At 54.8% G+C, this 67317-nt stretch overlaps 2 protein-coding genes and 1 long non-coding RNA gene across 5 annotated transcripts; 1 reads left to right on the top strand and 2 right to left on the bottom strand.

The window, feature by feature from the left end:
* The first annotated feature begins 6634 nt into the window (after positions 1 to 6634).
* Positions 6635 to 27328, top strand: CD5 (CD5 molecule). Its single transcript, XM_079104386.1, has 11 exons — positions 6635 to 6750; positions 16525 to 16563; positions 18652 to 18963; positions 19366 to 19428; positions 19656 to 19994; positions 21696 to 21986; positions 23330 to 23455; positions 24157 to 24210; positions 25203 to 25322; positions 25860 to 25951; positions 26052 to 27328. Exons 1-10 carry the CDS (start codon positions 6699 to 6701, stop codon positions 25946 to 25948), a joined length of 1485 nt encoding a protein of 494 aa, XP_078960512.1. The 5' UTR covers positions 6635 to 6698; the 3' UTR covers positions 25949 to 25951; positions 26052 to 27328.
* A 284-nt stretch (positions 27329 to 27612) lies between these two features.
* Positions 27613 to 53357, bottom strand: VPS37C (VPS37C subunit of ESCRT-I). Of its 3 annotated transcripts, XM_079104381.1 has the most exons (6): positions 53097 to 53354; positions 46123 to 46216; positions 36142 to 36240; positions 33056 to 33227; positions 32338 to 32420; positions 27617 to 31338 (listed from the first exon to the last, which is right to left on the bottom strand). In XM_079104381.1, exons 3-6 carry the CDS (start codon positions 36232 to 36234, stop codon positions 30613 to 30615), a joined length of 1074 nt encoding a protein of 357 aa, XP_078960507.1. In that variant the 5' UTR covers positions 36235 to 36240; positions 46123 to 46216; positions 53097 to 53354; the 3' UTR covers positions 27617 to 30612. The 3 variants fall into 3 exon arrangements, with proteins under 3 accessions (XP_078960508.1, XP_078960506.1, XP_078960507.1); XM_079104382.1 differs by lacking the exon at positions 36142 to 36240 and having other exon boundaries at positions 27613 to 31338; positions 53097 to 53357; XM_079104380.1 differs by lacking the exons at positions 46123 to 46216; positions 53097 to 53354 and adding an exon at positions 36359 to 38505 and having other exon boundaries at positions 27616 to 31338.
* A 3956-nt stretch (positions 53358 to 57313) lies between these two features.
* LOC306638725 lies at positions 57314 to 62716 on the bottom strand. The gene is made up of 3 exons (XR_013757548.1): positions 61910 to 62716; positions 59662 to 59814; positions 57314 to 57938 (listed from the first exon to the last, which is right to left on the bottom strand). It is a non-coding gene; the product is annotated as an uncharacterized lncRNA (long non-coding RNA).
* Between the last annotated feature and the right edge of the window lie 4601 nt (positions 62717 to 67317).

The raw sequence follows: 67317 nt of genomic DNA, 5'->3' as shown, positions 1-67317 counted from the left end.
CCATCACCACCATCACCATCACCATCACCACCATCACCATCATCATCACCACCATCACCATCACATCATCATCACCACCATCACCATCACCACCATCACCACCATCACCATCATCATCACCACCATCACCATCACCACCATCACCATCACCATCACCACCATCACCATCATCACCACCATCACCATCATCACCACCATCATCACCATCACCATCATCACCACCACCATCACCACCATCACCATCACCATCACCACCATCACCATCACCATCACCACCATCACCATCACCACCCATCACCATCACCACCATCTCCATCACCACCATCTCCATCACCACCATCACCATCACCACCATCACCATCACCACCATCATCACCATCACCACCATCACCATCACCACCATCACCACCATCATCACCATCACCATCACCACCATCTCCATCACCACCATCTCCATCACCACCACCATCACCATCATCACCATCACCACCATCACCATCACCACCATCTCCATCACCACCATCTCCATCACCACCATCATCACCATCACCACCATCACCATCATCACCATCATCACCATCACCACCATCACCACCACCATCACCATCACCATCATTAGCATCACAAAGTCAATCAACACACCCCATCCCATAGGAGCAGCCCAGTGTGGCCCTGCCCTCAGCAGAGCTAAGGAGTAGACAACATGGAGCCCTCCCTGAAGCTTCGGGCAGCTGGAGGGCAGGTCCAGGTGAGGGCTCCCTCTGGGCACAGACCCAGTGGAAGTGGCTGGGCTGCAGCCTCCACCCTCCCCACCAGACCAGAGCCAGACTCTCCCCAGATTGTCTGTGGACCTGCCTCTTCCCCCAAGCCAGGCCAAGGCCTGGGCCTGCTCCATCACCTCTCAGAGCTTCAGTCCCTTATCTCTCACGTGGGCACGTGACCTTGGCACCCCAGAACAGCTCACCCGTGGGCCCAAAGCAGGACGCACAACCAAAGACAAACAGAAGTCATCCAAGGAGAGCCCGACATTAGCCATCATTGAGAATGTGGAAATGTGTGTTAAAATTGTTGCAGATTTGCCTCTGGTATCAATCTGGGACCTTCCTCAGTACCCAGGGTACCAGGGTGTCCTTCATGAAAGAGAAAACCCCTGATCCCTCACGTGGTCATGTGTCTATGCAGGTCTGTGTCTCTTTAAGTAAGCTCAGCCAACCAGCATCCACCTGAGATAGAACCAAGCTGGGTGGAGGTCCCTAATTCAGTACTTACAAAGGTATTCAAAATTGTCACAACCAAAGCTAGGCGTGGTGGTGCACTCCTGTAATCCACACTCCTCAGGAGGCTGAGGCAGGGGGATCTTGAGCCCAGACTAGACAATACAGCAAAAGCCCACCTTAAACAAAACCAACTCATTAAAATAGGCATAACCGGAGCCAAAAGCTCTGGTGTTTTCCGCATGGTATAAAGACTATATAGAACAATAATGCACTGTATATTTCAAAAAGCTGGAAAAAAGGATTTTTAAAACTTTCACCATAAAGATATGCTAAAGGGTTGAGGAGCTATTTGAATCCTTGATTCAAATAATTCTATTTAAAGGGAATAAAGATATATTTTTTAAAACGGTTGTGCAAAAACATTTATCACAAAGTTAGTTTGTCCATGTGTGATTTGTTTCATGGTACATGAGATTGAATCCAGGGGTGTTCTACCACTGAGCTATATCCCACTCCTTTTATTTTATATTCTCACTAAATTTCCCAGGGCTTGCCTTGAACTCGCAATCCTCCTGCCTCAGCCTCCAGAGTCACTGGGATTACACTTTCCTCTTTAGCAGATTTTCTGCAGATCCTTTTATGTCTTTGCTGTTGGGTTTCTGCTGGGCTTTCTACCCCCGCCCCCAGGGCCTTGTGCGTGCTAAGCAGGCACTCTTACCACTGAGCTCCATCCCCAGTCCTCTTTAGCATTATTTTTTAATGAATCACAGAATTATAATATACTTTCTTCAAAAAAAAATTAAATAATTCTGAAGAGCAAAAATAAAAACAAAAGCCCGCCCAACCTCATCCCACCCTCTCGTCCACCATCACTATTAATCTTTATCATGACCTTGATGAATATCCTATAAGATCTTTTTCCTGCAGATGGAGAAACTACACTCACGTTGAACTCGCTCCTGGTTTTATTCTGCGCCAACACAATCTGCTCTGTGGTGTAGCCTTTTCACTGAGCCCAGGCCCCGGCTACCGGAGTCGCATGCAGCCATCCGTCCCTCTTCCCTGATGGCCACACAGGACCCCCGAGTGCAGCTGGGTCGGAATTTGCCTCTTGCCAAATGTTCCGTTTTCGTCCCCTGAGTATCTGAACACCGGTGTGTGTGCCCCTGAGCCCTGGTCAGCCTAAGAGAGCTCTTCAAAGGTGACATTGTATGAGCTTAAAAGCCTTTGTCCTCTTGTCCTTTAAAGACAGGCTGGATCCAGGCTCAGGAGTCTAAGGAAGACGCCAAAGCAGAAGTCACCTATGGAGAGATCGGAGCCATCTAGAGCAGACTTCGTTCCACAGACAAACCGAGGCCGGAGAGAGAGGTGGCCACAGGCACAGAGCCGGGAGGGCCTGAGGCAGGGCCGCCGTCCGGGTGGCCATACTGCCCTACCAGGACCCAGAAGCCTTCGCGCTGATCTTCCCTCAGGAAGTCGGGAGGGTCCCTGCTCTGAAGCCCTACCATGCGGATGACCCCCTTTGCGCACTGTGACCTGCAGGCACCTCATCCAGGCTCATAATGTCCCTTCACGTCAGGCTCTGGTTTACCTGTTTTATAACCAGGATCTGAGACAGCCTGACCCGGGCCACACAGTGGGGTCTACCCGCCTCTCAGACCCCCAAGATCTCTACCACCACACAGAAAAACCTCTTAAAAGCCCGGGGAAGCACCAGCCTGAGATGAGAGACAAAAGGAAAGGTTCGCTGCAGTCTAACCTCACTGTTGGTTAGCTGTGCGTCCTGGGGAATTCACCTAACCTCTCTGATTCTCTGGTCCTCAGTTATTTCATCTGAAAAACGGGCTTGGTTAACACCTGTCTTTTACTTCTAAGGGGCCTTATTTTCTTAAGCAACATGTACACCCTGTGGTTGAACAAGTCCCATCTCATAAGACCAGTGGTAGAGAAAACACAAAGGCCAAGTTGTAGGGACCATGGGCGGCAAGAAGTGTGAAGCCGTAACCCGTGGTGGCCGTGGAGAGGGAGGGCACGGTCAGCTCATCAGGGCCCATGCACACCGCTTCAGTGAGGAAACCTGAGCAGGGCTCAGGAGGCTGGGCTGGACCTGAGGTGGACCAGCCCTCACACTAGGGGCGCACTATCAGGTCTCTCACAGAAACTTCCAGAAGCCCTGTGAAGCAGGAAGAGGATGGGTCTCAGAACGCAGAAGGTCACACACTTCGCTGAACTGTCAAGCCAGCCTCCAGACCCCCAGATCCTGTGCCACCCTCCTACCTAGCCAAGCAGCCTGAGCCCTTCTCTGAGTCAATGGCAAAGGGCTCTGGGTCATTCAGCTTCAGGCCCGTTACGCAGAAGAGGACGCAGGGAATTTGCTTCAGTAATTTGCTGGCGGTTTCACCACAGATTCCCTGAGGCCACCTTGTCCAAAACAGGCTGGGAAAATGGGGAGGTCGGTGGGAAGCCCCCAGCAGCCCGGGCTCCACCCCCACGGGAGCTCAGAGGAGTGCCCACCCCCTGACACCTCACAGAGCCGCCTGCCCCAGCCAGGGTGACCGGGAACCCTCTGTCCTTTTCCAGAAGGCTGAAAGAACTCTCTCACACAAGCGAAAACCAAACCCCACAGCTCCAGAGCAGAAAGTCCCTCCTCGGATGGAGCCCATCATGTCCCCCAATCCGACTTCCCTCCCCCACCACCTTCCTGGACAAGGGAGCTGGGATCATCCCATCCCTCCTGCCACAGAGGAGCCCCAGAGGCCTACGGCGTGACTTGGTCTCCCCCAGGGTCACGCAGCAGAGGGCCAGCGACCCTCCACCACACACATCCCACCCCCACCTGTGATCTGAGTGGGCTGGGATAAAGTGGGGGAGTCCAAGCACTTCCTGAGCTGGGGTGTGGGGAGAATTCTGGAAAGCCAGCTCCCCTGGGTGTCCGCCATCCAAGGCTGCCAATCAGGTTTCAAGGACTCGGTCACAGAGTCATTCAACAAACAAGTACAGAAGGGCACCCTCTGATCACCAGACCACCCTGACATCACTGGAACGTCCCATAGATTGCTTCCCTCCTTCACCCGACAAACGCTGAGGGCCTACTACGCACCAGCCTCCCCTCCCGGCCTCCCTCCTGCCTCTCCTCGCACCGCCCCTCCCTCCCACCCACCCTCAGCTCCGCCCCCGCGCCCCATCCTGGTGGCCCCTTTGCCCCAAGAAGGCAAGACCCCCGGGACGCTGGGGACTGAGCCGTCCGGAGGGGCACAGGGCTGACCGGCTGGCAGACACACCTGCACCCTCCCCAGGTTACCTGGCGTGGCCCCGGGCAGCAGTGGCAGGTGTCTGTCCCTGCGGAGGCCGCGGAGGTTCTGTCGCCCGGCGGGCCTCGGGGGCTCGCCGGCCCCTCCCCCACCTTGGGTTGCTTGGAAAACCCAGCCCGGCGCTGCTGACTTCCTCCCGTGTCATGGAAAGTGCGGCGAGGGCCGGAAACTGCCGCAGGGATCTGGGGTCTGAGCCGGGCCAGGGCCGGGCAGGGGCCTGGGCGGGGTGGCAGGGCGGGGCGCCGCCGCGGGACGGGAGGTGGGCGGCAGCGAGGCCGGGGCAGAGGAGCGAGCCCTCGGGGCAGGGAGGCCTGGGGTGGAGCGAACCGCCGCTGGGGTCGCGCAGGTCCCAAGTCCCCCACCCCAGGGTTGCAAGCAGAGGCCTTGAGCTGCTTTCAGTTTCTCAAACACAAAGTAACAAACAAAAATAAGAGCAGAAGCCATGACCTTGTCTGCGGGACCGGCTTGACACAAAGCCAAGAACTCCGGTGGCGCTCTGCTTGGGATTAGGGTGCAGAGCTGTCCCCAGGACCATGCGTGGGAAAAACAAGGTGGATTCAGATCTCAGTGTAGACCTCCTGGGGACGAGGGCGGACTTTCTGATCCCCAGTTTCCTCACGTGTGAAAGGAGAAGCTGCACCCACTTTCCGTGGTGGTTGGGAAGATGGAAGGAGCTGCCTGGCTGAAGATAGGCGCTCAATAAAACTGTGTCCTCCCTCCCTCTCTGGCTGCGATTTGTAAACTGAGCCGGGAACAGGGCTGCGAAGGGCCACTGAACACACCCAACGCCAGGCCAGGAAGCACCAAGGGCTGAAGAGAAAGATACTCCCTGAGTGCCATGCAGGACAGAGACAGCCCTCTCCATCTCTGCTGAGCACGGAGCAGACGTTTGCTGCTTGAATGATGGACGGAGATTTCCGGATTCACAGGGCCAGGAAGGATGGATGTGAGGCAGGGAACCAGGCCAGGCTGGCCAGTCAGGGCTGGGCGGGGCCCCCCTCAGCGCTAGGGCAGTGCCACCTCTGGAGAAGGGCGGAGGCACCTTCCAGCTCTCCACAAGGCGGCCGTGTGGCCCCCAATGTCCACTCCCACAGGAGTCCCCATTCCCTGGTCTGAGCCCTTGATTTTTCCTTCTGCCAAACAGGTTGGAGCTCCTGAAACCCACAGCCCTCAAGTTAACAGAAACGGGAAGGGCTGAGGCTGGGGGGCCAGGTGGACAGGCCATGAGGGGAGGCCCAGCTCGGGGGGAGAGTGGGACGGTGCCCGGTGAGGGGCCGAGAAGCCAGCGCGCATCCTCACACTGGAACACAGGACGCCCAGCTCTCACGTGCTCCTGGGGTGGCCAGATGGAGGGCCCGGCCCGCTCACCCTGAGGCTCGAAGCTCTGGAGAAAGGAACTGGACCCAGCCTGGCCAGGAGACAGGAGCTGTCTCCTGCTGCAGGTCCCCATCTGCCCTGTAGGATCCCAGAGACCCTGCTTCTTCAGCAGACCAGAGGTCAACTGCAGTCCCTCCAAGAGCAACCGCCACAGAGATGTCACACAGACACACACGTGCCAACACGAAACTCACACACATAACACGGAGCCCACAAAGACACAGCATGGAAATCACATGTGACACAGAGATCGCACACGCCAACACGGAGTTCACACACATCCGGAACTGGAGATGGAACAGGGATTCACTCAGTCTTCCAACCTCGTTTCTCAGCCAGGAGACTGGGGGCTTCTGCAGCAGGAACTGAGGTCACGTTCCTGACTTCCCACCTCTCACCCTGCAGCCCAGCTCCGGGCCCCTCAGGTAGGACCCCTGCCTTGGAGCTTCTCCTGCCCATGTCCACTCCTCCGCGCTCACCTAGAGCCAGGTCTCCTCCCCTGAAGCCCCCTGTCCCACCGGGATGCCTGCCCATCCAGGTGTGGGCATGGTCAGGGGCACTGCCCCAGTCCTAGGCACCTCAGGCAGGAAACTGGCAGAGGCCAGGGCCTCCATTCAATCTGGGGCGGGTGGTTTTGCCAGGAGGAAGTTGACAGTTCGACTTCAAACACAAGTGACGCAGGCCCCACCGCCTGCTGCCCGCCCTGCCCCGCCCCTCCCTCCTGAGAGCGAGACACCCGGCCAGACACCCTCGCCCCCGGTGCCGACCTGCTGAGTCTGAGGAGGCTGCGCCCATGGGGTCCCAGCAACGGCTGCTGGCCGCTGCGTGCCTGCTGGTGGTGCTGGGTGAGTACCTCGCGGAGCTCTGCGGGATGCTGCGGCTCTGTTGTGCGCGGGATCCATCACCTTTCTTCAGGTCTGCCTCTGAGGCCTGCCAGTTGCCTCTCTGGTGTGTCCTGGAGGCTTGGGGCCACCGGGGTCCCCATTTGCTCCCCAGCCCCAGCTGGACCCTGGGCTCTGCTGTTTGTACCCCCAGTGCCCCGATCCTGCCTCTCTCTGTGCTGCCGAGCACCTCACTGTGCCCCGCCACCCAGATCTGTGCCCGCATCAGACCCAGCCTAGAGGTCAAGCTGTCCGGCCCCGTGCTGTGTGGCATTCCTCTGTGGGGTACCCCCCAGAGTGCCCAGCCTGTGCTCAGTTAGGGGAAGCTCGCCCTCTCCGGAGGCAGCTCTGATGGTTCTCTGAGCAAGAGTGAGGCAGGCAGAGCAGGACCCCTCTGTGGACACAGCTGAGCCGACATCAGGGACGCAGTCCACAGTTCCTAGTGCCACTGACATGCAGCCGTAAGTGGGCCCCAAAGAAGGCCCCGGCCGCTGGATCCCACCCCAGGCCCAGGGTCCTTCTGCTGGGCAAGCAGGGGCAGTGGGTGCTGAAACCTGGGAGGCCCATGCCTGGGTCTAAACCTGTCCGTATGTGACCTCAGAGTCCCGGGCCTCTGCAGGTCTTGAGCTCCCATTTATAAAATGTAGGGAGCAGAGGTCTGAGCCAGAAGAGACCAGAGCTTCAGGGGGGCCTTGGAGGGTGTGGCAGGGCGAGGGGTACTGGACCCTGGGGTGAACAGGAGGCCGCGGGTGGCTTCCCGCTGTGCAGGGACAAGGCAGGGGCCCTGCCCGTCTCGCGGAGCCTCGGGAGCTTCCTGAGCAGGCGGTGTAGGTGTGAGTGCGGGAACGCGTGTGTGCTGAGGCTTCGGCGTGTCTGATGTGAGTTTGTGCATGTGGGCCGCGTGTGTGTGCGTGAGCACCCTGTGCACGTTCGTGGACGTTGCGTGACTCTGGCTCCCTCGTGTGACCCGGCTCCCATGCACACATGCTCACATGGCTGTCAGATCCACAACAGCCGCTGTCCCACGGCCAGGGCGTGCCTCTGCCGCTGAGTGTGGCTGGCTTCCTACACCTGCCAAGGCGCTTCTGTGGCCTCTCTGGTCCCCGGAGGGGCTCCTAGGAGCAGAGCCTACACCTCCCAGCTCCCCCTCCCCTGTGTTCACGCCCCACAGACTCCCTGCTGGGTCTGGAGTGGGTCCTGCTCTACAGTCCCTCCACCTGAGCACCATCATGGGGTGAGGCTGCTGGCAGGACAGGCAGGTCCCCTGGCTCCATGCGACCCAGAGTCAGGAAGATTCGGAGGCAGCGCCTTCACCTCCACAGGACCCTCTGGAGCATGTGGCTCCTGGGCACGTGTGTGTGTGAACTGGTGGGTAATGAGTGCTCCTTTTCCCAGGAGTGGTGGCAGATGCCTGTAATCCCAGCAACTCAGAGGCTGAGGCAGGAGGATCGCAAGTTCAAGGCCAGCCTGGGCAGCTTAGCAAAACCCTGTCTCAAAATTAAAATAATAAAAAGGACTGGAGGTGTAGCTCAGTGGTAAAGGATCCCTAGGTTCAATGGCCAGCACCTCAAAATACTAACAATAATAATAATAAGCACTGCCGTAGCTGGGGTCAAAAGGATTCTTAAAGCCATTTCCTTCTGAAAGCTGCACAACAGTCTGGGAAGTAGGAAGTAGGTGGACTCGACCCCATTTTACAGTGAGGAAAACTGAGGCCCAGGAAAGCCAAGTGACAAGTCCAGGAAGGAGCAGCAAGGGAGTGGCAGAGCCCAGCACTGCCCTCCTGCCTCACCGAGCGGCTCTGTGCCCTTAGCTGAGAGCGAAGGCCCTGGAACTGATCCCGATGTGGAGAAAGGCCCCGCAGCCCAGCCTCAGCCAGCAGATAAGCAGCCATCAAGGGTGGGGGTACCAAGGGCCAGCGCTGGGGCTGGGAGCAAATGCCACAGGCACCTGGAGCCATTCCAAGAAGAAGCGCGTCCAGGCCAGGCCCTGGGAACACCAGCCTCCTGGCTGGGACTTTCTGGCCACTGAGGCCTAGAGAGGACCAAAGCCTGCCAGGGGTGAGTGGAAGGCAGGGCTTCACACAGCTCTCCCCTCTGCCTCCACTTGTCCAGGGTGGGCCGGGGAGATGGCTCAGGCCCCCACATGGCCCGCCAGCCATAACCAATGGGACTCCAGCAGCCAGTTTGATTTAAATTCTGCCACTTGCTGGTGGGGTGACCTTGGACTAGTTCTATAAGCCCTGGTTTCCTTTTCTGTAAATTTGAAATAATAATAGTACCTCAGAGGTTTACGGGATGAAATTAATTTATGCACACTGCCGGGCAGATAGTATGGTACATGCTCAATAAGCATCATTGAGAACAACAACAACATCAGCGTCAACAAGAAGCAAGACAAGGCGGGACGGGGTGTGGGGGAGAGCTTGCCAGACACCAGCCTTTCCAAGGAACCTATCCCCCAGGCCTCTTGGACAGGCTGTTGGTTGGTCCGTTGGTTCGTTCGTTCATCTCTATGCGACACAAATATGTACTGAGCATCTTCCGCCCAGCTCTGTGCAAAGCAGCAGGGAGACGGCAAGGATGCGACAAGTGTCCCTGGCCTGGAGAGCTGCCCAGCTCACAGAGACCTGCTAGAGGACACCCGGAAATGAGCGTCTGAAATACTGAATGCCTTTGGAAACACTGTCGAGAGCCACACAGGAAGCAGTTGGCTGGGGCGTACTAACAGTGCACACACAGAGACCCCTGCGGCCGGGCCAGCAGGGCCTCCGGAAGAGGGTGACGTCTCCCTGAGACCCCAGACCAGAGGAGGGAAAGAAACAGCCAGAAAGAGAAGGAGGGAAAGGGTCCCGGACAGAGGCAGTGGAGGCGAGGGCCACGGGGAAACTCAGGCCGAGAGATACACAGGGTGTCCACAATAGAACAGGGTGCAGGAGTGGGCACCGGTCACTGTCCCAGGCTGCAGAACTGACCTTCTGAGACTCTGAATTCAAAGGGACAGGCCCTGGGCAGGCCCTGAGCTCCCCACCCCTGCAGGGAATGAGGCCCGGAAGGAAAGGGGGCCCTACTGGCCTTCCGGTCACTCTGTCTGGCTCCATCCCTTCAGAGGGGTTTCCCTGCTGTGACCAGGGAGGGAACCCAGTTTGACCTGACAAAGTTGGGGGAACGTCTGCCCTGGGAGGGCGTTCGTGCTTGTGTGTGTGGCTGTGTGTGTGCACAGCGCGTGTACAGTCCAGGATGGGCCTCTGCAGCCACTCAGCTCTGATCTGATTTCTGCTTGGCTGCCCCAGGTGACAAGAACCTCTTAGTCTCAGCCAGTGGTAGCGCTCACCTCGCAGGATGGTTACAATAATGACGTCGGATTCATTCAGTGGGGGAGCGTTGACTGAACACCTACTATGTGCTGGGGACACAGTGAACGAGACAGATAAGATGCCTGCCCTGATGGATGTGAAGGGTTGGGTGAGTGAGGAGCCTGTGGGTGCCAAGTCACTCGTGGTGGGGGCACAGACAGATAAAGGGGGGCTGGAGACGGAGCTCTGAGAGGGCTCAGCGGGTCTCACCAAAACCAATGGTTGAGTAGACACTTGAAGGGAGCGAGTGAGCCCACCACGTGGCCCAGGGAGGAGCGTCCAGCAGAGGGGCCCTTGGCACGTGGGCCACAGAAGGAGTGGGCAGCCCACGTCGCAGAGGCCTCCCCGAGGACTTGGGCCTTTTTCCCCATCAACTGGAGAACCACTTGGAAGCAGAGGAAGTTCTTTCCAGGTCCTCAAGTGCTCGTCCCAAGTCCCAGGCAGATGCCTTGGGGAATTCAAAGCTTTCCAAGGGCAGAAGGTAAATTGCGCATGTGCTGTAGGCTAAAAGGTCTGGGCAGCACTCCAAGATCAAACCCGTTCCTACCCCTGCAGTGAGACATGAGTCTGCACATAACCAGGGACCCCCGCATGGGGCCCTGACAGGCCACGGAGATGGGGCTTCAGTTCTGACTTCCCACCAGCTAGATAAGTAACTTGGGCCATCTCTTAGGTCCTCTCTGGACCTCAGTTTCCTTGTCTGATAATGGGTATAAGCATGATCCTTCTACAAGGGGCTGAGGGTGAAACAGCTTCGGGGTATGTGAAGCTCTGAACCAGCGACAGGGCTTGTCACTGTGGCAGCAGAGACATGCTATCTGGTATGAAACTCAGGCAAATTCGGTTAAACACACCAGGCAGGCACCAGGGAGAGAGAAAAATAGCTGCTTAAATAGCAAAAGCTACTCTGACCACCATTCACTGTCTGCACGGGGAGGCAGGCCCTGAGAGCAAGATTACAAACTCGCATATGCCCTTTCAGTTTCTGCTGGCCCACTGCATTCCCCTGGACTCTCCTGGCTCCGGTGATGGTGACGCTCCAAATGTTTAGCATTTGAAAAGGCTCCCAGTCACATCCCAGCCCTTCATCTGCTGCTCCAGCGACACAGAATGTTGGCTCTTTCTGATCTTTGGTTCCCCGGAAGCCCAGTTACCCTTTCAAGATAGACACCATGACTACTGCTCTGTCAGAAAGGCCAGAACCCTTCCAAGTCAGCCGACACAGAGGACGCGAGGGGAGAAAACCCAGCGTCCTCCCCCAGAGCCAGGCAGGCACCGAACTGGATGTTGGCCGCGGTTGGTGAGAGCAGGACAGATTGTTGGAGGGAACCGTCATCTAGGAAGAGAAGGATCCTCTGACTTCCAAATCACACAAAAGCAATTGCTTGGTTTCCTTCTCTGTGACAGAGGTGACAGCCCCCATCGGATGAGGCTTAAACCCTTAAGGGAAGCAATGGGGCCTTCTGTCGAAAACCCTCGCTCTGGGGGCAGGAGCAAACCCATTGTGATTGTCAATCATGTCTCTGTTCTTCTCTGGCTGCCCGCCAGATTGCAGGCTGGACACACCTTAAGTCTCCATTTCCCAGTTTGTACCCGCCACAAACAGCAGGCAGGACCTCTGAGAGGATCAGAGGCAGGCACAGGGGTCCAGGATCTGCAGCCAGCGGGCCCGGGCTAAGTGCTGTCTCTGCTGAGAGCTCACTCCGAGGTGCGGCAGCGGCCTCGTCCTCTGTGACAGGCTGCAGCCTAGAGTTCCAATCACATTCACCTGCACTTCCAAAACCCACTGACAAATGCTTGTGGTGTCAAGCCGAACCAGAACCAAAGGGAGGCTATTTATAATCTCCATGCATCCCACTTAGTGTGGAAATTCATGTATTTCCCTGCAGATGACATTGTGAGCTTAAAGCCAGAACTCTCCAGACGCAGAGAAAGAAGCATGCCAAATGGAAAGGCAAAGGCAGCTACCTGGGGCTCCCGGTAATGCAGCCCATAATTAGGACACCCTATTTTTCAAAAACATCTTGGGATTTGTTTTAAAGCAAAACAAAAGGGAGTCTTTTAAAAATTGGCTCCAATGCATAAGGCCCTAAATTCACTCCCCAGCACCTCAAAGAAAAGAAAAAAAAACTTCATCCCTTGCAGGATGCAGCACACGGGATGCAGAACTGGGTGAGAAGCCCTCTGGATGTGGGGGGGGGCGGGGCGGCAGGCAGGGGAGGATATCACCTAACCCTCACCATAACCTCAGGGCAGGCCAGGTCAAAATGACCGAATTTCTACAAACACAGAGACATGGGCCTGGGGACAGCAGATAGGCCCCCAGACTCTCCAGCTTTTAGGGCTTAGCAAGTCCACACCCTGAATCATGAGGGCTTGGAGGGAAGGTGGGCAGGGAAGGAAAGGCCTTTGCAGAATTCGCACGCCCAGCCTCAGCTGCTCCCAGGACAGTTGTGGACGTGGGTAAGGAAATGGCATAATGCTTCCATCCTCCTGTCCCTTGTGGCCTCAACAGCCTCAGGGCAGAGGCACGAGCCTCCGGCTGCAGGAGTCCCATAAAGGATGTGGCAGGAATACAGTGCAGCCCTAGAGGGGCCGGGAGACCCTGAGCAAGGTCTGCAGGGCTCCAGGAAGGAGGGAAGAGGGTATTGGTCCAACGCCTGGGAGGATCGACTGAAAGATTGAAAATAGGTTGTGGATGATGGAAACCAGAAAGGAACCCTGGACAGGCAAACACTAGGCACTGCAGGTCAGCCACACGTCCTCAGCCCACCTTGGCCCCGAGGTCCGTCAGGAACTGATTAGAGATCACAGAAGTATTGACATAGAGGAAGGTGAGGGATCATGGAATAAGTATTTCCTCACTTTATGAGGGGAAACTGAGCCCAGAGAGAGGCTGAATGGCTTGCCAATGTCACACAGCAAGTTTGTGGCTCAGTCTGCCCATGGCACATCTGATGAACTGGACAGAATCACAAGGGCTTTCGCTTTGTTCCAGGTTGCCTGCCAGGAACATGCAGGACTTGGTGAAACTGAGCGCAGCATCGCAGGCCTCCCTCGGCAGGGAAGGGACGTGGCTTGGTCTAGCGGGCAAAGCACAGCCTCTGCCATTAACAGCTTGGACAAATTATTTAACCCTCTCATCTCTAAAATGGGGACCAAAATGATAACACCTGCTTCGTGGCATGGTGGTGAGGATTGCAAGCTAAGTACAGAGATACCTGGAGGGCTGGGAACCTTAAAAGTTCCACTGGTGGTGGCGCTGATGGGGACGGCAATGGTGGTGGTGGTGATGGTAATGGTGATGGTGGTGGGGATGGTGATGTTGGTGATGGTAAGGATGGTGAGGATGGCAGTGATGTTTATGGGGGTGATGGTGACAATGATGCTGGTGATGATGACAGTGGTGGTGGTAGTGATGGTGATGATGGTAGGGATGTTGAGGATGGTGGTAATGGTGGTGATGGTGATGGTGGTGATGGTGATGGTGACGGTGGTGGTGGTAGTCATGGTGATGGGGTGATGGTGGTGGGGATGGTGGTGATGGTGACGGTGGTAGTGGTAGTCATGGTGATGGGGTGATGGTGACGGTGGTGGTGGTGGTGATGGTGGTGGTGGTGGTGATGGTGATGGTGGTGGTGGTGGTGGTGGTAGTCATGGTGATGGGGTGATGGTGGTGGGGATGGTGGTGGTGGTAGCAATGGCGATGATGGTAGGGATGGAGATGTTGTTGGGATGGAGACAACAGTGGTGGGGGCGGTGGCGGCAGTGATGGTGGTGGACAAAGAGAGGAAAGGCTGCTCATCTGAGGATCGGGCAGGTGCCCGGAGGGAGGCAATGCCCTGGAATGCATAGACACCTTTTCTCAACAGAGAACGTTCAATTTCACCTGGTTCACCAGCATTTTTGGCCTTTCCTGAGAACACCCTCTGAGCAGAAGCTGTGCTGCTGTGTGTGGGACCCACGAGGACGTTTGGGCCTGGTCTCTGCCTCCAGGGCTCCCGGGCCCGCCTGCTCAGCCTTCTGCGTCGGGGTCTGGGTAGAGTTCATTTCTGCATCTCCAAACCTGATGCTACAGAGACAACAGCTGGGTGGCTGAGAGCAGAGGGCACGAGATTTGAAGTCAGAATCATGGTTTCAATCCAGGTCCTGCCACTTGCTAGCCATGTCACCCTGGAGGGGCACTTGCCTTCTCCCGACATTTATACCATAAACATACTTAAAACACATCATGAGGTTGTGTGGAGGATTCACAATACCTGCGAGGACCCATCTCAAGTTCCTGGTCTGCGCAGGCGCTCAGTAATCGGAAGCTGCTGTTAATAATGAAAGTTGACTGAGCGCTGGCAAGGCCGAGTTTCCACTCTACATCCCGTGTTCCCTGTGTTCCCTAGATTCTGGCCCTTCGTGCCTCCTGGACAGAGGTCCTCCTGCTGGGAGAGCTCCAGGAGGCCTGGGCCTGGGCCCCGGGCCTGGCCTGCTCCTCAGACCAGCGACCCCAGCTCTCAGCACTGAGACGGGGCCAGGGAGGCACCGGGCTTCCCTGGAGTACTTCAGCTCATCCCCTCAACGTCACTAGAGTGGTGATCCCATGCTCATTCCACGCGACAGATGAAACTGAGGTTCAAAGGGACTGAGAGATTTGGTCCCCAGGCCCACAGGCAGGAAGTGACAGAGCCAGCTCAGGTCTAAAGCACTAGGAAGTCATCCGTGCCTGAAAACCAGACCCGTGTCATTCAGCGAAGGGCAGACCTAGACACCTCCTCTCCCCGGAGACACCTCTTCAAGCCGCTCAGCCCTCATGCTGTAGCCAAAGGAATGACTTCCTAAAGGTGGACAGCCCTGCTTCCCGTGGGGCACCTGGACCCGAGGAAAGTGGGAACGAGAGGCCGGGGTGAGAGGTGAGAGAAGCCACAGGGTCTCGGGCCTCCTCTCACCATGCTAGCCAGCGAGATCCACTGCCATCAGGTGTGATTGACAGCTGGACTGTCCCTTTCCACTCAAGCCAGAGCTCTGGCCACTGCGCCAGGCCCAAGACTCCCCGTCTGTTAGAATAATCATGCCTTCCGAGGCCCACGACACCCAGACGAGCGTGAAGGAAACGGATCACAGGGCCACCACAGCTCCCTGCAGAGCCCCCGACCTGAGAACACTCGGGCAAGGACAGGCCTAGGTTTTTAAAGACCCAACACCAATTTCTCCAAAGCACTTGAAACGGCTGTTACCTATGTATAGCAGCTTCCCTGTTCCAGTGCCGTCCCCAGCTTGGGGACGAATGGAAATGAATGCCTGCTTCCCACCATACGATGGGTCTCTGAGGCCACAAGAGCTCTCTATCCCACCCTGTCCCCACCCAGGTGAAACCTCCCCCACCACAGTCACAGGCCAGCTGGCCACTGCTGCTCTACCGAGTGCTGCACACCATGGTCCAGTCACCCCTGCACCATAGTCAGAGGCTGCAAGGAGGAAGCACCCCCAAATGGCCCCACGGGGGAGGCTCGCCAACTGGCTGTGCCGCCCTGGGCCGGTCGTTCCATCCGAGCCTTGTTTTCCTCTGGAACCAGGAGCTGTTAAAGATAACTTGCTGCTGTTCTTATCCTGCCTTGGGAATTCGAAAAAGCAGCCAACGTTATCTTGGGTTCCCTTTTGGACTGATTGCGCTGTTCTCTAAAATGATAGAAGCTGAACCTTTGGAGTGAAGGCTGCACATGGTTACATTGCAAACCCAACCCCAAAAGTGATTCCTACCCTAGAGCATTGTCGTTCTCTATTCCTCTTTTATTTATTTATTTATTTTTTTTGGTACTGGGGATTGAACCCAGGGTGCTTAACACACTGAGCCACATCTCCAGCCTGTGTGTGTGTGTGTGCATGTGTGTGTGTGTGTGTGTATTTTAGCAAAAGGGTCTCACAGGAGCTGGTTTTGAACTTGCAATCCGCCTGCCTCAGCCTCCCAAGCCACTGGGATTCCAGGTGTGTGCCACCGCACCCAGATCTCCATTTCATTTTTGAAAAGAAAAAAAAAAAAGCAATGGTTGCATTACTACAAAAAGATAGCGTGCCTGTCTCCATGGGGATGGAGGTCATATGAATCCTATGCATTAACAGTCATAGAATTGTGCACTCAAGAAAAATTGATTTCACTTCATACTCATTTAAAAAGTTAAGTTTTTTTAAGAGAAAAAAGTTAATGGTCGCAACCCACTAAATTGATTTCCTGATCACTTAGGGGTTCCAAACTGTGCAATAAAAGTTCCTTACCCGGTACCCACGAGAGCACCACAGGGTGGGCTGCCAGGGTGATTGCTAAGCCCTGGGTGGGTGCGCGGGAGAAGGCGAGGCGGGAGGCCTCACTTGCTGACCCCCCTCTCTCCTCTCTGCAGTCACTCCCTGCCTCGGTTCGTCTAGCCTGGAGGACCCAGGTAAGGAAGAGCAGGGTGAGGGGAGGCCTGGGCAAGGCAGGGGCTGGGATGCGGTTCCATCAGGCTTGGGGGGACCTGCCAATGAAGAAGTTGTCACCTCCACCAGAGTGAACCCCAGCACAGGGAAGAAACATGATACCTAGCGATTCCCACCAGTTTCACCACGCCCTGTTTTTCACACTGGCTGGGACAGCACTGGGGAGAAATGAGGCCAGAAGTCTTGGGAAGTCACTGTGCAGCCAGAAGGAGCCACAGGGCCTTGGCAGGCCCTGGGCCCGGACCTGGACTCCACACTGACATCCCAGGCTGGCTGGTTCTCTGAGCCTCTGGCTCCCCACCTCTCCCTGGGGAAGAGTCAACGAGTCAGCAGGCCGGGTAGGAGGCCTGCACGGCGTTCTACCTGAGTCAGGTGCAACCAGGTGACCATGGGGAGCTCCCAGCCCTGCACCCAGGCCCCCAGTGTCCTCATCTGTGGGAAGAAAATGCAATCTGACCAGTGGTTCCCAACGAGGGAAACCTTCTACCTCACAATCCCCCAGAAGAGCCTTTTACATTGAAAAAAAAAAATGTTTTTTTTGAATAAGCAGTACACTAACTTGCCTGGCTCAAACATTTTATAAAAAGATCTGCAGTAAAGAGTCTCACTTCCATCACTGGCCACCCCCCGTCCAGCCCTTCCTTACGCCCAATCCCCAGGTAATAGCCACGTTTACTTCTTTCTTGCATGTTCTCCTATAAGTGCTTCATACATATACAAATATATATAATATATACAGTGAGCCTTCCATATCTGTGGACTCAATCAACTGCAGATCAAAAATGTAGCTGGGTCCATGATGGCTGTGTCCCTACTGGATGTATTAACTCTTTCCTTGTCATAAAAATGACACAGCATTTGCATTGTATCAGGATTATAAGTAATCTAGGGATGACTTAAAATAAATGAGAGGATGCGTGCAGGCCATATGCATATTTTTTTGATTTTTGTGCCACTGGAGATGGAGCACAGGGCCTTGCACATATGAAGCAGGCACCCTATCACTAAGCTAAATCCCCAGCCCCTGCACCATTTTCTATAAGGAACTTGAGCCTCCGTGGCTTTTGGTATTATAGGAGGTCCCAGGACCATGCCCTCATAAAACCAATCTGTGCGCATGTGCATATATATTTTTTTCTTCCTCTCACGTAGCTTTAGAAAATCACAAAAGCCACATACCTACATATGACCGGGCAATTCCACTTGGGGTATTTACTCAAGAGAAATGGAAATATGCCCACACAAAGACCCGTGCAAGATTGCTCACAAAGCTTGATTCGTAGGAGGAAAAGCCCGGAAACGAGCCACATGGTGCATGCAAAAACAAATGTGGCAAATCCACCCGAGGAAACATTATTCAGCAATGAAAAGAATGAACTATTGATACAAACAGCAATGTGCATAAGCCTCAAATACATAACTAAATGAGGAGGGAAAGAATAACACCCCCTCAAAAAAAATTCTAAATGATTCTATTTATATGACATTGTAGAACAGGCAAAACTAATCTCTCACGACAGAAAACAGATCAGTGGTTGCCTATGGCGACATTCAGGGAAATTAACTGTCAAGGGACATGCAGGAACTTTCCGGATGATGGACGTGTCCCATATCTGGGTGGTGGTAGTTACATGCTTGTGTACATTTGTCAGATTGCTGGAACAGTCCTAAAATGAGTGTATTTCACTGTATGAAAATTGTACCTCAGTAAAACTGATTTTAAAAGTGAAAAAAAAAAAAAAAAAAGATGGCAGACCCCATCTCACAGAAGGGGACACAGAAGCTCTAGGAATGGGGCAATGCTACTGGACAGTAGGTGCCTAGAATACTTTGCCCGCTGCTCCAAGTTCCCTTCCTAGCTTCAGGGCCTCTTGGGTGCCCCCGCGTGAGTTTCTAGGAAGTTCCTGGAGTGTCCCAGAGGGACGAAGCTCATAAGGACCAGGGCGAGCAGGCAGTGGGGCGGCAGGGAGCCTGGCTGGGCGAGGGGCCCCAAGGAAGGGCCCTTCCTCTTCATCCCCACTGACCCCTGCCACCACTTCTTTGACCCCCAGATCTCCAGGTCAGGCTAGCAGGCTCCAACTCAAGGTGCCAGGGCCAGCTGCAGGTCTTGCGTCTTACCAAGGACTTGTGGCACACGGTGTGCAGCGAGAGCTGGGACGGGGCCCTGCGCCACCAGGCCATCTCCCGGCAGGCTGCCAGAGTCTGCCAGAAGCTGCAGTGCGGGGCCTCCTTGGGCCTGGCCACCTATGCTCACTTCAACACACCCCAGAACCAGATCATCTGCCAGGGACCCCGGGGCTCCTTCTCCAACTGCAGCAGCATCGAACCCCACAAGTGCCACCCATTGAGCCTGATCTGCTTAGGTAGGTAACTGGCCAGCCTCACAGACGCCCCTGGGCTGGGCGCCCCCCAGGCTTATGCTCTGGAGCCTAGGCAAGCCAGCGAGAGGGAAAGGGGGCCCCAGTTGATGACTGCGCTCCAGTCGTGTGTACGGCAGGGGGGCAGAGGAGGGGTGCCAACTAAGGGGCTGTTGGCACCGGGAGGATGGAAACACAGGCCCTATCCCAACCTCCGCCTCCCGTCTGTGAAGCGGTCAGACCGTGGCCTAGGGAAGGCAAGGGTCAAGCGGGCTCGCTGGGCAAGTGGTACTTACGTCACGAGCTCTGGATCTTCCTCACACTGCAGGCTGCCCCCAAGCCCTCCCATGCCCCATCCTTCCCTCCTCTGCCACCTGCTGACTCTCTCACCAGAATGTCTCATTGCAGAGCCCCAGAGGACGACCCCCCCGCCTACGCCGCCCCCAACCACCCTGACTCCGGAGCCCACAGGTAAGAGGGTCTGAGGCCTCCTGGAGGGTACAAACACAGCAGAGACCTCAGGAGGCCCCATGACACTGGAATTTCAGAGAAATCTTTAGTATAAGCACGTCCTATGGACTATTTGGGATGCGCCACCTCCCAAGGCATTCGGGATTACCTGTCAGGGTCAAACAGCAAGGTGTACCTCAGGGGGCACAGCGCTCAGGCCTGCCCCCTCCTCCATGCCCCTTTCTCAGCGCCCCCGGTGCTGCAGCTGGTGGCAGGGCCCCGGGGCCTGCGGTGCGCTGGCCTGGTGGAGTTCTACAGTGGCAGCCTGGGAGGCACCATCAGCTACGAGAACCAGGACAGGATCCAGGACCTGGGGAACCTGCTCTGCGGTGCCCTCCAGTGTGGCTCCTTGAAGCAGCAGCCGGAGGCCAAGGCAGTGGAACCACAAGAGCCGGGAGAGCGCTGGGCACGCAGGCCCTTGCCAATTCGATGGCAAATCCGGAACGCCAGCTGTGCCTCCCTGCAAGAGTGCTTCAGGAAAACCCAGCCCCAGGAGGGTGGCCAGGCTCTCAGCCTGGTCTGCTCAGGTGAGTGAGGCCAGCCCACCCCATGGAGCCTTCTGCTGCCCCAGTAGTGGTCACGGGCAGATGGTGGGGCAAGCTCTGGAAATCCCTGTGTGCACAGGGTACAGAGCCCCACAGAGGGTACAGGGAAGTGGAGCACTGAGCCTAAGACGCAGGGCAGGATGGGACTCAGTGCCTTGGGAATCTGCAGCACTGACCATGGCTCAGCTGCCACCTGGGGAGTGGTATCATCAGGGCTCCCAGGAGGAGGCAGGGTCCCCGGTGGGTTTGGTGGAGCAAAGGGGAGAAAGCCCAGCAGGGAGCACCTGATGGGCAGAACTTGCAGGAGGGGAATTTGTAAGTCTCCAGAGATGATGTTGGGGGGATCCTGAGGCCTGGCTCAAAAATCATGAGAGCTGGGGCTCAGAGCAGAGGCTCAGAGGTGACCCCAGAGCCTACCCGCCCCCAGAGGGTTCTCTGCCTGGCCCTGAGCCACAGCTGACAAAAGGAGAGCCTGATGGTGCTAAGGTGGTTGAGGCAAAAGCCAGGGAGGCTGAGCCTTCGGGACCCTAAAGGGCCACACCAGGATTAGTGGACAAAACCAAAGAGACCATAGTTCAAAGCAAGGCCGAACCATCACAGGCCAGGGAGGCTGCAGGTCCAGACTTAAAGCAGCTTACCTGGTTCCAGGACACGGCCGGGCAGGCTTGGATTTTTACCACCATGGTAGGAGAGAGAAGCTATCACTATTACCATTCCACAGGTGAGGAAGCAGAGGCTCAGACAGGTTCGATTTCTTGCCCAGGTTCTCGATGGGGTTTCTCCTCAAGCAGCACAATCCACAGACAGGTGCTAGGCCTCGGCTGCCGAAACACAGTCCCACTGGGCAGTGCGGCACCACTCAGGAACTGGTGAGAGGCAAGCCTCACCTGTGCAGACCTCCTCAGGCCCAGAGACCCTCACACAGGTGGGAAGCGGCTCTGGACCGCCCCACCCCACCCCACTGGGTACCTGGAGTGAATTAGCAAAAGGCTGCCCCCTCCAGGCAGAAACCCCCTCCAAGCGTCTCCTGGTTCGAGGAGGGGACATGGAGTGGCTCCCAGCCCCACTCGCCCCAGCCAGGAGCCTCATGAAGACCACAACCTGCAAAACCATACCCAAGAGTCTTGCCTTTGAAGTTTCTCCTAAACAGAAGATTTACTAGGACTTTGAAGATGGGCGTTACCATGGAAACTGGTCCAAAGCTGGTGATATCACAGCTCACTCTAGCTTGAGCATAGGGGCCCCACCACGGGCTCCCAGGCTCCACCCTGACCAGCAGAGATGGATGAGTCTCTGGCTGGTCCCGACTCACCGAAGGTCCAGCCCTCAGGGTATGGGGCTGGGCAGCAGGATTCCTGGGTTCTGTCCCCCTGTGAAGCACCAGGACTTAGAGCTAGGTCACAGTTCCCATCCCTGGACCTTTCTGAAAGCCCTCTGTCCATGCTCTGGTCCCAGGATGGCTGCTGGCAGCTGCCCAGAGGCCCCAGGGAGAGTTTGGCCATGGGAAGTGCTGGAAAGGATGCCAGGAGGAAGGAAGGTCGAAAAGGAAGGTGTCTGCCCTGCCATCCTCCAGGGCCTCCTGGCTGCCAGGCCCCAGCTGTGCCAGCAGCACAGGCTCCAGGGGCCTGACGCGTGGGCGGGGGCCAACCTGCCACCTCATCTCTGGTCATTTGCACTCCCCAGATTTCCAGCCCAAGGTCCAGAGCCGCCTGGTGGGGGGTGGCAGCGTGTGCAAGGGCACTGTGGAGGTGCGCCAGGCCTCCCCGTGGGCAGCCCTGTGTGACGGCCACGTGAGCAGGGGGCCTGCGCGGTGGGAGGAGCTGTGCCAGGAGCAGAAGTGCAGCAGCCTCATCTCCTACCACACGCTGGACGCCAGTGAGACCTCCAGTGGGTTCTCCTGTTCCCAGGAGAAGCTGTCCCAGTGCCATGAACTTCGGGAGAAAAGAGCCTCCTGCAAGAGGGTGTTTGTCACATGTGAGTCGGCCGCAGCCCACACTGGGTGGAAGGCAGCCCTTGGCTTTCCTTCTGGGACCTGGTTAGTGAGCACATCTCTGAAGGACAGTGCCCAGAACCCTGGAAAAGGATGGCAAATGGGGGGGAGGGGTCAAGGAACAAGAGTGCTCGGCAGCTATGAGCATGAACAATAAAGAGGGGACCAGGCAAGGTTAGGCAGATTATTGTGAGGCAGTTGATGCATGACAGAACTCTTCCTTCTGTCTCCTATTCTCCCAGGATGGAAACTAGAAGATCAAAGGGCAGATGGGACATATTTGCCACATGAAGAATAATTGGATAATGCATAGGAGAGAAATGGACAAAATAGATGGTGTGTGTATGCATGGACAGACGGATGGAGGAATGAATGGAAGGTGGATGGTGGATGGATGGATGGTGGGTGAATGGACAGTGGATGGTAAATGGATGGATAGATGGATGGATAGATGGTGGGTGAATGGTGGATGGTGGATGGTGAGTGAATGGATGGATGGATGGATGAATGGATGGATGGATGGATGGATGGATGGATGGTGGATGATGGACGGATGGTGGATGATGGACGGATGGTGGATGGTAGATGGATGCATGGAAGGTGGATGGTGGATGGATGATGGACGGATGATGGATGGTGGATGATGGATGGATGGTGGATGGATGGTGGATGATGGATGGATGGTGGATGGTGGATGATGGATGGATGGTGGATGGTGGATGGATGGTGGATGGTGGATGGATGGTGGATGGTGGATGATGGATGGATGGTGGATGGTGGATGGATGGTGGATGGTGGATGGATGGTGGATGATGGATGGATGGTGGATGGTGGATGATGGATGGATGGTGGATGGTGGATGGATGGTGGATGATGGATGGATGGTGGATGATGGATGGATGGTGGATGGTAGATGGATGCATGGAAGGTGGATGGTGGATGGATGATGGACGGATGATGGATGGTGGATGATAGGTGAATGTTGGATAGTGGGTGGTGGATGGAGAGCTGGCTGGCCATTGGTGGATGAGGGGAAGTTGATCACTTGTGAGTAACAAAGAGTTGAGAGTTAATAGTTGATGACAAGAGTGGCAAATGACAGCTAGATGGTTGACTAAAGATGATAAGTTGTGGATAGACAAATTGGTAGCACAGACTCCCAGAGGAGGATAGAGGGACAGCCAGATACGGAATTTCCTTCCACCCATACTGGTGAATTTTCAGGAGGAGCCAGGGTGTTGGGGAAAGCCAGGCGGCAGCAGCTGCCTCTGAGTGGACAGGTGTGATACCCCCAGGACTGGGACTGACTTAAGCCCTCCCTTGCCAGGCCAGGATCCCAATCCAGCAGGCCTGGCTGCAGGCACCGTGGTGAGCATCATCCTGGCCCTGGTGCTCCTGACAGTGCTGCTGGTCGTGTGTGGCCCTCTCGTCTATAAGAAGCTGGTGAAGAAATGTAGGTGCTGGTACCCTAGCCGCCTGCCCTTTACCACCCTGTCTTTCCTCTGAGGCTCAGAGTAACAGAATGTCAGGAGAATTAAACTCTCCAATTGGCCCATATCTGGGCCCAGCTGGGGCCCACTACAGGCCAGACTGAGGCTGTGGCATCCTCTGGGAAGTGGCAGCCCCGAGCTAGGTCATTAGCACAGTCGCTGACGGTGGAGACACAGGCCTAGGCCCAGCTCCACCAACCACATATCAGCTGCTCGTGACACTGAGTTACTTCCTCTCTCTGAGTGTGCATCTACCCAGTGGGTAACTGCATCCCTTGTGAATGCAAGGGGTTGTTAGCCTTGCCTTGCACAACTAAGGAGAAGTTCACTCAGAGACAAGGAAGCGAGATTAAGGATGCTGAGAATGGAGAGCCCAGAGGTGGGCAGTGCTGGGTCCCTAATGCTCACCCAGGTCTCAGTTCTGGCTCTAAACATCTGTGGTTGCTCCTCTGGAAAACCAGTTGCATTGGCACCCTCCTGGGCACCCTCCTTGGCACCTGATGACTCCAAGCCTCCTCCCTAGGAAGTCAGAAAAAGAGGCCCTGAGAGACTGGAGGCCTGAGAGACCCAGTAGTCCTAACCTTGGGCCCCTCCTCCTCCCCATCCCTCCCATCATGCTCTGCACCCCACCCTGCCCTGATGTGCTTTCCTGTCTGTTGCCCAGTTCGCCAGAAGAAGCAGCGCCAGTGGATCGGCCCCACAGGAATGAACCAGAACAGTAAGTGTCCCCCAAGGTAGGGTCTCCCCTCAGCCCCAGGACTTAGGCCATGGGGACAGAGTCAATGCCTCTGCCAATCACAGATAGAGCTCGTGGCTACTGGTGGCTTCTGATCTCTACCACACTTGGTTAAGGTATGACTGTGGCCAACAGACACCCCCACACCCAGGAGGACTGAGGTTCTCCAGGGGGCAAACAGCTGGGTGGCTTTTGCTTTTGAAACCTCAGACACCATGATGTCCCCTACCTCCATGATAGACTAAACCAGAGATGCCCCCTAGCTTTCACCTCCCTCAGCAAAATTCCCCAACACGGTGACCAACAGATGCTGACAGGTAGCACTCACAAGTGGGGACTCCATGATCAGAGAGATCTGGAAAACCAGGAGTTAAGCAAAGCTAGCCATGATTCTTTACTTCAGGGCTTATCCCAACCTTCAGGGGCATTTTTGCCATGTCTGTCTCCAGGGCAGGGAAGCATTGAGAAAGGCTGTCCCTGCTGGTGTCATGGACAACTTAAAGCTCAACTCAGTCAGTCCCACCCCGCCCTGGTCTTCAGCCTCTCCTTCCGGCCACCGCCAGCACTGCCCTAACGGGTCCTCCTGACTCCCAATCCACATTAGTCCAGGGCTAAATCCTTCAAGAAGGCTCTGAATTGTGCAGTTTTTTGTTTTGTTTTTTTTTTTTTAAAGTAACATTTCAAAGTCCCTGGGGGGCGGGATTCTCTCTTCCTATCACCAAGCTCCGACTCCCTCTGGGTAAATGCTTGTGAGTGACCGAAGGCCTCAGCTGGCCAACCTCAAGATACTCTGAGAGTCTGTCCCTGCTAGCATGAACCTCCCCAGGGAGGAAGTAAAGGGAGGTGTGTTAAAGGGGCTGTCGAGTTCCTGCACTCCCCCCCACGACCACCGAGTGGGAACAGGATAAGTTCTGGGCACCTGCTGGGAAGATGAGAACAGCAGATCTAACGGAGCCGTCTCTGCATCTGCTCAGTGTCTTTCCATCGCAACCACACTGCGACTGTCCGGTCCCAGGTGGAGAACCCCACAGCCTCCCGGGTGGACAACGAGTACAGCCAGCCCCCCAGAAACTCCCACCTGTCCGCTTATCCAGGTGAGCAACAGGGGGCCCCTAGGCCAGCAGGCAGAGCTGGAACAGTCAGGATGGTCACGTGATGTCCTTGAAGCTCTAGTCGCTGTCCAAAGAGAGAAAGGAGACCCCAGGGGACAGGGGATCAAACTACCCACTTGACAGCAGGTCACATCAGGGCTGTGGGAGGGACAGAACTTCACAGACCTCCGCTGTCCCTTTTGAGGCCTGAACCACTCATCTAGAGAGAAGAATGCACTTGGGTAGATGTCATTAACCCCAGCCTCGCTGTGACCTAATGGGACTATTTCCCGGCAGGGCCGTACAGGCTGGATAGTAAATGAGGCTCCTCGGACTCCTTCAGCTAGAAGAGAGCCATTAAGTGGCCTGCAGGAGTTCTGTACCCAGGGCTCCCTTGCTGCTGCTGACAATTAAGCCCCAGGGAGCCTGGAGTTCAGCATCATTAGCAAACGCTTGGCTGATTTGATCAAAACAGATACCAGGGGCTGTCACCAGCTCATAAAGCCCCTGTGATCTTCTGAAGGCCCTTTCTCTCCCCAGCTCTGGAAGGGGCCCTGAATCGCTCCTCTGCCCAGCCTGACAACTCCTCTGACAGCGACTATGACCTGCACGTGGCTCAGAGGCTGTAAAAGGTGAGCCTGTCCCCAGTCTGGCACCCATCACCAGGACCCCCAGTCCTGGGGGCGGCACCAGGACGCAGTCTTACCTCATCCCACCCCTGTATGTGAACAGGGGGCCTGAACATCTCAATTCTCAAAAAGGGCAAGAATAAGCACCAGCAATAGAGGCGGCAGGGCCAACTCAGAAGAGCAGAGGACTTGTCGCTCTTAATTCCATCACAGAAGACAACACAAAAGACCCCTGTGTGGAGAAGGCCCGGACAGCAGGGCAGTGGCTGTCCCAAGACTGAGCGGCTGTGGGCCATCCCCCAGCACCCCGAATCACCTCCACAGAGCCCTCCTCCCGACTCCTCTGCTCCTTGCCCCACAGAACTGGGAACCAGGGACAGAAAAAACTAGAGCTGGAACCCTCTGTCCTGAAGAAACCATGGTCACCACTTGGAAGGGATGCCCCATTTCCACTCCCAGCAGGACCTGGCCTGGACAGACTGGGGCACCTTTCACACTCGTCCTGTGCCCTGCAGTGGCAGGCCAGTCTCACCCCCTCGCCCCCCAGGCCCTGACCCAGGGGAGGCCAGCAGCCACAGCTTGGCGCCCTTGGGGCACCAACGCTGCGAGTAGATGGAGCCCAAAGGCGAGCAGCCCTTCCGAGCAGACTCGGGGTGTCCAGAAGGGGTCCCATTTCCTAAGCCTGGGCTGCCCTTACCCTGTCCACCGGGGTACAGCACTGAGTGGACTCTGGCCAGGTGAAGAACGAGGAGGAAGCTCACGTGTGGATGGGAGGCCATTTCTCTCTTGTACTTTAAATGTGTTCTTTGTAAATAACACTTTTCCTACTTCTTGACAACTTGAGTGTTCTGGCCTCTTCCGCCCACGGTCCACCCCACGTGTCCTCCTGGGAATGCTCATTCGGGAGACCTGCGGAACCTCCACAGCTGTCCTGGTCAGAGCTGCACAAGGACAGCTCAGCACACTCGGCAGCTACCAGCTGCCCCTCCACCTGTGACTCCCCAGGCCCCACATCTGAAATGCCTTCCTCTCCCAAAAGCAGGGACCACTGGCTACCAAAGGCAGTGGTGCCACCCCAGAGGCCTGCACAAAGGGACACCTAGTAAATCCTGGCCCATTAGACTTTTGGTCTCACTGGGCAGTTGAAAGTCCCAAGCTTAGTTTCAGCCAATCACAGCTAACCTTCTAATCCAAGAGTCAGAGAAATGGGCTGCACATCCCTTCAGTTTAAATAATTCTTGCAGCTAAAACAGTCTCCTCTGCCACTTGGAGATCCAAGACTTTCAGCTAAATCCAGCAGTGCAGGTTCCTAAACTTCAAGAGTGGGGTAGCTAACCAGGTCCAGCACAGGGAGGGGCTGTGCAGGGCCACTGGGCCTTTGGCTCAGGCAGCCCCCTTAAAAGACGAAGCAGCTTGGTGGCAACACATCTTGGGAGTGGCCCTTCTTCACTCATTATGGCACTGTACCTCCTGGGAGCACAGGTACTAACAGCCCAAACCACACCAACTCTGGAAGAGCCAAAGGAGAGACACTAGGTGTGGTGTGTGCAGTGATGGGTGTGCAGCATGGGGCTGCATTCCAGAGACATCTGATTGGTGCCCCGCCCCCATACCAGTCCTCAGTTCTGAGATGGCCAGTCCAGGTCATAGATCTGCCCAACCATGCTGGGAACACAGAAGCAGGGTCACCCACGTACCCACCTAAGAGGGCGCTCTATCCTGATGTTGCTGGATGACCCTTGGAAGCATCCGTGTGTAGCTCAGGGTTCTGCCATCTTTGCCTCTTGTTGAGGAAGACGGTCCAGAAGGAACGCTCCTTAACCACTGAGCAACAATCCTTGCTTCCAAGCCATCGGCAGTCAGGGGTCTGGGGTTCAGGAGGGACCTGCCATGACGGCAGGAAGGCTGTCTCAAAGGGCCTCACCCAAGTATCCCCACTGGGCTAGGAATCCCTTCCAGGCTGGACATGGAGGGTCTATCCCGTGCAGCAAGAGGCCTCCCGAGGTCTGGTGACTGCCTGAGAAACGCCTGTGACTGTCCCAGGTGTGTGCGGTCCCAAGAAGGAGCACGAAGGGCAGCGGGGTGCAGCTCACTGGTCCTTCCGTAGAAAGTCGGCCCTGGTGTCCCCGCTGCTCTGGCACAACTGAGGCAGGTGACCTGCTTGTAGGCCACGATACAGTCTGCAGCTTTCTCCTGCAGGTAGGTCATCCTCGGCTCTCCCTGAGGTCCTGTGTCCTTAACCCCAGACAGCAGCAAGGTGAGGCCAGTGTGTAGCCAGGACAGGACACTGGACTGGAGCCAGGGATCCTCGGCTGTCCTGGAGATGACTTCTGGCACCACGAAGGCATGGCAGAGTCCTGCAGCCCCTGGGATCCAACAGGCTCGGCCCACTTTCACCTCTGCCCCCAGGCTGGACAACCTGGCCACCGCCCCACCTGCCTTACAGTCTCCTTCCTGTTTAAAAGTGGGGTTAAAAGGGCCACTGAGAGGACGCAAGGAGAAAATGCACGTACGAGCACAATGCTATGCAGTACTACCAAGGACGGGGGTTGGCCACTCGGCACCCCAGCACCCTCCACAGGTCTGCCCTTGTCACCCTGTGGGAAGGCAAGGCAGGAGGGCTGACTTAAGGGACCGTCAAAACCTGGTCTCCCAACTCCCTCGAAGCTGCTGGTCCTGAAGAAAGCAAGACATTCTCCCTGGCCTCTGAAAACCAGCTTGGCAGCGGCACTCAGGGACATGCTGGGAAGAGGGCCAGCTTGTCCTTAGTAGAGCAGCCAGTTGAGTGTCCCCTGTCCCTCTGAGCAGGCCCTGCAATCCCACCTTAGAAACTGGATGGGCCATTGCCAGGCTGACCAGCAGACACTCCTGCTAGCCCAGCAGGTGGCAGGAATGTGCATGGACCAAGCTGGGATAGGGCCCGGGCCCCCCCTAGCGGGAGCCTCTGGCCTTGCATGCCACTGCTCTCCAGGACAAGGCACAGGTGCAGGCCCCTCCGAGGAGAACGGAAGAACAGGAGAGGAAAAGGAAATGCCAGAAAAGCCAGGCCCAGGGGTGAAGGCTGGGCAGGGCAGCAGCTCAAGGGATGACATCCAGACAGAAGGTGCCGTGTGGTCAGAAGGCAGAAGCCTTCAGGACAGCATGCTTCTGAAGGCTGCAGAAGAAACCAGGACCCCGAAGCGAGCCCACCAGAGCCACAACACTACGCATAACCCATCGAAGTTTATTATGGCAATGAATTACACGAACACACAGGCGATCATTCATCCAATTCAGAAGCATTCAGACAAACTCCATTAGTGATTCCTCTTCATAAATAACTTACAAGAAGCAAGCACAGTTGGTGAGGAACTGCTGATCTAGCATCACACACACCCACAGGTGGCACGCAGGCCGGGGAGGGGGCAGGCACCAGAAGGCGAGGTTTCCTCCTCGGCCCCCGTACCCAGGCCCACCAGAGGCTGGGGACACAGGGCATGGGTGTCTCAAGGCACATACAACTTCCTAACCTGCAGCAGCTCCAGGCTCTGCTGAGACCTGGTTCACATCTGGGACAAACAGGTCAATGCTTCCTTCGTCACCCGCTTTGGCCTAGTGTCGTCATGTACTCTGTACACGCTTAAAAGCCCACGGGGTGCTAGGGCTGCATGTGACAGTCACGATCCCTGCCCCTTACATTCTGAAGATGAGAGAGGTGCAGAGAAACTGACCCGGTGTAGTGATGGTGTTCTGGAAAGCACCATTTGGGAAGTTACTGTTAGGGTGTCTGACGACCGTCTACAGGGAGATGGGGGACCGGGAAATACATGGGGCGATGAAGGGCGAAGGGGCAGCTTGCGAATGAGATTCAAGGCACTAAAGGAGTGGATGGATGGGTGGGCCTCAGAAAAGCCAGCCAGAGTGGGGGGCCCTGAGGGAAGGGCGGCTGGGAGGGCCCCGACTCTAGCTGAGCCCCAACGTGACCACAATCTCCCGGGCTACAGCTGCTCCACTCCCTCCAGCCAGAGGGACGTCCCAACCCACGTCACAATCGCTGTGCTGGCGCTGCGGGTGCTCAGACCAGCATGGGGAGCTTCTGCCTCCAGCCTACGGCAGTTAAATTATGGCTTTTACGGGACTTAAAATTACTGTTTTTCCCCTAAATCTGTGCTTCCCTCCAAACCATCCCTAGCCATGGTATGTGGGGCAGAACATTCTTGAATGTTCAGACACAAAGCTGCATCCTTGGCTTGGGACTCTGTGTCAAATATGCCCAATCGCAGGGGAGAGGCAGGGTGTGGGCATGGTTGGGACTCCAGGCCACCTTGTCACTGAGATAGCTGCGCTGGGTTCAGTCTGGGGAAACAGACGTGAGATGTGCACAAATACATGACACAGCGTCACCCGGGCTCCCACTGGCCTAGGGGACCTACAGCCTACAGCCAGTTACCGACAGAGTGGCTCCCAGGAGGGCCTCTGGCCAGAAAGCCAGCGAGTTCTGTGAGCTTCTGTCCCACACCCTCAGTGCCTTGTGGGGTCCTGCATGCCAGCCAGGTGCCTCCGAGACCTCCTTGTGCTGAGGAGGCCCACAGGGAGCACCAACCACTAAGCTCAAATCTCAGCGACGGGCAGGCCAAAGGCTTGCTGTAGGCGGAGGACGGAAGGGCCACAGAGCCAAACCACGGCTAGTACCCGGGCCAGGCTGGGCCCGGAGGTGGGGAAAACCCATAGGGAGGAGTGGGCCCCGGGGGATATGGGGGCTGAGGGGGCACTGAGGGCTGGGGCTGTCCTGGGAAGCCTGGGAGTGGAGGCTGTGTCGGGTAGGGAGGTTTCCTTCCTGCTGGGAGGTAGGGGGCCTGCTGAGGATAACCAGGACTGGGGGCCCTGCCTGGTAAGGGGTACCCAGGGCCAGGGGTGCTTGTCGGGGCTATAGGGTAACCTGGCCGAGGTGGAGCGCTCCTCTGTGGGGACCAGGAGTAGCCTGCAGCAGCCCTGGGTCCTGGCTGGGCTGACGGGTAGGCCGGGCCCGGATGCCCAGGGTATGAGACGGAGGGCTGGGCCACCACGGGGAAGGGGGCCGGCTGCAGGGCTCCCTGGGCAGTGGGGCCCATGGGCAGGGCCGGGGATGGGCTGTAGGGCAAAGGGTAGGGAGGGGTGACAGACGGCTGTGGAGGCGGCTGATCTTCGGCCACAGGGGGTGTGGCCTGAGGGCCTGGTCGCAGGGGCAGGGGTGGCGGGCGGGGTGGAGGGGCATCTCCAGCCAGCTCCTGGGAAGCTCGGGGCCTCCTCACCACATCTTGGAGCTTCTCCACACGGACACGGCGCAGATGGGACAGCATTCTCATGGAGGAGAAGTCCTCCAGAAACTTTTCCAAGGGCACCTCGCCCTCCAGGAATTTCTCAGCCATGGCCTGGAAGACATAAAGTCAACTGACACAGGGCTTCCGGCTTGCCCAGGGTCAGAACTCTGCATGGCCTGTCATGAGTGCACGCCAGGCTCCCCCAGTCTTCCCCAACTCCACCCTGGAGTTTCTCTTTTAAGTGCCCCCTCTTCTGACCCCTCTTACATCACTGTTTGCTCTGTCTCCCTCATGAGAATGTCAGCTCCTTAAGGGTAGGAACTGTGTCCGTCATGGTCACCCCAGTGCCCTGCCCCGATGTGCTAGCCCACAGTGGCCACTGCACGAGTGCTGAGCAGCGGATGAACGGGAGTTTCTCAGTCACTTGTGCAAGCAAGCCCGTGGGCTAGGAGGACCTGAAGCTCTTCCACCCAGCAAGGGAAGCCTGCCCAGAGACGGAATAGATGCCCAGAGGCAGCAGCAAAAGGGAAGTGGGAGAGGGACCCCCAAGGCTCGGGTGCACCACCCTCCCACCCAGTCTGTGAGCTGCCCAGGGGCCTCTGTCAGCCGTCCATTTCAGGTTCGGCCAGCAAGACCAGGTCCCTGACACAGCAGTCTTCACTATCTGCAGTTTCAGTTACCCAAGGTCAATCCTGCTCCAAAAATATTAAATGGAAAATTCTAGAAATAAACAATTGATGAACTTTAAAAATAACTTTCATTACAGAATATTGTTATGATTGTTCTATTTTATTATTAGTTACTGCTAACCTCTTCCTGTGCCTAATTTATATATTAGATATGCAGATACAGGGAAAAAAGCATAATAGTATACACAGAGCTCAGTACTAGCCAGTTCCAGGCATCTGCTGGGAGTCTTAGAAAGGGCCCTACATGGGTAAGGGGCACCACTGTATTTGTAGCCAAAGGGCCTCCACTGGGACCCCGTCTTTGCCATCTACTAGGCGCCCCTGTCTCCTGCTCTGCAGACAGGAGTGTTCATCACCAGGGCCCTGCTCCTCGGGCCCACACCCTGTCCAAGGAAGAGGAGCACCAAACTCTCCACCTCACCTCGGACTCCTCCTCAATCTTCATGCCTTCGATCTGCAGAAGGTCCAACAAGGTCCCTGGCTGCAGTGCTGAGGAGAACTTCTCTGGAAGGAAGGGCAGGAAAGGTTGGCATCTCAACAGTGCTGCCTGATTCCATGCTAAGGGCAGAGACCTGGGACAGGTGCTCAGGACACCCTCTGCACACACAGGGCCCAGCCACCACCCAGAGTCTATGCAGTCTCTTGGGGTGGGTCTGCTGGACCCTTTTGGTCCAGTTCCCTCAGACGACCCCGTTCCTGAATAGAGTAGGGCAGGAAAGCCCAGTCAAGGCCTCAGCCAAGCAGCTCACCAACACCAGTCCCAGAAAGGAAGGGACTAGATCCTGAGGCCGCTTCACCTAACAGGGGCACACTCCCTCACCCACCCACACTGCTGGCTGGCAGTGGCAAGGAATGCATCTCTCTCTGGATTCCAATCCCAACACCACCTATTTCTAGCTGGGTAACCTCAGGCACAGCTCTGAGCCTAATTTTTCTCATCTATATGATGAGAACAACAGTCCCTCTGCCCTTACACACCACTGTGTGCAGAGTGCTCAGCTCAGGGGCGCAGAGGCTGCTGGCCCTTTCCTGTCCTGGTCTTCCACACCATTCCAGGTGCCCTCTCCAACCCGACTGTGAATGCAGTCCCTGCATTAAGAGGGACACCAGAACACTCTCCCAGGGCCAGCCGTCCCTACCCAGCTTTGCCTTCTGTTCCTGGCACCGTTCTACAAGCTTCCGCAGCTCCTGGTATTTGTCCGAGAGGTTTGAGCGGCTGATTTCTAGGGGCCCCTGGAATTCCAGGTTCCGCTCAGCCAGGCTCCGGTTGGTGGCGAGTGCCATCTCTCGTTCCAGCTGCAGGTCCTGGACCTAGAAAAGTGGGAAAACAAGCAGTAAGAACAACTGTCCCTGGGTCAGGGGCTTCTGGATTCATTACTCACCTTGGGGAAACTGGGATGATGCCCATCCCTTAAGCACAGGCACACAAACCTGGGTTCAGACCCTGTACCAGGCACTCTGGCCTGGGTGCCTCACTTTATCTGTGATCTGGCAGCCCAGGAGGGGGACACACATGAGAAACTGGTATTCAGGTTAACAGCCTGCCAAGGCCTCCTGATTTACTGCAAGCCCACCATGACTGCAGACTTCAGGGAGTGAGAGAAGCAATCCGTAGAAGAGAGCCAGAGGCATCATAGGAGGGGCAGGATCAAAGTCCCAACTACTTATCCCCAAGCCTGAGTCAAAAGGACTACTAAGAAGGACTAAGGTGGCCCAGGTCAGACCACAAGCTGGACGTTCCACAAGGCCTGCAAGTCAGGCTGTTCTGAGGGGATGGGAGACTTGTCGCTGCCTCCTAGGCCACAGGTGTCCTGCGCAGCCGTACAGACGAGCCATCCTGGATGTGCCCCTGAATGCCCTCTGATGAAAACACTTCCCCAAGCCAGGCAGCACTGTGCCCCTCAGCCAGGGTTTGCAGCTGCCAGCTGATGAGGTGCAGGCCACGGAACCCTTCCCGCTGTCCTTGTGTGGAGCCCTACCCATTTGCTGAGAGGTTTGGAGACTCAGACCCACCACCCCAAGATGGTGGGGACCACACACCAACAGCAGCACGTGGCACACAAGAGAGGACTCAGCAGCCACCACAGGGGTCGGGCACAGCTCAGCATGACCAGCTCCACAGGGAAGACTGGGGCCCTAAACCTGCCAGCGCCAGCACAGGGGAACCAGGCCAGACTGGCTCATCCTGCACCAGTCACAAGAAGCCCTTGGGAGGCCTGCATAAGGGCTCCGAGGGAGGTCTTGCCACCTGCCGCCCCTGCTCAAGGTCCCAAGCCCTACACCATGAGGCAGGCTGCAGGCTGCTGGAGAAAAGCCACAGCGCCCCTCCAAGAGGAGGCAGCCATGACTCAGACAGCACACCCAGCGCGTGCCCAGCCAGAGCCCAAGCCCTGGCACCGTGGCACATGCCACCAACACCCTCCTCGGCCACCGAGCGAGCACACTGACCGGCAAGCACTGGTGAGGTTCGGTCTCTTCATCGGCCATGGAGGAGTACTATTACTTATGTGGCTGACTCAGAGCGGGGGGCCTGAGGCCTCCTCTCCAACACACCCCACAGGGCCCCTCTGGCATGCCCGCACCGCCACTGCTGACCCCCGGCCTTCCCCTATAAATCCATACTGCACCATTTTCCTCTAAAACTTGTCCTACCTACTTCTGCTCCCAACCCACAATCTCCTCGATTTCCTCCCTTGGGTCACTATGAAGCCTCTGCCGTTCATCTGTAGGTCGACGTGCGTCCCACACCACGCTCAGAGCAAATCCCTCGGCCTGCGTTGGTCGCTCAGTTCACTCTCTTCTACACAGAAAACACACCCCTGCCAATTCCCTCCTCAAGCCACGTCCACAACCCAAACCAAGTGGGCTCCTCGCCCTTCTCACCACCGCAGTTACTCAATCCCACTCATGGACCGGGGCAGCAGAGCTCACCAAAGGTTCTCTGGACGTCTGAGCGGCCTGCCCTATTTTGTTTCTGCCCCATCCACAATGAATAATTTTCTTCCCTCAGAGCCTTCAAATTGATTGGTCAGGCACAGCTGCACACCACAAAATTCAAGTTGCCTTTTGCCCAAGAGGTTGTTTCTGCTTACGTTCTCCATGGGTCTACGCTTCATCATAGATTCTACCAGCCTGCTCAGTTTGGAAGTCAACTAACGATAATTACGTAAAGGTTTGCTTCTGCCAAGCTCCGTGCTCTGTGGGAGCAGGCCTTGGAGTTCCCACAACACTGTGCACATGACAGATTCATGGAATACTTGGTACTTAACACGCACTGAGCATCCCTAATCCAAAAGTCCAAATCTGAAAAGCTAAGAAATCCAAAACGTTTTGAGTGTCTACGTAATACTCAGAAAGTTTTGAACCAGGAGACCTAACCTCCAGTCACCTCCGATGCAGCGAGATGCCTCCCTGGGTGGAGGAGCAGGGTGACAGAGAGCACAGTGAGGACAGGAGCTTGTCCCTCTGGGGAGGGACAAGCAGGGGGGTGTGGATGGGGTGGCTTCATTTCTGTTTTCCTTTAATACACTGGAATCCACAGAAGAGACGCCACACCAGATCGTCAGTGAACGTAAGAATATGCTCCAAACATTACTCAGGTGAGCCTGGAGCTCCCCCAAGCTGGGGCCAGGAGACAGAAGCCCCTGGAGCAGCGGGCAGGCTGCAGCCAGTCCAGGGGCCACCGTGCTGATTTCCAGTGGGGCAGCCACCATCAGTCACCTGGCTTCTCCCACCTGAGGGAAGGCATGGATCACAGGAGATGGCAGGGAGGGCAGGAGTCCTTCACTAAGCGTCCAACTGTGTTTACTCCCACGAGGACTCTGTGACTAGGAGCTAAGGCAACGAGGTCCAGGACGACTGGAACAGATCCAATGGCATGAACTGCACCCAGCCCCGAAGGGAGCCTAGCAGTTTGAGCCACTGAAGACACAGGGTCCACTTTGGGGAAAAGGCAGGCACTGAACCACACCGTGGGGTAGTGGGGACCTGCAGACGCCTGGGTCCCTGGGAGGTCCCAGGGGTCCAATTCCACATGGGGCCCTGGACTCCCAACCATTCGCGAGGCTCCCAGATGACCCAAGGACTGGCATGAAACCTCTGGCTGGCCCAAACCAGGGTGGACTCCACAGAAAAGGGAGAGGAATGTGGCTAAAACTCCCAGTGAGCTCAAATCCTTAAGAAGAGCTTGTGGTCTTCCTCGGGCCTTGCAACAGCCTCCCTCTACCTCGGGGGACTCCAGGGCCAGCCGGTCAATCGCCTCCGGGTCATTCTGCATCTCCTCCAGCTCCTGCAGGGTCTTATCTTTCAGGCTCTCCATCCTTCCCTGCAAACACAGAGCGACACCCAAGTGAGGAAGGAGCGGCAGGAAGGCAGAAAGGCAGACCCGAGCCCACACGTATTATCCGTCACAACCAGACTGAGCTCTCCTCGCATGACACCACCTCACGGGGGAACTCAGGAGGGGCAGGAGTGCCAGGGAGACATTCCCAGGAGAACGAGGCGCACCCCTTCCACCCAGAGCATGAGCAAGGGCACGGGAAGACCCACAGTCCCTCAGGCACTAGAGGAAGCTCCCTGAGGAGCGACGGGAAGGCAGCAGGAATGGAGACTAAATTTGGCCGAGGGCCGCCTGCCAGCGCCGAGGCCACCCTGCCCTCTGGTGGGTGTCTATTTCTGTCTGAACCAGAAATACACCAACTCCACATGCGGAGCTCTGCTGCTTCCACATCACAGGCGCTACTGTGTCACGGCTTGTTCTATTTAGAGCACCAATGACCTCAGGCTTCCCCAAGAATCCTCTGCAACTGCAGCCCTCTCCGCGTGTCACCAATACGAACTGTCATGTGTGGCCTCATCAGAGCAGAAAAAAGGAATCACCTAACTGGCCTCTCAGGCAGTCAGGAGGAAAAGAAATCAACTGACCAGGACAGGACACCCGCTGACTGAGAACTGGTGTCAGTGGTCTTCTCCCTGTCACTGCCCAGAGGGTCACCCATCATCTGCGTGACAGATGGGTCACAGTTAGCCCAGAAGGGAATCCCAGGGACCGAGGAGAGGAAGCACATACCAGCACCCCCTTCCTTTCTGTTGGCACTTTCATGCCTTTTTTTGTGTGCTGGGACTGAACCCAGAATCTCACACACCGACAAGCACCACCACTGAGCTCCATCCCCAGCCCTGACATTTTATTCTGAGACAGGGTCGCACTAAGCCGCGCAGGCTGGCCTCAAACTTGCCAGGTCATCCTCCAGCGCAGCCTCCCAAGTGACTTTGATCATGGGTGGAAGCCATGATGCCTGGCTACTTTATGCTTTTTATCTTTTGTAGACATGCATTTTATAGCTTTAATTTTGGTTCTTCTCATGACCAAGATTGCTAGTTTTCAAAAGATTCCAACACCACAGAAATCAAGGGTCCAGGGTCCTGCCATCCCCTCTGTTGGCAGTCAGCTCAGAAGCCACACCGATGACTCAGTCAGGTGTTTGGGAACAAGAACCAGGGTGACTGACAGAAGTAACCTTCTCCAAGGAGGGAAAGGTATCTCCTAGGGCTGTCAGGAAGGTGAAAGGGGAGACTCCCTTTTGCCAGGAAAGTCCTGGTTTATGCCCTTGGTTCTAGAGAGGCTATTGGTGATGCCTTTCATGCACAAAAATGTCCTGATTTAAACAACAAATTACGTGGTCACCCTACTAATGAAGAGCAATCCAAAAAAGGCATCACCGTTATTTGTCATTCAGCGAAGACTGAACATAGTTCCAACCTCTAAGCCAGGAGGGTCAGCCCATCATCCTGCAGGTGGCCAGTCCACCTGCAGCCTCCCCTTCAGGAGGCCGGCCAGGGCCCAGCGACCCACTGTCCCTCCTGCGGTCACAAAGAAGCTGGTCCAGGGCCAGTCTTTCAGAAAGAGAACAGCTTCCAGCAAGTCCTGGCACAGTGGAGGCCACTGGCTTCTGTGCACCCACAGCACAAGTCCTCCTGGCACTGTAACACAAGGTGGCATCAACTGTCCCACACACGGACGATGCATCAGAAAGGTTAGGTTGGCTGTGGCCAGCAACGGCAGAACCAAAATTCAAGCCTGGACTCTGTCTACACCTCACCTTCCTGCGCCAAGCCCTTGCTCCGGAAGCTGGAGGGGAGAACGCGGGCCTGAGAAGACCGTGGCATGGAACAGAGCCTGGGAGGCACGCTGCTGTTGTGTCACCAGCCCACAGGCCTGCCACAAGCAATGATGTGATGAAGACAGAGACCTGTGACACAGAGCGAGAGCGAGTTGAGGACCTGCACTGCCAGCCGTGGCCTCACCCACCGGAACCTCCCTGAGCCTCAGCTCTTCATCTGTCAACTGGGCCAAGCAACAGCACCTCCCTCACAGATTCAAGGAGATCACACAGGCCAAGCCTGGGCCAGCGCAGGCCTGGCTTAGAACACCAGTGCAAGATTTCTCAACACCACAGAATGATGTGCGGTGACCAAGGCCTCCGGAGAACCTGCTGGGCCACAGCAGCACGTGCAGACCAGCCCCACCCAGGAGAGGCCTGCCACCAAACAGCATCTGCTCACTCCCGCAGTCAGGACCAAGCGCAGCCGCACTGCAGGCTGAGGATGGAGGCTCTGCACGCGCAGCTGGCTGCCACCTCGTGCTCCTTACAGCGCCAGCCCACAGTCAGGACCCACTCACACCAATGGAGGTTCCCACGCATCTCGAGAGCCCTGAGCTGAGCCTAGGCTCCCTGGGACAGTCCCCGGCGTCCCCAACCACTTATCCTGGAGTTGCCACGTGTTGGACTTTAAGGCAACACAGTCTCAAAGAACACACGGCAAATTTTTTGTCTCAGAACCCTCCTCACTCCCAATATTACTAAGGTCCCCAAAGAGTTCCCTTGTGTGGATCACAGCTTTAGGATGTGCAGTATTCAAAATTACAAGTGAGAAAGGTTTAAAACACAAGAATACCTCAGCCACCAGAATCACCTGCTCTGAAAACGCACCGTGTACACGTGGAAGACGGTGAAGGCCCATGTCTCAGAACTGTTAGGAAAACTGCTCTGACCTCATGCATAACCAGGAAGGGTCCTGGAGACGTTCAGGGGTCCTTTGGAGAGTCACTGGCCTCCTAGAGTTAGGAGAACAGACTCTGCACCCCAACTCCCTGGGCTGGAATCCTGTCACTCATTAGCTGGGTTATCTGACCTCTGTGCCTCAGTTTCTCATCTGACAGAGCAAGGCCTAGAACACAGGGAGTACTATGCGAGTATCTGAGCAGCGTGACAACTCTCTTGAACAGTGGGCGTGGACATTACCCAACACCGAAAGAGGAAGGTTGGAAGTGAAGCAAGGGCCAGGCAGCGTGCAAGTGGCAGGGCCTTAATGAGTCAGGTTTCTTGGCAGGTGCATCAGAATCACCTGGAATACGTGTTTAAAGCCAAAGTCCTCGGTCCTCCTTCAGATGTAGAACTTCAGAATCTCCAGGGCACCATTCAACTTCAAACAGTTTTAATTTTAACAGAGCCACTGTGTCAAGCTGGCTTGGCATCCACTGTCTTTGTTTCCCCTTCCTCAACACTCTGCAGCGGCCCCGCCTGACATGGAAAGGCAAGCACCAGGGAGAGGGGGGAGAGGGGGTCTGTCACCAGGGCCACAGCAGAGGCAGGTGAGACGTGAGCCGGGCTGTTCCTACCGGGTGAGGCTCTGTCCAGAACCCCAACGCACTTCCTTCAGCACCTATGGCTGGCCCTGTGTGAGCACGGAGACGGTTCCAAGCTGCCTGTCACACTGGGCCTAGGCTCTAAATCAGCAGACCTATGTCAGGGAGCATCGCCAAGTGAGGCGGTGTCCAAGTGGGCCGCCACGTTGCCAGGATCACAGAACAAACGCTGACCTACAGCTCCTGAGGGCCCAAGCTGTGACTGACACCACAGGGAGGTGCATGCGAAGACGCCACCTGCTGCACTCGGGCTCCCAGGGGCCAGGAAACCCCGGCCCACAAGGAAGGGCCGCCTCTGCCCACAGGCTTCTCTCCTGGTTCAGAGGGCACACATCCTCATCTTCCTGAGCACAGAATGAAGTGTGCTCAGGATTTCCAAACAACTCTGCCAGAGAGCTGGAGGCCAAATGTCCTCTTCAGGGACTCAGTTTTCCTCACCTATAAAATGGGTAAAACAAACCCTGCTGGTCACATGGCCCATTTCTTCTGCTATCAAAGCCCTTAGCAAACCCTCCCGACAGGTCATATAATCACCCTAGTAAGTAAAGTGAGCATGACGAGGCTTAATTACCCCCACTTCAGAGATGATCCAAGGCTCAGAAAGAAACAGGAAGGGCATTGGTAAGGTCCTATGAACCTCGGGGGTCAGACACCAGAGGTCCCACTCCCTTCCCTCTTCTGGTATTTTCCTTTGTCCCCACTCTGCCCGTCGCAGGGTGTGATGAGGACTGAGTTTATTCACGAGATCCAGAGACCACAAGCCGCCACGAGCCAGCTGGGTAGCCTGGCCCCAAGGTCCCACCTTCAGCTGGAGGTGCTCAAGTGGCTGCCCTCACACACCTAGGCTGGGGGTCTTTGACCTATCACGGCATCGCCCACCAGAAGCAGCCAGTGCCTTTCTCTCTCAGGTCAGGTGTCACCTGCTCCTCAGCGCCACCCAGCCAGGGCGACAGCAGTGCAGTTCTCTGGAGCCGTAATCTGCGTCCGCCCCAGCCCGCACTCTTGCTCCCCGCCAGCCAACGAGGTGGGCAAGTCCGAACTGCTGCTTTTCAGAGGGCCACAACCAGGGATGTCACACAGCGGAGACCTGGGGTGGCTGAGATGTCACGCAGAGGGCCGGAGTCCACAGGCTTTCGCTTCTGGGTGGCCCGACAAGCCCGATTTCCTCAGGCTGTGGGCACTAGGGTTCTGACTCAGACCCACTCCCACGACCAAGATGGCAGAGGGACGCTGGGTGCTCCTCTGAGGAATTCTGGAATGTACCTTTGGGGAAGGGGAAGAGAAGGGGAAGGGAAGGTGGTAAAGGTAAGCCCCCTGCACACAGGAGCGTGCTTTATTCGTCTCCGTACTCCCTGCGCCTGGCCAACTGGCGCATAAAAGAGAAGGAGGAAGTGGGGGAATGGAGTCAGTCAGCCAGTAGACTATAAGACACGGGGACCTGAGGACAGAGCCTCCTCCCGCTTACTCAAGCCTTCCTTCATTTCCCCATGACTTTCCTGAACGAACGTTTACTGAGCAGTTAGTATGTGCCAAGAACTGTGCCAAGTCCCACATCAAGGGATGAAGGATACATGGGGGCAGAGGGATGCATTTGTTGGGTTCTTGCTTGAGCCTTGACATGAGAACTGAACCTACCTCTCAAGGAACTCAGTTTGGTTTTAAAAAGTCAACAAAAACAAAAACAAAACAAACAAACAAAAAACCCACAAATCACCGTGAACACAGTAAAAGGAACCACAGAGGCACGGGCATGAAGCGGGGTGTGGGGCCGGGGTGGCTGGAGGGACTGCTCCTGCTGGCTGGGAGCAGCAGAGCTCTTGCAGGAGCCACTGGGATCTCAGTGCCCTACAGGGAGCAGGGAGGCCCAGCTGCACAGCATTCAGGGTACAGGACCACACCTCTTCTGGGGGCGATGCCTTCAGTAGAGAGGCGATGAGGCTGGGAACGAGGGAGAAAGCCACGCATGAGCTCTCATCCATGATCACTGCACCAGAAGAGAAAATGAGTCCCCACTGCAGGGCTGACGGCCCCTGAGGAGGAGAAAGGCTCTTTCTTTTTCCTGTTCTTTCAATTAAGTTTTGTCCCCTCTGCAGTTTTCACTTCCATGAGCGATCACAACCCCAGCCACCTACAACACCCGGGCCAGCAAGTCAGGCTAAGCACCCAGGGAGTGCGGCCCTGGCACGCGCCCGGACCCAGCAGGCTCCAGCTTCCTCCTGCAGGGAAGAGGGCAGGCAGCTCTGCCAGGCCCGCCAGCTCCTGAGGGGGACCAGAAATCCAGACCTAGGCATGTCACCCACTGTCAATTCCAGGAGACAACTCTAAGGTGATACAATGTAAACTCTGGGTGGGCCACCAGAACCTATGCACTATGGTTCCTAACCTGAAATCAAACCACACTCTCTGCCAGCCACATGGGGAGAGATGACTTCACAGAGAAGTGGGTAGGAGCAGTGGGCAGAGGTGAGTGCAGACAAACACAGGTCACAGCATCCTGGAGACCCTCCTTCGGCCACAAACCCTGGAGAGGGGTGAGGGTGGGGTCATAGGCCGTAAAGCCAGAGTGGCACCCTCAGAGCAAGGAGACAGCATTTCCAGGCTGGCCCAGGCCTTACGGTCCAGCCCCCTGAGGGGACCTCTGGCATCTAGCCCCTGCTGCTTTGAGTTCAGCTTTCGACTTCTTTCATTACTGAATAGGTTTCTTTTGGTGGGGGTCGGGGGGTGTGCTGGGGATTGAACCCAGGGGCTCGCATGCTTTACCACTGAGCCACATCCCCAGCCCTTTTTATTTTATATCCAGACAGGGTCTCACCAAGCTGCCCAGGCTGGCCTTGAACTTGGGATCCTCTGGCTTCCTGAGTTGCTGGGATGACAGGTGGGGGCCACCACACCCCGCTATCATTACTTAAGTGTCTTGCCTAAATTGCTCCACGTGCCTTGAACAAGAGTAATGGGATCTAGCGGAAGATGGCAAGGCCCCAAGGCAGATGAAAGGCTGTGGACTGAGACCAAAGGAGGTGCCATTTCTGGTCACACCTGAGCAGAGGCAGCTGCAGAACCTCTGCGGGGAGCAGGCCAGGGCCAGAACTGGAGACAGCCTCCAGATCTGGGCTTCACAGGAAAAACAACAAAAAAGCAAAGTTACTGATGGTTCTTTTTCAGGGAAGAACTCTGCCTGACTGTTCAGCTCAAGAACAAGGTTTCACCTGGTCAGACGCATTCCAAGAACAAGTTGAAAAAGACAAAGTATAGCCAAAAACAAAAGGCAGGGATTCCTAGGCCAACACGAAGATCAGAGTAAGGACATGCCAGTCTGGAGAAGCTTTCGGGACCCCTCGCTCCTTGCCTCTGCCCAACCAGTTAATGCCAGCTCTCCCTGCAAAGATGCAAAGACAAGGACTGACTTCCCACAGCCAAGCGGGGTTTGTGCTCTTTAACTGTGCGACCTTCACCAAGTCCCTCGACCAAAGGTTTCTTACCTGGAAAATGATAATCCTCCCTTGGGCTGTTGGGTGGTTCAGGTTAGTGAGCCCCATGAAAGGGCTTTGCAAATTCCCAAGCACTTAATAAATGCCACTCATTTCACCTCTTGGGGTAACCTGGTGATTAGGGGCAACAAGGCCCCCAGGGTGCACTACTGAGTCAGGCAAAGCGACTGCTACTACTGAATCCCCGAAAGGCCCTGCAGTGGGGCCGGGAGGCTGCAGCTCTGATCCCTCTCCTCACGTTGTCAACCAACTGAACTTGCCAGCAAGCCTGAGTTCACACTGCGAGCAGAGCTGTAAAGCCCCTCTGCTTCTTATAAATTTCCCACATCCACCTACAATACTGGCAGAAGTTGTTACCATAGAAACCTGAGAAGTTCAATCTGCACATGTTGAAGGAAACTGGCCCCATCTGACCCCTCATGTCAAAAACACCTGCTATTGCCTTGGAAACCTTCCTAATCCTGCCACTTAAAAAGGAAATATTTGCTGACCTTATCTAGTTTGTTTTTTTTTCCCCAGAATGATTCTAGCCACATACCCAACTATCAGACTCCTGAGGAGGTAATAAAAAGAAATCAAACCATCCACTCTTCTCACCTCACCCAAAACATCACTGACTGTCTTCCCCACGATTTCAAAAGCTGGCGTGTGCCAGGCACAGTGGCATATGTCTGTAATCCCAGTGACTCAGGAGGCTGAGGCAGGAGGATCACAAGTTCAAGGCTACCCTCAGCAACTCAGCAACTAAATTGCCCTACGCAATTTAGTGAGAACCTGTCCCAAAATTAAAACAGTAAAAAGGCTGGGGATGTAACTCAGTGATAAAGTGCCCCTGGGTTCACACTCAGTATCAAAAAAAAAAAAAAAAAAAAGATTAAAAGAAAAAAACTGGAGCATAAGCCACAGAAAGAGAGATGTTTTGGGGTTTTGTTCCTTCTAAGCAATGGCTGAAGCCGGGAGCTGGAAGTCCCGCCCCACCCCTCAGCACTAACTAATTAAGTCAGCATGAAGTGGGGCAGAAGAGTGTGAGCATTAGAGCCAAATATTTCTAGATTTAAATCCCAGCCTGATCTTTTTACTAGCTGTGTAACCTTGAGCAAATTATTCAGCCTTTCTCATTCTGTAAAACAGGGCTAACCTACCAACATCACAAAGTCGTAAGGCATTAATGAGAACCACACTCTCTTTAAAGGTGCTAGAAGACCACCTGGCAGCAGGCTGGCTGAGCAGGTCCTAGGCTGCGCTGATTCGCACACCTCACATGGTATTGCTATAAAACGCCACAGGCTGACCTCTCCAGGCAGCCAGTTAGGTACACACCAAAGGACTCTGAATAACCGGATCCAGAGAGAGCGCAGGGTGTGGCTTTCTGAACAGGCGCCCAATCAACAGAACGAAAACCTGCAAATGTAAGCACAGAGGTCCATCTACGGGGCAATGTACACTCTCTCAGGATAAGGCTTCAAGAAGGAAATTGTCACCTTTGCCCACATATTTAGGTAACGACCTACTGCTCCTCAGTAATAGCTCCACCACTGAAAATCTCCAGACCTGGGACCCCAGGTGAGAAGTTGCGGGAGCGATGAGCCCATTTGCTGTGCCGGTGCTGGGGCCCTGGGAGTGGTGGGAAAAGGGCTTCTCCACTCTCTGAGCTGAACCACCAGCTGCTCAGGGTGCCCCGCCCCAGCAAGGATCTGGGCATTTTGCTTTTCCTGCATGACCCCGCACACCTGCTCCAAACACTCCTCCCAAACCGGCTGAGCCTCTGGGCTGCAGCGGGAGACTCCAGCAGGGAGACTGCCATCCTGACACTCCAACTCCAGTTTTCTCTCCCCAAAACCCTACTCCCCTCCCAACCACCACTGCCACCAGCAACCTCAGCCCCTCAGGCCTCCAGGGGGCCAGTTCAGACCTCACACCTCCCTTGACTCTCCACGGCTTTACCTGGTCAGGCTTCAGGAGCCTCTAAGCACACCCATCACTGCTGCGGGCCCCGAATGGCCCGCATCCAGCGTCTCCTCCTTACGACCTCCTGCCACGCACCTCTGGGTCAATCTTAAAAACGCTGCTTCCTGCTCCCTCTGCCTTCCTAAGGCTCGAAGGCTCCTCCTGCCTCCTCCCCAAGCAGCTAAGTGTCTGAAAACCACTGCCCGAAGCCCTCAACTCTGTTGATCCTGACGATCACCACCCCACCGGAGTCCCCTTCTCTGCTCCCTTTCAGCAGGGCAGAGTGAGGGGCTCTGCGGCAGAAGGGAGGGGTCACATCAGGCTTTACCGCCATCCTCTCCATCTCCCTCCTGGCCACATGGACCAATGGCAGTGCCCGAAGACAAGATTCCCAGAGTGCTCGCCAGGTGCCCATAGGTGCTGGACACGCAAAGCACGTCACCCTCACAGCTACACCGCGGGAGGGCTGCTTTCAGGGAGGAGGGAAGGGTGCTGAAGAGAAGTCCCCCTGCTCACCAGGAGGCAGTGCTGAAGCCGAAGTTCAACCCAGGGTGTCCGGCAGGGGCCCAGGCTCGTCGGACCACACAACGCTGACCAAGTCCATGAAACAGGGTCTGCTCTGGGGGACCAACTTTATAAATGTCATCACTGACAGCTGCCACTAGCCTCCCCAAGAGTAGGACTCGTCAGACTGAGTTCAGAACCCAATACAACGTGGTCCTCAACCAATGCCAGCTCGGTAACTGGGCTCCTTTACCAGCGCCCAGGCCAATGCCCCATTCCTCAGTGGGCACACAGGGCCTGCTGCCTCCTCCAGACCCCCACTCCGAGGGGCAGACCCAGTGGCGAAGAGCTCAGCGTCCGGAAGGCGGACAACCCTGCACTCTGGGTCATCTGCTGGCTGGGAAGCGTCGGGAGAATCTATCGTGCCAGCCTCAGTGTCTCCTCCAGGGTAAAGTGGGCCAGCACCTGAAAGGTCCAGCACCCTGCCCTCAGGCTCGGTTCGACCGATGACTGTGGCCTTGCCACCATGGCTGAGCTCATGGGCCCCACTCACCCTTACCTCTGCAACTCAGCACTCCACGTGGACTCCGAGGGAAGCGAAGACGGCGCCTCCAGAGACAGCATCCGTCAACAGAGTGACATGACTCCGGTGGCTGGATGTAATCAGAGAACAGTCATCAGCTTCGACGATGCAACAGTCAAGGAACAAGGGATTTAATAAGCGGCCTGCTCTGGAAACTCCCTGACTAAAATGAGGTCTCTTCTTTGGCCTGTGGCTCTGACTTGGAAGAAAAGCATCCTAAACCTTCACACCAACTCCCATGTTTCTCCTGTGTCCCGCCCGCTCAGATGGCCAGGAGAGGATTTCGACCTGCGGCTGTCACCCTCCCCAGTCCCCTTCTAATCTGCACAGAGCAAGCTGAGCAAGCAAATTCCATCGTCCCTTAAGGAAGGATCCAGATGAGGCCAAGCAAAGACATATCCAGGAGTCTGCAGGGTCACGCAAGGTGTGTCCCCACGAGGTGCGAGATGACGGAACACTGCTCCCACCAGTGTGTGTGTGGCCACCCTGGGCTACAGAAGGCGGGTGGCTGCAGAGCCCACGCCTGGGTCCAGCAGATTTACAAACAGGCAGACAGGCTGCAGAGGGTAACCGGACGGCCACAGAAAAAGAGGCCATGGGCCAGAGCCTCCTCATATCTACTCCCCAGGCTACAGGCAGCGGAGGCGGCTGCACTAAGTTCTGAACTCACCTGCAGGATGTCCACCCACACCCGCCTTTCCAGCAGCTGCCTGCCTGCTGGAAGACTCAACCCTCTTCCACATGTCCCAGGAGTACTCCGGACCCTGCCTCAAACCTTTCAGGCTCCCCAGTGCTCTGGTGTTTAAAATCTTGTGTCCTGGGCTTGGCAGGCAAGTGTCAGCTGACCCTGAACTTCCCTTTCCAGGTAGCCCTCCCTCAGCCACCCCTGGGCTGCTCACCCCACCCCAACTTCTCCTGTCCTACCTTCTACTCCTGGGACAGAAAGCAAGCGCCTGTCACTGGAGGAAGACAGGGGTCCTACCCCTCAGGGAGTTCACGGCACCCCCGCCTCACCTTCGCAACCACCACCCACCATTCCTGTGCTGGAACGCTCTTCCTTCCGCCTTCATCATCACGAATACCCTGCTCAGCCCCAAGTGCCAGCACCTCTGTGGAGCTTCCTTGCCCCTCCCAAAGAATCCATGCCCTCCCAAGGTTCTGTCGGTACCAGGTAGGATTTATGATCTGGCAAGCAGCACGTTTCCCCAGCAAGAACGTGAGCTCCCGGGGGCCCCGCCCGTGCCGCCTTCGTTTCTGCAACCTAGCACCTAGAGTCAAGGCTGACTACACACGAGCACCCAACGAGTGCTCAATGCACAGGGGACTTTTGCTTTGGGCCAACACGAAGGAACAAGGACACCTAGAACAACTAAAAAGTCAGACAAAATAAACAAAACACTAGTTTCCAAACACTCAACATCAGAAAGCCCAGAAGAGTGATCCTGAGAGAGGGAAACAGACCAGGTGAGCTCCAGAGTCGCCCCAGCTTACTGCCTGGAGTTTCCAGGCATGGCATGTGAAGTTGGGAAGGACTCAGGAGTCCAGGAGGGCCAAGGCAGCCAGTGTTCACAAGGTAGAGAGTCGGGGAGAGCACTACAGTGAAGTAAGGCTAGAAACTGCAGAGGGTCCCCCTCCAGTGCTTCGCTAGGCATCTTTCAGTAGAGATCAGGTTACAGGAACTAATCCGTGGGCCTCAAATAAAGATGTGAAAGTGTCCCCACCAGCCACAGTGGAACACAGGACATTGGGAGAGTACTAAGAAAGTACTGCCTCAGCAGTGGGGGAAATGAGCCCAGGTCCAGAGGCTGCTCTGCTCTCAGCTATCAAAGCTTAAGAACAGTCTTTAAAGAATCGAACTGTCTTCAAGTAACTTAAGTCTCCCAAGTATAGTTATGTAAGTAAAAAAAATTTAGCACCCTAAAAGGTAAAATTCACATCTGACATCTAATCAAAAATTACCAGCATACAAACAAGAAAATATGACGATAATGAAGAAAATGATCAATGAAAACAAACCCAAAACTTACACAGGTAATAGAATTTGCAAGGTAAAGACTTTAAAATAGTTACTATAACCATATTCCAAATGTTCAAGAAGCTAAAAGAAAAATTAAGCAATCTTCCGGAACTGAAAACTCCATTGTCTGTGACTTAAAAGCACACAGGATAGGAACACCAGCAGATTCGACACTGCAGGAAAAAAGATCAGTACTTTGAAGATATAACAATAGAAACTATCCAAAATAAATCACAAGGAGAAAAAGAGACTGGAGAGAAAAAATTATCAGAGAGCTGTGAAACAACTTCAGGCACTCTTACAACAAATAGCTGAAGTTCCCAAAAGAGAGGAGGATGAAGAATGGGAAAATATTCAAAGAATTACTGGCTGAAAAATTTCCAAATCTCATGAAAACTATAAACACAAGAGATCCAAAGAATTCAACTAATCCCAACATAAGAAACATCAAGAAAGCTACACCAAAAGACATTACTAAATTGCTTAAGCCCATGATAAGATATCATCTAGAAGGGGAAAGAAATATCACAAAGAAAAGAGCAAAAATAAGAACGGCAGCAGAAAACTCATGAAACAACGCCAGAAGATACTGAAACAGCATCTTTAAGGTACTGAAAGAAAAACAGTCGACCTGGAATTCTACACTCAGGGAAAATATCTTTCAAAGCAAATCCAAAATAAAGACTTCCTTCAGCATCTGAAAGCTGAAAGAATTCATCGCTAACAAAAGAGCACTGCAGGAAATGTTAGAGGAAACCCTCAGTTAGAAGGAACAGGAACAGGTGGGAAACCCTGATGTACACAGAGGAACAGAGAGCCCCAGAAGCAGCACCTGAGTGAACAAATACAAAAGACCTTTCCTTTCTAAGCTCCTTAAAGGCTAAATGACTGTTTAAAGCAAAAGATAATGACAATGTATTGGGAGATTTATAACATACATAGAAGTAAAACGTAACAATTTAAAAGATAAAAATTCTAAGGCTAGCAGGGAGGCACTGAGCCACTGCAAAGTTCTGACACTACATGTGAAAGGCTCTAAGCTTACCTGAAGACTTACTACCTATCTTAAAGTCGTCACTTTTTAAAAAGTGTTACAGCTCATAAGTCAACAAAGGAAAGAAAATGGAAGTAAGAAATTGCTCAATGCCAAAAAATTCAGGAAGAAAAAGGAAAAGGGAACAAACATGGAACAGATTGCAAACAAACAGCAAAACAGGAGACTTAAACTCAAACATCAGTAATCACATTAAATGCTGAACATGTCAATTAAAAGGCAAATTGTAAAAAATGTAAATTTAAAAACTAAAATAAAATAAAAAGGCAAATTGTAAAACTGAATTTTTTATAAAAGTAACATCCATCTATATGCTGACCATAAGAAACCTACTTCAAATATAAAGCATGAATAGTTTAAAAGTCAGAGGATTTACAAATATGTGCCATGATTTTTAATCTGTTTTTAAATTGTGATCACATACACATAACACTGATCACTTCAGGCACTTTCAACCTACAGTGTAAGTGTACAATTGACATTAAGTACATTTTCTTGGTGGCACAACCATCACAACTGTCCATCTCCAGAACTTTTTCATTATCCCAAACTGAACTCCACGCCCACTAGACGCTAACTCCCCCCGACCCCGACCCCAGCGACATCACCCACTCTGTGCTTCCAAGCACCTGACTACTCTAGACACCTCGGCTAAGCATCAGACATTTGTTCTTTCTGAAAGCACGTTCCATTCAGCCTAATGTCTTCCAGGCTCATCCACGTGTAGTGTGTATCAAATTTCCTGCCCCTGGCGACTGAGCAGCAGTCTAAGGTACCTAGCACTAGCACCTAGCCTAAGGTTTACCCTCCATCCGTCAGTGTTCGCTGGGTCACTTGCACCTTTGTCTGCTGTACATGGTGCTGCTGAGAACGTGGGTGAACAGATCCCTGTTCACGTTCCTGCTTTCGCTTCTTTTAGGTATACACTCAGAAGTGGGACTGCTGGGTCCTATGGTAATTCTGCTTAATTTTTGAGGGATTAACATACTGTTTTCTACACTGGCTGCAGCATTTTACATTCATACCCAAAATGCACAAGGCTTTCATTTCACTTTTTCCACACCCTCACTAACAGTTTTTTTCCCTATTTTCTTAAAATAATAATCATCCTAATGGGTGTGAAGTGGTATCTCACTGTGGTTTTAATTTGCATTTCAACTGCTTTTTGGCTACTATTTCTTCTCTTTGGAGAAATATCTATTCAAGCCCTCTGCCCATTTTTTAACTGGGTTATCTGATTGCTGTTGTTGAGCTGCGGGGGTTCTTTGTGTATTCTGGAGCTCCACTATTGCTAATTCTTAAACACTGAGTTAGCTACATTAATACTTGGTGCTGCAAATTTCAGAGCAAATAATATTTCCAGGGATTAAGAAAGTCATTTCATAATAAGGTCCATTCATCAAGGAAATATAATACAAACAGTCATGCACTTTTAGAAACTCAAAACACATGGACAAATGGGCAAGAACACAGCCCCCATCAGAAGTTGTCATGCCCCTCTCCCGAGAACTAAGAGAACAACAGCCAAAGTCAGGAGGGCACAGAAGACTTGGGCCACACTATCAACCAACGTGACTTAACTGAAATCCACAGGACACTCCACCCAGAGACAACAGAATACACGTTTTTCTCAAGGGCTCTCAGAACACTTATCAAGACAGACCATATCCTGGGCTACACAAGTCTCAGCACAGTTAAAGCAAATCAAACTATACAAAGTATGTCCTCTATTTACAAAGAAATTAAATTAGAAGTCAACATGTATTAGATGAGAGAACACAGTAATTATACAATGCTGGTGTCACTCCTCTGACTACTTGTAACCTGACTGAGCAGGTATAGATAAATTAGCTAGGCCTACCTCACTGGAGTTATCTGGTGTTCCTGGTAATGGTCCCTCCCCTCCTCTCCGGTCTATCCCAAGCCCCAGGGGCTCGACTTGTCAGCCCCAGTTGAATCAAGACAAACCTGTTTGCTATTTGCTCAGTTCTTCACCCAACTAGTGAAATCAGAAAGAAGAATGGAGGCAGCACCTGCTAGCAAGCAGGCCTCTCCAGCCAGCCAAAGCTAAGAAACTGTTGCCATTACAGAAATCTTTCCATCATGGGGCAACCATCTGGAAACAAACAAGAACTTTCCAAAACTTCCAGATCCTGAAAGGAAGCTGCCAACAGAATTCCCACAACGGAGGTCCAACTGGATTAAAAGGAGGTCTTCAATGACCCGATTATGTCAGTCTGGAAAAACCCTACTCCTGCTAGCCAACAGTGTCCAGAAATGATTAATATGGCTATTTATCCTAATGCCCCTTTTAACATCACGCTTCAAAACAATAAGCAAAAAAGGAAACAAGAATCCTTAATAATAATCCACTTCCAAGATACCAGTGGCCCACCAAATCTACAAACTCTCAATCACATCATGCACTTGTTAAAAAGAGGTTCCTGGGACCCTTTCCAAATACTATCACAAGAATTTCCAGATGCAAGGCTGTTTTGTTTTTCATTTTGTTCTGTCTTTACAAACATCAGAGATGATTTTTAAGGTCAAACAAATCTGGGAAACTGAGGAATCTAAGAGACAACATCACAGGATAAAAGGCACATTCACTTTGAAATGAGACTCAAAGTCTAAAAATTCCAGCTCAGCCACTTACTGGCTGACACCAGCCAAGTTACCTGACTCACTTACTTCATCTGCAAAGTGGGATCACCGCGGACTTGGATGTGTTCTCAGAATCCAGTACATTCAAAATGCCCCTACAGTTTAGTGCCCAGCATCTAGCAGCCTTCCATAAGCTGCCCAGATGAAGACGTCTTTAATGAAAATTTCCTGCTTAATGGAAATTACAGTGGCAGCGAGCCAGAGTTCCAAGATAATCTAGGAAAAGGCTTGTCTGGGCAGGACCACTGTCAAGAACACAAACTAGGGTAGCATCCAGCATTTTACCCCAGCAGTTCTTAGTCTCACCCAAAAACCCAGAGATCAGGTCTCCACAGGGTTGCAACTCTGGACAACAGTCAAAAAGGAGACTTTCATTCCCAAGTCCCTCTCAACACTACCTCCAGCGGCAGGGTAGACATTCACAGAACGGGGTCAACTGGCCTCATTTTGGATGCACCAGTGGGAAATGGGACTCCAGGATAGAAGGGGAGGCGCCAATGAAGGGAGTGAAAAGGGCCTGGGGCAGCAACTGAAGAGCTGGGATATTGCTGAGGCCAAGAAACGGTCGGTGAAGTTCCTTGGGCTCAAGAGAGGCATTCCCAGTGTGCATGGCATGGTGTGGCCGCGACCCCGAGGTCTGGTCAACTCTGCCAGTAACTCAACACAGCCGCAGAGAACTCCTTCCCCCCACAAAGCAGGAAAGCACCCCGCGGGTCGTGGGGGGAGGCAGAGGAAGCAGGCACGCACACGCCCTGCTGGGTAGCCCAATTGAGGGATCCTGACTAAAGGTCAAGAACAGAACCAAGGATGAACCATCCGTCCTCTCACTGTCCTGCGGAAAGGGCCCTGGCCAGGATGTCACAGGCCAAAGTCGGACCCGGCTCTCGGGCCTCAGTTTCCCCATCGGTGCAACGGGCAAACTGGCTCTGAGGACACCACAGCTGTGACCGCTGGACGCTCCGACGTGGGGCGAGGGGCTGCACAGGGGACAGCAGGTGGAGGGCGGTGGCGGTGGCGCCGGCGCCTCTCTTCCCTCCCGGGGCGCGGGGCCGCGGCGCCGGCCGGCGGGAGAGTCACGCGCCCCTCGCGCCCAATCGCCGGCCTCGGCCAGGGGGAGGCGCGCGGGGGCCACCGGGGGCCGGCCGGCGCCGCCCCCTCCTCGCCCGCGACTCCGCCCGCCGCCCGCGGACCCGGACCCTCCCCAGCCCCGCTCACCGGCCGGGCCGCCGCCGCCGCGGGGAAAAGCAGCCGCGCCCACACTTCCGGGATCCGCGAGGCCCGCCCCGCCGGATGTGACTCCCCGCCCGCTCCGGGCGCCGGGGCAGGCCGCGCTGCCTCCCGGGACACGCGGGGCGCCCCGCTCGGCGGCCTCTGAGTTGCCACGACACCGTCCCCCCACCCGGTCGCAGCCACCTCACCGCACTAGCGGGACGCCCACCGGACCCGGGCCGCGCGCCGCTGCCTGGCCCCGCCCCGCCGGCCTCCGGCCCCGCCCCTCGCTGGCCCCGCCCACGGGCCCTGGGTAGTGCGCCTGCGCGGACTCGCGCAGCTGCTCCTGCGGAAGAGCTGGGAAGGCTGCTCAGAGCTGCCCAGGAGGAGCCCCCGAGGAGGACCCAGTGGCATCCCAGCGCCTAGGGAAGGCCCTAGAAGGGTTAGGCTCAATCTGCGGGGTCCCCAGACCCTCCTCACTCATTTCCATAGCTTGGCTCCAGGACTGGAGTGGCCATGGATCCAAGTATTCCCTGACAAATGACTGGCGGGCTCCTGGAAACAGCTCTGGGTCGTTTCCCCGCAAATTGACCCGTCTTCCAGCACTTGTGTGGTTAGTACTTCAGAAGCCACAGCGGGCCTTACACGCATCCTCACTTCTTCGCCATTGACAAGACCCATGGCGGCGTAGCAGTCCCTGATGCTAAAGCGCTGTCTTCTCTTGCGGCTTGTACCAGCCAAGCCTGCAGGCGAATGCCATTCCTTTTGCTTTTCAGCAGCTGCCCGTGAGCTTTTTAGCCCAAGGGCACCATGCTACCTAAAATTCAAAACCTAGTTAGATGTTGATTGAGACCATCATTGCTAGTGGCAGAAACCCAACTCAAACCAGCTTCTGCAAAGTGGGATCCAGGGGTGGTGGTAGCACCCAGCACAGCATCACCCCAGGTCTTACCCTCCCTCCACTTGAGTTCTTTCTTTTTTGTGTCAAAACCCTTTCCTCTAAAGTTTTATTTTAAATTCTAGAGCGAATGAATCTGATTGGCTATGATAATCATCTTGCTTCTTGTATTAGTCATCTTAGCGTCACTGTGACCCAAATACCTGACAAGAACAACTTAGAGGAGGGAAAGTTTGTTTGGGCTCACAATTCCAGAGCTTTAGTCCACAGTAAGCCAAGTCCATTGCTCTGAACCCAAGTAAGGCAAAGCATGCTGCAAGGGTGTGACAGAGGAGTGCTACACAGCTCCTGGTAGCCCAAAATCAGAGAGAGAAGGGGCTTCTGGGAAAATGAACCTTTCCAGGTCATGCGCCCAGTGACTCTCCTCCTCCGGTCATGTCCCCCTGCCTACAGTTACCTTGCATTCAAACTGACATGAACTGATTATATTACAGCTCTTGCTTTTATGGGACACCTCATATCCAAACCATAACATTCTGTGCCTAGCCCCCAAAAGCTCATGTCCGTCTCATAATGCAAAATGCAGTTAGTTCACCTGTAAGAGACCCATAGGCCTAACAACTCCAGAATTGCCCAAAGGTTGAAGTCCAAAATATCAAAAGCAAGTTACACATATCCAACATCCAGTGGCACAGAGTAAGCATTTCCATTCCAAAAGAGAGGAATGGGGGCAGAGAAAGAAGAGATGGGACCAAAACAAAACGAAGACCCAGATGAGCAAAAAGGTCCTGTAACTCTGTACAGCTTCTAGCTCCAAAGGTGGCAAGATGTGCTCCCCAGAGGACTTGAGCAGTCCCTGCCCCGTGGCTGCTAGCCATGCTCCCAGGCTCTTTTAGCCTGGCTCACTCTGCACCCAGCACCTTTTCTTGTCAGACAATTCATGTTACTGGCATCTCTTAATTCCTGGGGTCTCCATTCCAGCTTCAGCTCACAGAACTTCATGCATCACATTCTCAGGGTCAGCCCACAAGGATTCTGACTCTGCTTCACTTTGCCTGGTCTCCCAGGCCTTCCTTTGAAACCTCAGTGGAAGACTCCATGACTCCTTAATTCCAGCTTCCTGATCACGGCTGCAGTGGCTTCTGAGTGCCTGGCAGTTGAGTACAGTTACTTCCTTGCCCACCCTGTGCAAGCAAGGTGCCCCCATGATCACTTCTCAGAGGAGTTTCCCTCTATACCCTGATCCTACAATGGGTGTGGTCCTGCAAATTCCTGAGATGCCCTCAAGGCTTTTTTTCTAGGGCCTCTGTGCAAAGTACTTAGCATCTCTTTAGTGGCTATAACCTCTTTAGCAGCCATAGCTTCCCAGGCCCCACTTTCACACACATTTTTTCTTGTCAATCTACAAGTTCTAAAAATTCTTCAGCTCTGCTTTCTGTTCCTGACTCTCACTTTACACCTAGATAAAATCCACCAACAAGATCCATGTCGCTGCCTAAATACCGTGTGCCGCCTTGAAATTTCTCCAGATTAATTAGTTCATCATCTTTAAATTCGGTTTCTCACAAAATCTTAGGACATGGGCAAAGAGTAGACAAGTTCTTTGCCAAAATGTAACATGAGTGGCCTCTAGTCCGGTTCCTAACAGAATCCTCATTCCCCTCTGAAATGAGTACAGTCTTTATTGTCTGCGTCATAACCACCCATGTAGCTCCACTTAACAACATCCAAAAGATTTTCCAGCCTGCATGATCAAACTTTTCCAAACTGCTCCTGCAAACCAGCTCCAAAGGCTTCTGAATTGCATGGTCTGGTTAGTTACAGCAACAACCCCACTTCTGGTACCAACTTCTGTGATGGTCAGCTTTGTGTCACTGTGACCAAAATACTTAACAAGAACAACTTAGAGGAGGGAAAGTTTATTTGGGCTCATGATTTCAGAGGTTCAGTCCCTGGTCAGCCGAGTTCATTGCACTGGGCCCAAGATGAGGCAGAACATCATGATGGAAGAGCAGGATGGAGGGTCCTGTTCACCTTGTGGCATCAGGAAGCAGGGAAAGAGGAAGGGGCCACAGGGAAGATCTTCCAGGGCACGACCCCAGTGGACACACCTCCAGGCATTCCCCACCTTCCTATAATCCATCCAAACGAGGATGGACTGATTAGATTACAGCTCTCATAACCTAATCGATACACCTCTGAATATCCCTGCATTAACACAGGAGTTTGGGGGGACACCATATCCAAATCTTAGGTCCCCTGTTGAGCAGAACTTCCTCATCCTGGCCACCTCATAGGCCACCAGATGGCCTATGAACTAATGCCCCTTCGGTCAAGTGGTCACCCTTGTCTCATTAGTGGCCTTCCCTCAGACTACCGCCTACTTTAGAAGGGAGTAGGGAGCGGGGAAGAAGCCACCTCAGCTGCTGCCCTCGGATGCTGGTGATTCCTTAGGGGTGCCATGTTGTTGGTTTTGCGAGCATTTTACTTGAAGCATAATGCCAGTGACTACCATTGACAGCAGGAACCAGAACTCTAAGTTGAACTATTTCACGTGGGTGGGGAGAGCCAGGGCAAATGACCTTGTTTTTGCCACAGTCCCTTTTGAGCTATGCATATCATTCTTGAGAGGGGGAAAAATTAGAAAACACTGCAGATGGATTAGCTTGCATTTATATTCAACAACACTTACTCTCATGCATACCGTGTTGGAAGGTAGAACGTGATGGCTGGAGCTCACGTAGTCGTCTTGCACTATGAGGCAATTATGGAAATAGGGGCTACACCGGGTGACATGAACAAGATAGAGGAAACCTGGACCCTGACACCACAGAGCACCACAACACTTCTGGATTCCTCCTTGGGGATTTTTACATGAGGGGACATAAACCTGTGTGTCAGCCACTATTGCTTCATCAGTTGCCCATGAGATAGCTCAGAGGCTCCTTCCTCTAGAAAGTCCCTCTGGAATCCTGAAGGTCAGGCAGGTGCCCTGGTATGGTACTGAACACCATCTCCCTCTCTCCTTCCCCGCTAGGCAATAGCTTCTAAGGGCAGGCGGAGGCTCGGTTTTCTGCGTCATCTCACGCAGGCGCCAGAAACTGCCAAAGCTAAAGCGTAGCAGTAAGAACCTGGGAACGAGGCGAGCATGACAAAGCGCCAAGGGGAAGTGACGCCCCGCTGCGTCCTCTGCATGTCCTGGACCACCGCCAAGCCCGGGGGGAGGACATGGCCCTTCCATCACCAGAGATGGGGGACGTGGACCCGCTCTGGTCCTGCTCTGCAGCTGGCCCCAGGTCCCCATGGCCCATTCGTGTGCCCAGGGGCCCTGGCACATGGGGACATTCCCTGAAGTTCTAGGCACAAGTGGCCCCAGGTGGAGAAGGCAGCCCTCCCTCCCTGGGAACACCGACCCCGGAGGCCGAGCCACGAGGCCAGCAGAGCCTCCAGCCTCCAGGAGCCGCCATCTCCCTGGGTTTGAGAGGAAGCAAGGTCTCCCTTGTCCCCAGGTGTCTCCGCCCTTCAAGTGACCTTGATTAGAAATGGAAAACGGGACGTGGCAGCCGTGGTCCTGTTCCCTCCCTGCCGGCTTCTAAACGCGGGGTTTCTGTCTGGCTTGCAGGTTTCCCCGTGGATCGGGCGGCTCAGCCCGGGTCTTGCACTGGCAGGAAGCAGGGAGGTGGGTGCAGGTGTGAGGCAGGCAGCTCCCGGGATCCAGGCGACCCAGAGACCTGGCCACGGGGTCAAAGGGCGGGGCTCAACGGCAGGACCAGCAGCTGGTCTCCAGGACAGCCTCCGGGGAAGTGGTCAGTGCTGCTGTCCTTCTGGTTTGGAAGTCACATCGTCCCGCGGCTTCTCCCCCACTCCCTCCTGACACAGCCCAGAAAACCACAGAGCCTCAGGGGCAGGGGCTGGGTGCTGCCTGCAAGGTTATCCAGTCCCCGTTTTTCCTGGAACGCAGAGTCGACGGTATTTAGGATAGCAATGGCAGTTCCCAGCCTCCTTTGCTGCCAGGCGCGACCAGGTCATGTTGTGACATAGCAGAAGTATTGAGAGGGATTTCTTGAAGGCTTCCTTAAAGGAGCTCATCCAGCTGGGAGGTGAGTCTTTTTGACATCCCCCACCTTAGCAATTGCTCTCTAAGATTTCAGACGTGATGGCTGGAACCCCTGCAGTCATACTGGTCTAGGGGGTGAGCTTGGAAACAGAAACTGTTCAAACTCTCTGTGGAACCTTCTTCCAGATTTGTTTGGATGGGAGAAAAAAAAGAAAGAAAGGCAAGTTTCATCTTGCTAAAGTTACGGTCATTTTAGATTCTCTGTTAGGTGCAATATGGTTAACGCGTGTCTTAATCTGTTTGCACTGCCATTAAATTATAGAGATGCCAGTTGCAGTGTGCGCACACTTGTGATCCCCATGACTAGGAGGCTGAAGGAAGAGGATCTCAAGTCTGAGGCCAGCCTCAACAACTTAGAGAGACCCTGACTCGCAACAAAAAAGTGAAAAGGACTGGGGTTAGAGCTGAGTGACAGAGCGCCTCTGGATCTCCAGTACCAGAAACACACACACACACACACACACACACACACACTGGGCAACTTAATCAATAGAAATTTATTTTCTCACAGTTCTGTGGGAAGGAACTCCAAGATCAAGGGGCTGCGGGCTGGGCTCCAGGGAGGGCTGTCTCCCTGGCTTGTGTCTGGCTGCCTTCTCGCCATGTCCTCGTGGTGGGGAGAGAAAGAGCAAGGTCCCTGGCGTCTCTGCTGGGCAGGGCACTAATGCCTCGAGAGCCCAGGCGGTGACCCCCTCTCACCCGGCACACCTCCCTCCGGAAGGCCTCACCCCCGTGCCCTGGGCGTGGGGATTTCCACTCGGGAACTCAGGGTCAGGGGGCACCTCCCGGTCCACAGCCAGGTGGCCAAGCTTAGTTAATTGTTTAGTTTGGTAAAAATGAATTTGTGTTTCACGAATTTTCCTTTTGTGTTTTCATGAAACTCAGGATGAGCCACGATAGGCACAGCCTCACGGCAACGCAGGTTTGTTCTTAAACATCATGGAAGCAGAGTCGTGGCTCTTTTCTTTCCCTGGTTCGCCTGGTGCCCCCTGGCTCAGGGCCTGGTGTGCGGCCTCCCACCAAATGGCACCGAGACCGGCAGCTGCAGGCGGCGGAGGCGGAGGCGGAGGCGGGAAGGGGAGAACCGAGTGCAGGGGTGGCTGCAGCTGCCCCAGGCGCTCTGAGCGGGACCACGCCCCCACAGGCCACGTGACCTCAGGGTCCACTTTGACCCGTGGAAGGTGGGCAGAGGTGGCCTGGGTCACTTCCAGGTGGGAGCCTTGAAGGAGAGTCCAGCTTGGCACCTGTCCCCTTGCCCGTCTGTCATCCTGAGTGACCCCGATGAGCACCTCCCTGCTGCCCAGTGAATGTGGCTGAGAGGGAGCCTCGCTTCTGCGGAACCACCGAGAGCTGGGGACTATACCTCCCCAGTGTGGCCCAGCCCATCCTCTCTGGAACGGGAGGGTGTAACAAAGACTGCTCATCTCCTGCCAAACTAGAGACTACATTTCCCAGCCTCCCTTTCACTAGATGTGCCCCTGTGACTTCATTATGACCAAGGAGCAGAAGTAATATTTTCGACTTCTGGGTTCTACCTTTTAAGGAAAGGGAAATACCCTGCTGCTTCCTTATTTCCCCGAAGCTGGAATGCAGATGCAATGACAGGAGCTGGAGCAAACATAATAGACAAGGAGACAGATACCACATATTTGAAGATAGCAAGGCATCAAGAAAGAATCTGGGTTCCTATCACTGTAGAATCACCTGGACTCTTCCCCGTGACAGGAATGAAATTGCCTTTTAGTTAAGTCTCTTGTTGTTTGGGTTTTGCTTAAAGCAGTTGAACCTCTGACCTAATATATAAAGGGGTCTTCCTGTGTGAGTCTGTGCGAGTTGATGATTAGGGTTATGGAAGACGGGGGCCATCTACTTACATGAACTGTGAACAAGTCCCTGCCCTCAGAAACACAAGGCCCAGCCAGGGGTTCAGAAAATCAGGCCATAGCCACACTACCCAACAGGAAAATGTCAGGGTTCTCTAGTGGACACTAGAAGGGAGGGGAACCCAAACCAGCCCACAGTGTGACCCAGCTGATCTTTGCTGGACAGGAGGGCATAACGGATGGCTCATCCCCTGCCTCTTCCTTTAGCATCAAAACCTCTGTCGGCCGCTGTCGGCGGATTCCTGCCACGCCCAGGTGTGTGAGGTGAGGGAAAGGGTTTCTGTCGGAGGAAGGGGCCAGCTGTAGCTTAATCCCTAAGCTACAGCTTAGTTTATTTATTTCATTAAATAAACACAGGTGCCAATTATCCTTTTCAATGCGGGGGGTGGTGACAGATTGAGCCACACCAAGATCTGGCCTCCAACAAGATGGAGAAGCCCACCTTCCCTTTACCTACAGTCGTACAGGTAAGAGGGCCCGGGAGGAGCTGCTCCTGCGAGGATCGGGGTGGGGTGGGGCTCGGGAAGCCATCGTTTGGCGGGTCAGCCAGGAGATCAGCGCTTCCTCAGGGGCGAGCCACTTCTGTAGTCACGCAGCCCGGCTGTCTGAGACAGTCTCTCGTGACCGCCAGGTCCTGGGAGTCAGACTTGCCTGTCCTGGGGCTCAGCCGAGCCCGACTCTGCCCGTCATGGGTGGCTTCCCACAGGGCGCTGCCTCAGGCCCGCCCCTGCAGAAGTAGCCTGTGACACCAGCTGACCATCTGTCTCAAAGGTGCTGCTAGAAGACACAGAGCAGGAACAGGAAGTAGGACAGGGACGGGGGCGAGTCAAAGCAAGGGCACGGGCCACTGCAAGTCCTGCAGAGGAAGAGCCAGTGTGCAGGGCAACCGGGAATGGAAAGCAGCTCCAGCTGCCAGGATCCCGGGCAAGGAAGAGGGTCTCACTCCCCAACGGCCCCTCTGCCACAGGCCTGCGAGCCGCTGGGCTAGATGCTCCGGAGGCAGCCTGGGTCTGCTAGGAGCCAAAGCACCCCAAAGCCAGATGGACGATGCTGGGGGGTCCTCGACCCTCTGCCATCTCCAGCGTCCTATCAGGAAACCTGTCACAGCTTCCGGGAAGAGCCCTTCTGATACCAGAGACAAAAACACCCTAAATATGAAACAGACATTCATTTGTTTGTTTGTTTGTTTGTGGTACTGAGTACTGGGGATTGAACCCAGGGGAGTCCCATTACTGAATTACATCCCCAGTCCTTTGTATTTGATTTAGAGGCAGGGTCTCACCGAGTTGCAGAGGCTGGCCTTGAGCTTTCGATCCTCCTGCCTCAGCCTCCCCAGTCTCCAGGATCAAACATGTGCCACTGTGCCCTGCTCAAAACAGACGTTTCCTATGAGCCGCGCAGAAGCCAGCAGCTGGGGCAAGGGTGCTTCGGCCCAGAGGGACCAACATTGTGGAGATCCCTGGTTCGCTAACGGCACCAGCAGGCAGCAGGGCTGCAGGTACCGAGTACTGAACTGAGTCAGCTCCTCTCGGGCCCTCTGGTCTGGACCTTTGCACGTTTGGTGTCCCACACCCGGATCCTGGTTGGCACTGGTGTTAGGGCAGGAGCCCTCCGTGTGGGCAGCCTCAATCTCTGAACACACCTTCCTATCAGCTATGATAAGGTCCCAGAAAGTCAGATGAGTCTCCCAGAACCACAAGGCCCACTGCACAGTGGCATAAAAGCACAGTTTCTCTTCTGGCAGCTGAGCATCCCAAAGCCGCTCTCTGGGCCCGCTGGGGGCCTGGCGGCCACAAAGCAACCCACTCATCCCGCCGCTGGAGCTCCGGCTGCGGGCCGGGGAGGCACAGCCCTGAAGTGCCCATGCAGGACCCAGACACCACGCTCTCCCGCCCCGGAGTTCCAGCCCCTGCGTAGCCACAACTCACCTTGGCCTTGGTCAAGTGCCTTCTGATTTCTGGGCTTGCTTCCTCATCTGTTAGGTCAGGGGCTGACCCAGCAGCTTCCTCTTAACCCCTCGACCCTGGACAAGCCCCATCATATGGCGGGTATAACAGGCATGGGCCTGAGTCCAAAACTGCACTGCCTTACTTAGCAGCCTGAGCACCCTCTAAATATTAACTCACGCTGGACGCGCTGGCCCACGCCTATAATCCCGGCGGCTCGGGAAGCTGAAGCAGGAGGATCCCGAGTTCAAAGCCAGCCTCAGAGACTTAGCAAGGCCCAAAGCAACTCAGCAAGACCCTCTGCCTCTAAATAAAATAGAAACAGGGCTGGGGATGTGGCTTAGTGCTTAGGCACCCCTGGTTCAATGCCTGGTACCAAAAAATAATAAATAAATAAATATTAACTCCTTAGGTTGTTATTTTTCTCTATTGAGAGATAGGGAAGCAAGACACAGAGAGACAGAGTGATTTGTCCAAGGTCACCCAGCACAAAGATGGCTGAGCTAGAATTTGAACCCAGAACCTCCAGCTCCAGTACTGGGATTTTTCGTTTTTGAATTTTGGTGTTGTTTTTTTCCTTCAGTGTTAGGAGTTGAGGCCAGTGCTTTGCACACGGTGGACAAGGGCTCTTCCACTCAGCTACACCCCAGGCCCCCCACTGAGTTATTAAGGGTTAGCCACAGCTCCCTCAGCTGCCAGGTGATATGCCAAAACCCTCTGCCTCTGGCAAGGTGACAGAGGTGCCCCCTCAAGGGCTTGGGCCAGAGCAGGGCCCTCCTAGGGCACCTGTCCCTGGGGCTTCCTGCTCCTTCCCTGGCGCCCTCTCTGCACCTCCCCGCCTGCCCGTGGGCATCCTCCTGCCGCCCGGCCTCCCAGACTCTGGCGCGGTGGCAGCTCCCTACGGTTAAAATGCCGGGGCCTTCTCCTCCCGCTGCCCCGTCTCTCTCCTTCCTGTGAAGCGAGGGTTGGACCCCAAAGGCCATGACCTCCGCTCACTCCTCAACCCCCTTTTCCACCGCCCGCCTCGGTCTGGCTTCACGTGCTTCCTCTCTGGCATTTTGCTCACATTTTAGCCTCATTTTCCTCGGTTTTCCGCAGCCTGGCATCTCACTGACCTCCTCAAAGCCGCCTCCGCCCACAGGACAAGGCCCACGCTCTGACGGCGGCACTGAGGTCACGGCCGTGCCCCTGCTCTCCTTTCCCACCTCACCCCATGTCCCACCTGGATGTTCTCCAGATTTTTCTGGTCTTCACTCTCAGCTCCTGTTGGAGTCCCCCGCCACGCCCCCCTGAAATTCAGTGTGGCCATGTGACTTGTTTGGGCCAATGGAATTGAACAGAAAGACATCCCTCTTGGCAGATGCTTTGACAGCCGGTGCGTGGCTTGGCACGGTCCCTCCCCCTGGCGGGGCACTGCAGATGCCGGTGACATTGCAGATGGTGAAGTCCCCAGGGATCCGGATCCCTGAGTGGAGATGTCTCAAATCAGAGCCGTAGAACACCCGTCAGGGACGAATAAGGAGAGCGAGAGAGGACAGCCGTTCCTTCTGAACCAGGGGTGGTTTGTCACAGCAGCAAACACAGCCCATTCTGACTAACGAGGGGTCACGTATGTCCATGACTCCCGCAGTCTAACCCTGCCAGGCCTCGTGCTGTCCCTTAAGTCCATGATGACGACACCGACGTTCTCCACCCATGCCCACCTGGCAACGTCCTTTTGTTCACTGAGATGGGCTCAGTCGCCACCTGCACCAGGAAACCTGGCAAAGCACCCACTCCAGGCGTCGCGGCTCCTGCTCAGGGCGCCTGGGCAGGCCGGTCCCACCGTCTCACCCTGCTTCCTGGACTTCAGGCTGCTGCCCGCGCGGCCTGTACACTGTCCTCCTGAGTCCTGCCTGCAGGATCCCCTCTGTGCAGCAAGGGTCTTGTGGACCCTGCTCGGAGCATTCTCGAGAAGCATCCCTTGAGAGAATCAATATTTTCTGGAAGATGAGACCCCCTCCTCTGTCATCCCCTCCCTCTCCCACCCCCACCCCTCCTCTTTTTCCTCTGCATCATTTCCTGATCCCCCAAACCCAGCACTAACGAGCGGCAGAATGGTCAAGGGCATGAACTCTGTGGTCAGACAGGCCAGGATTCCAGACTTGACTCTGTTACTCCCTTGCCATAAATCCTTGAGAGAATTATTTAGTGCCTCCAAGCCCCAGTCTCCTCATCTGTGAATCAGGACACTACATACACCCATGAAAAATACACAGGACAATGCATCCAATAGGTGTCTACAGGGCTCTTCCAGTGAGTTGAATTCTGAACCCGGGAGGCCGGAGTGGCCAGGGAAGGAGGAGAAAGCATTGGAGATGACAGCTGAATGCTGAGAAGGAACCAGCCACACAAAGAGGGAATGTTCATTTTCTGTTGCTACAACAAAATGCCTGAGGCTAGGTACTTTCTAAAGAAAAGAGGTTTATTCAGGCTCACAGTTTGAGGTCCAAGAGTAGAAGCCAGCATTCACTTGGTTTCTGGTGAGGCCCCTGTGCTGCTCCATGCATGGAAGAAAAGCAGAAGGGCAAGGAGCAGAAGTAGAAGAGATCATGTGGTGAGAGAGGAAGCAAGAGAGTGAAATGCAGAAGCCAGACTCCATCTATAACAACCTGCTTCAACAGTGTTTAGTCCAGTCTCAAAATACTGACCCAGTCCCAAGAGGCAGCACTGACCCCTTCCCAGGGTGGTGCCTCCATGACCTCTCTACTTTTGAAAAGTCCTGATACCTCTCAACTGCCACATTGGGGACCAAGGCTCCCCACAAGTTGATGGGAACAAGCCATCTTCAAACCATAGCAGAGAACGTTCCAGAGAAGAGGAACAGCAACCACAAAGGCCCGAGGCCACTTTAGGCTCTGTCAGTGGCCACTTGTCCACCTGCAGTCTCCCTCCCACACTTGGACACACCATTGCCAACCGGGGGACACCTGGACCACAAGTGACCCACTGTGAGCCGGTGACACGGTGACCTCGTAGCATCCTGGACCAGCTGACACATTACCTGCAACCTGTCCCCAGATTGTCAGCTCTGGAGCTGCAGCAAACTGGGATGGAAAATCAGGCTATTGATGGAGCCAGGTTTACCCAGCCTGGCTCGGGGCCAGGTGGATTAGTGGTTATCACCAGCGGTGCCAGCGCCCAGGGGCACCGTCGACGCCACTGCTGCCCACGATGACTCTGGCCCTCTGGGTTTGCTTGTCCTCCTGGGTGGAACCCCCAGCACGTTGATAGGGCCAGGACAAAGTAAATGTTCTTGTCTAATCTTCCCCAGTGTGGCCAGAGGGCACCCAGAGGCGGCCACTCCCTTGGCAGAGTCTGAGTCCTCCATTTCCTTTCAAAAGCTGGCCACGGGTCACCAGCACGGGTCACCTGACTGCAGTCTGCTGACTGGACCTCCACTGGCAATTAGCTGGGACCCAGGTGTGCCCAGGCTTTCCCACTGGGCCTGCCCCGGCCTCTCCCTGCTGTCCACCCAGATCCACGTAACAAGGTCCCCAGGAAGCACGGGTGGTCTCATCCCCATGGGTGACCTCAAAGCTCCGCGGTCGTTCTTGAGCACCAGAGAGGCAGCAAGTCCTTGAATCCAGCCTCGTCTGAGCCTCGTGGCTCAACTAAATATTCCCCGAGGAAGGACCGAGGCGCTGGGTTTCAGTTGTCAAAGCACAGCCAGAAAGGGCCCGTTGCTTTAAGTACGGGTCAGGGCCACACAGGCTTAGAAGGGTCAGTGTCGTCCGGACGAGGAGGGGAGCAGTGCCACTGCCGAGCTGGGCATGAGGCAGGCACTCCCAGGTACCCCCGCCTCCCGCTTCCGGGTGCCACTCTGGCTGCAGCTGCCCACACTGTGCTGGCACCCAGGAGGGCCAGCTCCCAGCACCGCCTGCTGCCGTGAGGTGGCAGGGCTGGCGTCCCACGGGAACCGGACCAGAGAAGCCAGGGGAAGGAGCTCTGCCACCCCAGCCCTCTGCCAGGGCAGTGAAGGTGACCCAGCATTCTCTGGCTTCCCTTCTCCAAGCTCCCGGCCGGTGCCCATGGGATTACCTGAGGATCACCCGAGACCCCAGAAGTCCCGGGGCCCAGCACTTCACGATCCTACCTTGCAAACTCTGGGTAAGCGACACACTCCGCTCTCAGTTTCTTCTTCTCCAGGATGAGGAGACTGGACTCTTCTAGAATAGAATTTGTGCCAGACCAAGTGCCAACGCTAACTCAGGGAATGTGTGGCAGACCGAGATGCATGATGCTTAGGATTCTGGGGTCACATCCAGTGATCAGGCGTGCTGGGATTGACTGGTGATGTCTGCCGCCAACTCGGAATGGCGAGGGGCAGAGCCGGTGCCTTGCACCCGCCATCTCATGCCCCAGAGGACCTTTCTGTCCCTGTCCATTGGAACATTCTGCCCCTTGGGTACTGTGGGGTGCCATCTGATGGCTATGAGGCAGAAGTTACCAACCAGGAGGCTGTGGATTCTTCAAGAGGAAACTTCCTACAGGAATAGACAACAGGAAAAGAACTCTAGGTAAGACAAGCCAAGAAGAGGTGGATAAATTAGTCAGTGTTTTAAAATGAGAGGTGTTCTGGAAGCCCTGCTGTTTGGCTGCCCAGCTTGAGCTGATCCCAACAGCCAGAGAGTCATCAAAGGACCCCTGGAATGACAGTTCCCTTTCCCATGGCTCAGAAGCAATGAACACTAACTACAGCCTCCAGTTTGGAGCAGGAATTCCAGCAGGAAGGATGCAGCCTCCAGAACCAGCCTAACAAGGACTCCAGTGGGTTTGGACCACCAGCAGCAGGTACTGCACAAGTCCTAGCCCTCCCCTCCCCACAGTCAGAGGCTCTCTGTTTGAATTGAGCTTTTGGCTCACTGTACATCTTCCACTGCGGTAGGACACCCTTTTGCAAAACCTGTTTTCACTCTTCAAACCCTCTGTCCAGGGCTTCTTTCCCACCTGGTCCCTCTGAGGTCCAGCATGAGCTCCCCTCCTCTGTTAGTTAGTTGTGAATTCCTTGAAATATTTCCCCTGCTTCAGGTCTTGGTTTCCCCTCTACCCGGGATCCCTTACCCTGCAGGTGATGCCAATGACACAGAAACCAGGGAGGCAGATAAATAAACACGGTGCATGAGAACGGTGATGTGTTATTCAGCACTAAAAAGAAATGAGCTCTCGTGCCAGGGAAAAGCATGGAGAACACTTAAAGGCAGATTACTAGGTGAAAGCAGCCAATCTGAAGAGGCTACGGACCAGATGAGTCCAACTATGCGACGTTTTGGAAAAGGTCAAACTACTGAAAAAGTAAAGGACAGGGTTGCGGGGAGGAAAGGATGAATAGGCAGAGCTGAGA

This window comes from Sciurus vulgaris (genome assembly GCF_902686455.1).
Source record: "Sciurus vulgaris genome assembly, chromosome: 11".
Lineage (NCBI taxonomy): Eukaryota > Metazoa > Chordata > Mammalia > Rodentia > Sciuridae > Sciurus > Sciurus vulgaris.
This window is presented reverse-complemented; position numbering and strand designations above follow the sequence as displayed.

Excerpts from the sequence above, each read along its gene's own strand:
- VPS37C (XM_079104380.1), bottom strand. The coding sequence starts at position 36,622 with ATGTGGAGTTGGTGTATTTCTGGTTCAGACAGAAATAGACACCCACCA. Across the intron at positions 33,228-36,141 it reads TGGCCCTGGAGTCCCCCGAG|GTCCAGGACCTGCAGCTGGA; the intron begins GTAGAGGGAGGC and ends CCACTTTTCTAG. Across the intron at positions 31,339-32,337 it reads AGATTGAGGAGGAGTCCGAG|GCCATGGCTGAGAAATTCCT; the intron begins GTGAGGTGGAGA and ends TATGTCTTCCAG.
- CD5 (XM_079104386.1), top strand. The coding sequence starts at position 6,699 with ATGGGGTCCCAGCAACGGCTGCTGGCCGCTGCGTGCCTGCTGGTGGTG. Across the intron at positions 16,564-18,651 it reads GTCTAGCCTGGAGGACCCAG|ATCTCCAGGTCAGGCTAGCA; the intron begins GTAAGGAAGAGC and ends TTTGACCCCCAG. Across the intron at positions 18,964-19,365 it reads ATTGAGCCTGATCTGCTTAG|AGCCCCAGAGGACGACCCCC; the intron begins GTAGGTAACTGG and ends GTCTCATTGCAG.